Below are 72089 nucleotides of genomic sequence, written 5' to 3'. Positions count from 1 at the left end.
GTAATCTTATTTAGGCAGCGATATTCGACACAGAAGCGGATAGAACCATCTTTATTTTTTACGAGGACAACTGGTGACGCCCAAGGGCTGCTTGAGGGCTGAACCACGCCATTCTGGATCATTAGGTCGACTTGCTCATCAATAGCCTGGCGTTCGGTTGCAGACACACGATAGGGGCGCTGTCGCAGTGGTGCGTGGGTGCTGGTGTCGATGCGATGAGTGATTGTAGAAGTTTGACCCAAAGAACTTTGATAAGATTCGAAGGAGGAGCGAAAGTGATGTAGTAGGTTCAAAAGCCGAGTGCGCTGTTCTGGAGGAAGATCGGCGTCGATGAAACGGAGGTACAAGTTTGTAGAGGGGGGAGCGGGTGCAGGTGAATGGGGGCTGAGCGCAGTCACGGCAGAGTGCGGCGCGTCGTCAGGTTCCTCAGAGATCAGAAGAGATGCGATTGGCTGATTGGCTGGATACTTCCGAGGCTTTCATTCACCATGGCGCAAAGCAGTAGGGGAGTTAAATGGGTTAGAGACCCATAACATGGACAGGCCAGCGGAAATAGCGAGCACTGCGTAGGGCAATGGAAGGCACTTGCGGCGCAGGAAAGTATGGGCTGGTGTCATCGCTAACAGCGGCACAAGCCAAACGAACAAGCACTGAAGAGCAGGGAGGAAGGTCGATATCTTCGGCGACGAGGGCTTTAGCACATGAATTTGATTGATCTGTGCCTGGTAAGGCATCGGGTACAGTCGAAAACCCCACTTCAGCTCGAACACAATCGATAATAGAAGCGTGACGCGACAGGATATCCCAGCCTAAAATTACAGCGTGTGAGAAACTTGGCAGCACGACGAACTCAATCGTATAAAGGAAATTCTGGATAACTACTCGAGCGGTGCACGCTGCTAAAAGCTTGATACGCTGAGCGCTGGCCGTTCGCAACGAAAGTCCCGCAATTGGCGTCCTCACTTGCTTTAAAGTGCTACATGGTTTTGCGTCCATTACCTAAATCGCAGCACCAGTGTCAATTAGAGCCATGGCAGCAACACCCTCGACGAAAACTTCAATTAGGTTTGCCGGCGACAAATGAGGACTTGGGAAGTTCGACGGGGTCGCAGTTCTCGCCTGAGGAACTGCGGCCTCTAGTTTTCCTCATGTGAAGCGTTCTGTCGACGTCGCATCGGAGAGATAGAGCGGCGTCGCGGCGACGGTGAACGTCGGTCGGACATGGCTGAGCGGTCTGGGGAGAAATGACGGCGGGTTGGAGGCTCAGTAGGCGCGGAATACTGAGTCGTCAGAGACCAGTACCCAGAACCATGAGTAGGTGGTGCGGACACTGGGAGACGGTTGCGGCAATAACGAGAAATGTGCCCAGCAAGCCCGCAAGTGTAACAAATTAGCCGGTTACCCGTCGTGCGCCAGGGATTACGTGGTCTTGGAGCCGGGCGAATAAACTGCGCAGGTTCTCGCGCAGGCGCAGCAGACGGCTGAACATAGGCAGGTGGCGGCGGAGTATATGTAGGTGGTGGTCGGGCAGCAACAGCTGCATATGTTAACGGCGCTGCGACAGGCATGGATTGAGGTGTTGGAGGAAGAGATTCAGCTACCTGTTCTTGAATAATTTGGCGCAAACTGGGAGCTAGGTGTGAGGAAGGTTTTTGATGGCAGGAGATAAGGGAGAGCTGTCGAGCAACTTCTTTCCGATTGAAGCTCTTAATTTGTGGCAGGAGCGCAGAATGTTCGCCTGTATCTGTCAGGCCAGCAAGAGGCTCAGAGTGCATGGTGTTTGTGCGAGTTATGGCCCTTTGTTTCCGCAGTTCATCATAACCTTGACACAGTGTGAACACTTCCGCGACGGTGCGGATATCTCTAGCCGACAGCATCTGAAATGCTTCGTTATCGATGCCTTGCAGAATGTGCTTGATCTTGTCGGCCTCTGACATCTGTGCGTTAACGCGCTTGCACAAGTCGACGACGTCCTCGATTTAACTCGTGAAATTCTCGCCAGCCTGCTGAGACCGCGCACGCAAGCGCTGTTCAGCGCGGAGTTTCCTCACAGCCAGACGGCCGAAAACTTCAGAGAAGCTGGCTTTAAACGCGGACCATGATGGAATGTCCGCTTCGTGGTTTCGAAACCATAGACTTGCTACGCCGGTGAGATAGAAAATCACGTTGCTTAACTTCGTTTCCGCGTCCCATTTGTTGTAGGCGCTCACTCGCTCATACGATGTGCGCCAGTCCTCGACGTCGTGGTCGTCAGTGCCGCTGAAGATGGCGGGGTCTTGCTGGCGGAGGGAGCCGGGACAAATGATGGCCGAGCCACCTTGTACGGCTTGGTAGCTAACGTCCTCAGGCATCGCAGGAGGTAGTAATGTGCGGCTGAGGAGTTCCAGGGCGACAGGATAGATCTTAGACGACAGCTCCACCAAATATAAGATGGGAGTTTATTGAGCAGATCAGCAGGACTCGATCAGCAGGACTGGGCAGATCAGCGGCGAACACAGCGACAGCGAACACAGTCACGCGCAGCGATCACGATGCCACTGGCTGGAATGTTCCTCGTGCACTTCTTGCTCTTCACAAGACGAATACTCTCAGGAAGATTATTGGCAGGTCAAAGTTATATTTTTGCAACAATTTTTTTCAGATAAGGAATGGTTTCCGAAGCAGGTGGGCCATCGCATATCAGCCAATCAAAAGCACGTGTCATCAGCTTAAATCCCACTTAGAGAATGAAAACCTCAAGGCGCGGAAAAAAGGCTGTCTAGCTACATGAACAGAGATGCTATAGAACATGCTGCGCCCATCAGGCAGCAGATAACTGAAATCTGAACCCTAAAACATCAATGAGACCCTCGCGTTAAGTAATTGTTTACAAGTTCGTTTTTATTTTTGCTGCAAATTGGCTGCAGTGATATGGGTCCTGGCAGCAATGGTTGATATCTTATGGTACATGCAGGCCTATGCATGCTGATGTACATGCGGCTAATTTACAGCACAATGTTACGGCGCAGCACAATCACGGTCGTGCCCTGATCATACAAGGCCAAAGCGGCACACAGGCGTGAGAGATTGACAGTCTGGTTGAAAGTGGTTGGAAGAACAGCTAAGACACTCACGGCGCAGCACAAATACGGGCCTACACAAGCATGCCCGCAGTTTGGCTAACAGTTCACGAACGACGTACGCATGGAGGTAAGAGTGAGTCGAACCGATGCCGAAATTACGTACATATGGCGTAACACACTCACAGGTGAAACCGTTTTAGCTCAAAATCCTTTTCGACATTTCGTATTGATGTTTCAGCAGCTAGTAACATTTTAACGTGAACAAATTGCGCGAAATACAAGGTGACACCCGGTGTCAGCGTCTTTACCTGCGCCTGCGCCGGAGAGCGTCTGCAAGCTGTGCACGGCGCCAGAGTAGGAGAGAGGAGATGGCATTACTTTTACTTTCTGATGGATTTTGGCATCTCATAGCTTGGGTGGCTTTGGGACGTTACAACCCTAAAAGCCAAACCAATTTTTTACTCTATTCCATACACATTCTGCTTAAAGGGGCCCAAACAGCCTTAGCGACACAGTTTCCCTATGCCTAGTATGTGAAAGAATGTCGATGTAAGGTAACCTTCCCGCAAAAATTTTTTAAATGCGGCATTTGGAAGCAGAGTTATTTGCAATCAAATTTTGAATATCTATGCCTTCGCGGCTTTCCTCCTCTTTTCAACTTTTTAGTGCGCGCAAAGGCTGGCCCTCCTCCAAGGCCTCGACCACTGACACGTCACAACTGACGCATCTGCGCTTTTACTTTTTTTGCTTAGCGCCGCACACCGCAACTTCCGTTTTGTCGCGCTTGCTTGCCGACGCGCCGCCGGGGGCCTCTTGTCGTCTTCTTCATCGTCATCGCCCTTCGGCACGAACTCGCAAGTTTTGTTGCCACGCTATACATCCCTGGCGTTGGCCTCACCTTCGATTTTGTGTTACGTTGTGTGCGCGACGGGTGCAGGACAGTTCTGGGCTAGACTGGTCGCTCTCTTGAGTTCGCGAAGGCAGTTATCGAAACGCAGAATTGTTGTTTTTGACGGGACATGAGCGGGAGTTTGTTACAGTGTGCAGTCCCTTGCTGCGAAGGTATTGCTAGTGACGGCAGGAAAAACATTCTGCATCAAGTGCTTCAAAACGCCAACTCCGGAAACAGTGGCTACAGCTCATCGGATAGCCAGCATCGGTGAAGAAAGCGTTTATCTACGTTTGCTTTACCCGGATATGTGGTTCGCGATTTGGGGATCCCAACAAGACTGAGTCTGCGTGAAGGAGTGTTACCAACGCTGTTTCTCCCAACCCTGCCGGTAAGTGTAAAATGAAAAGATTGTGATAATATTAGCTTTAGACGCGTCATCACCGTACAGTTTGGGTTGTTTTTTGTTTTTTGTTTTTTTTAACTCAGTCGATCTTGCTCGGCGTTGTGGCATGCATATAGCAAGATTTGTCATGATCACTGTGAATTACACTGCTCAAAATAAACCAGTGGCGAGCTACGATGGGATTTTATTATTTTTTAATGTTATGCTAGACGACCCCACGCACCAATGCACCCGTATAAGCCGTATACTATCATTGTCGGGGTTCAGCAGCGGATTCTTCAACGGCGTGTACTTATGGGGGTCGAGTCCCATCTCGGTACTCATTCGCCGAAATCGTTTTTCGAGCTCAGGGTCCATAATATCCGTACCACAGCAAGGGCATGAGATATTAGCAAGACTAGAAATTCAGAATCGAGATCGCAGAGAGCGGTCTTCCGGGCGTTGCGGAGGGAAACTCTCTCGTGCACCTTGCCCGAATCTTGAAACCTTCGTGTTTAGGCTCCTCTTGCTTTTGACTATACGATACCCCTTCGTGAAAGATAACGATCGATTGTAAAGAAAAAAAAAGGAAGGGGATGAGGAGAAGGGGACTACGTAGTTGTGCGCTGTGGTGTAGCTTGTCAGCCGCGGTTCGGCGTCAGCTGACTGCAACGGCGAACGTGCGCGCTGACAGGAAGTAAACAAACTCAGTTCGGTGCCCGATTATTATCGCAGCATGACTCCCGCCCTGTAGCTTTTTTTTTTTTTACGCCGTGTGGTGTTTGTACAGAGCGCACCCTGAAATGTCGCGCGGATGGAGCCGCGTCCAAGTTCACCAACCGAGGCGGCCAGGAATTCGAGACACGTGAAAACCGAGATGGGCGTTGATAAGAAGAAAGGAGGGACACTGTCAGGAATGAAGACATGGAAACAGAAAGAAAAAGTGCCAAGAGGCTTTACCCTTCAGCAGGAGGGGGGAGGGGGGTCGCGAATTAAACGTTATCACTCGCGTGAACTAGCTTAGTCGCTCAAAGTTGTGCCTCTTTATCCCTAAGCGATCAGCTGCCGATCGGAAGTGCAAGAGTTGGTTTTGTCAGGAGCATAGACAGGAGTTATACATAACAAGAATTTTCTTGCAGAAAGAGGGGGGGGGGAGATAAACCGCAACAAGGGAAGAGGACTTCTCCAAATGGCTCACCGACAGCAATAAGAGCAGGAGCCTTCTCCGGTTCCTAACCGAAAATAATTTGCACGGGTTCTTATAATATGCCTTATGGTAAGCTTGCGTAATAAAAAAAGAAAAAAACGGCGCCCGCATGCAGTAGTGCAACGATCAAGTGACACAGTTCGGCCCAATGTTACAAGTGGCTCACAAATGCACATTTATTTTTGTCCCAGCGCTTCCAGGAACAGCGGGTGCAGATCATCAGCCAGCTGGATGGAATGGAAGTCGACCTCGCAGGAGATGGGCGTTGCGACTCTCCGGGCTACAGCGCCAAGTACTGCACGTACAACGTTGTTATCATACGTACTGTCCATATTCTACAATGGGAACAGGTAAGAATAGGAGAGGTAAGGCAATGCTGCGATACGAAAATTGGCAAGCTGCAATTCATATTAACTGTGTGAAGTCAGCTGCAGTGCCCAATAGTGCGAGCATGGGGCCTGGCCTCAACTTAACGAGTCTCAGTCCAGTCTTTAACAAAAGACGACAATTTGTGCAGATTATTAGGAGAAATTATTTTCAGCCTCACCAAAAGTGCCCTTGGCAAGTGCTGCTTGCATGTCTATACATAAAAAGAGTCAAATTAATCATTATATAATACAAATAATTGAATTACAAAATGTTTAATCGTTGCAAACTATTGGGGAAGAAATACATTTGCTGACATATATTATTATGTAATGAGTTTTTAATTTGATCTATCTACAGACCAACACCCAGCTATCCGGACATATTGCAAGAGCAGCAAACCGCCCATACAGCACTACTTTGATGCTTGGCGCATTACTAAAGATGCATGCAGTTGCTTGCTTTAATAATTAGGGCGAATACATGGTAATAACATTATTCTATACTGCATTTAAGAAGTTGGAAGCTGTGAGCAGGTCAAACGGCTGTGAAGCAATAGAACCATGGATCCAGACAATCACAAGTCTATGTTGCTGCCCTGGGCCAGGGTAATGGTGACCTGATCATCAGCATGTAGTGCAGCCTGTTGAACCACATATGCGATAAGCGTGATGGCCATGATAGACCATACAGCAAATGCCTGCATTAGCTCCTTGCAAACAGGCAATGGATGAGCAGAGGTAATCTGTTTTGGATAGTTTTTTTTTGTAAAGTTTTCACTTTGATGTTGTTTGGAAGGTGCACGGCTCACACTTTTGGCATTTGTCAACCAATGATAAATTTAAGAGATAGGTAATACAAATAGAACTTCACGGAAAAAACTTTGCACATCCGCACATAACAGCAAGTTCACATATGACATAGCCGAGAAAGAAACCCCCAATGAAGTGAAGAAACAAAATAATGTAAATGTGAGTGCTGAGACTGCAAGATATTTTAATAATGAGGCAGCTTGGTTATACATGCTAGTATGGAACACAAATACAATGGGATTTTCCATACTGTCCTATACTGACAATTTTAAAGAAGACAAAGTGTAGCATGTTTGCTCGACAACATCTCTTAGATTTCTTTTCACCGTAATATAGTAGCACAAGACCTGGGGTCTTTTTAAGAATATGATGCTAAAACTGTTTTCAGCTGCAATGCAGCAGCTGTAAGCAGGTTCAGCATCTACGATTGACTAGAACACACACCAACACTGCAACTCATCAGCCAAATATTTATGTATATTTTTTATGCATATATTTTTAACAGATTCATGTGCTTTCAAGAAGCTGAACTCCATGCTGAAGAACTCCTTGTTTTTGATTGACACTCGACAACTGTCTCCCAATGCCCAAACATCTTCCCTTGAATCTTTTCACAACTTTGTCATCAAGTTTGCTCCCAAATCAATTGCATACTCGGATGGTGGGATGCAAGTAAGGTTTGTTGAATGAAAGAGAAGACTAAGACATTATTTTTCACTCCAGTGTGACTATGTAGTCCAGCTTTTCTGCATGGCATGTGCAAACAATAAGTCCTTGCATGAAGCTTTTAATGTATGTACATAATATTGTCATTATAAAAGGAACAGAGACCATAGGAAATAGAACACAGTGCGAAAAAGAAAATCAGAAGTTCATATCATTTGCTCCATTTCCTTTCGTTCCTTTTGATTCCTCAACTTTCTAAGCAGCCCATTGGAACTTGCAACTAAGCAGATCGCTTTTAGTTCATGCTATGGAATAGCCCTGCAGGGCTGAAAAATTGCTTTGTGACCAATTTCAAGCACCTCAAAACAGTCTTTCTCATGGTCTAGTGTTGAGGTTTAGAGAAAAAGAGTTCAAAGGTTGTTTTTTTGTTTTTTTTTAATGTGAGGCGGGGGAAAGTGCTGTGTTACTGAGTGCATTTGGCGCCTTCATTTTATGGAAGTTGGGCTTGACTTCAGTCTCCTTAGTGCAGTGCTTGATCTGGAGCTCTCATGTTATTAGACCAGGTAAAATGAGACCCTACAATTGCGATTCACAGGAGTCGACCCTGACATCTACCAAAAAAAAAAGTGCCCACCACGTAACTCAATTCCAACTTCTGCATAAAGTAGGAACTCAATGCACCTTATGAGCCAGCTGCCACGATCCTTCCATCCTGATAGTAAATACACTGCTGTAAAATTAGCTGAACTTATCTCGTGTCTTTCTTTTCGAAAGTTGGAACACTTCCATGTCAAAGGTAGTTATCATACATTTGGAGGAGACTGCAGTGCACACTTCTGACATTCAAGGATGCTTCATATAATATGGTAAAAACATATTTGGTAGAATGGTAGCACTAGCCATTCTGTAATCCCCTTCCATGGAAAAAGTGAGACAGGAGGCATTAGACGTACTGCACAGGCCACCAAGGGTCCTCATTGAAAGTCATTGCTGTTATATTAGAATAGGCAGATGGGATGAGATAAAGAACAGTGCACCAGGCATACATACAGACAGAAATGACGAGCTGAGACACTGCAATGACACAAAGTTGAGGGCAAGCATGGAGGGCTGGCTGGAAATCACCTCGTCTCTCTTTTGTGCTCCTCATCTTAGTGCAGTCCCAAGACAAAGGTAGTTTTTAAAGAACTGCAAGTTATCAGCGCAAGTTTCCGACCCCTCTAGAACCATCTCGAATGTCCCGAAGCTAATGTATTGAAACTGAAAGAATGCTCAAGGTTCACTTGATCACTTGGACTAATGATGATCGCTAGAATACAACAGCAGGGAGAACACGGGTGATCCACGATATGAAGTTGTATAGCCCATGTCATACATTCATTTTGCTGCTTGAGGATCATTGCATCACATTCATTATTTGATATAAAGGCGCTGGATATAGAAGCTAAACAGATGCAATCTCTGCTGCAGTGATGTGAATATAATGCATAATGGTTTCTTATAGTAGCCTCTACTTGGCATAATTTTGCTAGTAGGCAACAAGAAACACATTTTTTTCCAAAGTATGAGAAATTCATTCATATTTACCTTCTTTTTAGGTCACATCTGGCTGTTATTCACTTCAATGAAAATTCTTCTAAGCTCCAGGCACAGAAATAGAAAGGAGAGGACGGCTGGAAAGTTAAAATGGCAAAATCAAGAAAAGGACATTTCAGTGCCTCTCCAGTGAAAATGGAACATACTTTTTGTAAGTTAAAACTTTTTTTTACTTATATTATTACACAAAAAACTAAGTGAACTGTTGTAATCACGATGACTATTTCACGCAGCGTACGTCCAGAGGCTCCTCCAGGATGCGGAGAAACGGTCTCAGGGCTCTTCACACAGAGACACAGCTGCAAGCATAGCTTCAGAGCGCCACCTTATGACTGATGCCTATGAAAGACCGTCAAAAGAAGAACTAATTGCTGCACACAGGCACAGATTTGTGCTTCATCATGACTACTCAATTGCACAGCACAACTGTCTGTATACTTAACCCAAATGCTCAACAGACTGGCATCAGCGAGGCACAGCATTGGCCGCTGGAGCCAAAACAATTGTTTCAATATGTTTGCTGCGACTAACAGTAACTGGAGCGCAGTTTTATATGACTTTTTTGTCGTAGTGAGTGTAGTCTTGTACCCATGTCTCTGTGTTTCGCTTTTGGCTGCGGCCAAGCAAACGTGCACACAAAACATGTTGCTCTGCTTATTGCGGCAACTCCACATGGTGTGCGACCGCTCGCAGGCCCTTCAAGTATTGCATCAAAGCTGCCGCTTGAAACAAAAAATAGGAAAGACAGAGCAACTGTGGGTTCAGGGTGTGTGTAAAGCTAGATAGCGAATAATTATGCCGATCAGAGTTGTTCAGCTTCTTGAGGTCAAGCTGGAAGTAACTAAAGTGAGCCGACTTCACAAGTGACCATGTCACATCTCTCTTTTCACAGGCTCGCTGTTCCGCATCCGTTAAGGTCCACAGTTTACAAGACAACAGTGTAATTGCGTTTATTATTATTATGTGCGCGATATAATACTGTGTTCTTAGCGGTAATTTATACTGCTGAGCGACTAAGAAAGCACAACGCTTTGCTGCGGAGAGAAGTTATTTTTTTTTAATAACGTCAATTGTTTACTGCCTCAGGACATAATGGAATATGCTCTAGGACTATATCTAGAGAAATGCTGTAGGCCTTCGCTCGAAATAAAGTTGTTTTCTTTGTTTCTTTGGTGCCTCCTCATCACTGCACGTCATGTGAAACCTTGCAATGTGCAGATACAGCATGCGAATCCTAATACGTGTTTACTGCGGCGTCTTGTATCTCTCCGGCCTAACCGCTCAGTAGTTTGTGGTGAAACTGCACACGGAGCTTTGATATTAAGTTAACTTTTATTTGCTCGCAGTAAGTTAGGTAAGGGTGCTTAATTCGTTGCTGCTGCGTACAATGCGAACCCGCAATCTGCGCCAGTATCGGGGGCCGAAAGCTGCCAACGCCGGCACATGATACCACGGGTTTGCGCATCGCGCACGGCCGAGCCAGGTAGGTACAGTTGTCGTAGCTAATTTACTATAAGACAAAAGTTCATACGCTACAAACTTACTACGAGACAAAACAAGTTTGATGCAATCAAGTCAGCAGTTGAAGCGGTAGGATTTTAAAAACCGCCATAGTATTAATACATCACAATGACTAACTCACTGCACCCGTGAAACCGTCGTTTATCTGTGCGCTATATTCAGGCTAGTAAACACATTACTTACCAGCGTATGTTGTCGCCTTGACTCGATCCGAGGTGCGTATTTTGGTTTGGTGGACACGGGAACGGAGCGGTTGCCTCCGAAATTTTGCTGCACTACGTACGGCGCGGTGCACTGGGGCACGGCATTTAAGGCACCGACCTAATGCTGGAGACCGGTAAGCCGATTTCGAAGTCTATTTCGCATGGGAGACACAAGAAACGAGAGCATACACAGGCGGAAAGCGCCCCGCAGGGAACTGAAACGAGGTCAGTCGCCGCGCGCGACCGCGCCGTGGTTACCGCGGTGCCCGCGTGACACCGGAAGTGCAAGAAAAAAACTTTCAAAAAATGTTTCTGTCTACAAAACATTCTAATTTTCTTTCCTGATAACTAAAAGTTAAGCGTATTACATTTTGGCATGAGTGGTAGTTTCATGGATGCGTGACGTCTCAAAGAAGCGGACCAATAGTCATTCGAAAACGCATGTACGCAGACGCGTTGCACGGAGGAGGCGAGGGACCGCAAAAGTGGAAGGAAAGAGAGCGCCAACTTTCGAATAGGATTGCGGGACCTGTGCTGCGCGTAGACGTGTTTTATTACGTTCAGATGTGTATCGCAGCATAACCTAGCCACAGAGATAGTTTGCGAGCAATGCTCGGGAGGCGTTTGTGGGCCCCTTTAAACAGGTGGCTTCGCAAATGGTACCATTTCTGTTGATAAATTTTGAGCTCGTGACTTCCGGTGACTGGTCTCACGTCTGACGAGCCATCTAGGACTTTTGCCTAAACAATCGACACTCCCACGAGTAGTTACCACCCTTTAACTCTCGATTTCTTGCAGATTTTCTCGTCGCTTACTTGAGCGAGCCCTTACCATGATGCTCTGCCCATTCATGGCGTTGATTGGTGGATGCAGCATGTGACGTCGCATGACCAGGTTTCCCTTCTCGAGCTATCGGGGAATTGCATGTAAGAAGCACGACGTCATTCGCAGTTTCTCGCAGTATAGATTCTCATGCCGTAAAAGTTACGCAGGGAAAATATTTAGCCAGCATTCAAAAACATTATGAGCTGATAATTCGACACCATTAAATTCTTAAGTGATATCTGCTTCCTCCTCTTCCTCGTCACAGGTTCTCGACGCATAGAAGGAGGGGAGCCTGCGAAGTTGCCCATACTTTATGGCCGCCTGACCACTCGTGTCCCTGTGTTGTGTTGCCTGTGGCTAAGACTGGCGTTTACAAACGCCTATTCCCTTCTCATCGGAATGGCAGACTGTCCATCGTGTGAGCAGTGCGGGTGTGCTGAAACGACTGCGCACATACATTGTGACTGCCCCCAGTTTGAGCATCAGCGTGCCTTCCTGGCTGCTACACTCGGCCGCTTTCACTCTCGCCCTCTTACACAAGCTAAGATTCTGGGCTCTTGGACGATACCTTCATCACAAAGGAAAGCAGTGAATGCGCTCCTTAAGTCGGTAAAGCACTCAGGACTGAGTTCAAGACTTTCGCTCTCTACCCCCTTTTACTACAGATATCTGGGCACGTCCCAGGCAGCACAAGAGCCCGGGCCAATATTGTCAGTGAGTTGGCAGAGATCAGCCCTATGTAGGCCCAGCGCTGCCATCTTATGGCTGGTATTGGTTGTGCCATTCTATAACACGTCCAACACTGGCCCTGAGGATTCCATTGGTAACCAATATTGTTCGTACCTATTTATATTGATAACAACATTGGCCCGTCATATCCGATGCCCTGACAATATCGGTGGTACCATTATACGATGATGGCAATGATGGGCCTGGATATCCGGCGTATCACCGGTGTTGGCGCTGCCATGAGATAAGGATGGCTATAACGGACAGCATTAGCCATCAGTCCACTGATGTTGGCCAATATTCGACATATGCTGGACAATAATGTGAGCTCTCTTACAATGGCCCGCCAATGTCAGATATACACTGGCATACCTTACATATCAACAGTATTGGCATTGCCCTTTCATAAGGATGGCTATATCGAACAGCGTTAGCCATTACTCCACAGACGTTGGCTAATATATGGCATATGCTGGACAATACTGTCAGTTCTGTTACCATGTCCCGCCAAATGCATTAGCACACACTTCAGTCAACATTTTCTTGTCTATTTCACCTACTGGTCACTACTAGATGCAAATTAGCATGTGGTGGAAATATTCCGTGGGAAACCGCATTAGCGTGCTTTTGCGGTTGGCAGGCTCGTTTAATACCTGGAGTCGATAACTGTGCTGTTATAATAGATGTTTTCAAGTTACCTTTGCAATTTTAAATACTTCGGAAATCTTGTGTCTAAACAGTCTTGTGAAGTTCCGCGGTGCTGGTTTCAGTCGCGTTTGCTTTAATCCCACCTAGCTGTTGTTGACGTTGCTCGGGATTACACCATGTTCTTTTACACTATGTCTTCATTGACTTAAGCTGGCACTGTAATCGACCCACATGTATACTGTGACGAATTTGGATGAGACCGACAATCGGTCAACGGCGTCAAATATCAATAAGTTCACCCCCGTTTGCTGGTCCGTCAGGGCGGCGGCGCGATAAATAGCCCCACGCCGACCGGTAGATTAGAAAGAATCAAAACATGTCATATATCGTGCGTAGGCAATGGTTGCTATTTTTTGTATTCTCTTCGGCAATGGTCTAGGTTCTTTCATAGCTGCTCCCGTGGCGATTCCTGCTGCTCTGGGTGAAGAGAATTCCAAAAGTTGTAGCAAATTTCTTTGCCCCCTAGTGTATTAGGTTTAACAACAGTGGCTTCAAACAGACGATTACCGCAGGACACGCATGCAGTGCGATGCAAAAAATTAGCGATAAGCATCGGCATATTAAGGCTCGTACGTGACTCAGATCGACTATGGCGAGCGCGCTTCCACCGAAATAAACTTTAAAAATACACTAGTCCGTTTAAGCTATAGGAATACGAAGCATCGCAGCACATACTTTCGCTTAAACGATTTAACAATGGTGATCTAAATTAAAGCTGGGTTATTGAGCGGTACATTAAACGTCGGTCCGCACATGCATGGACGTTCCCACATATGGCAAATCGTATCGACGCTTCCTGCTTCGTTGTCGCTCTAAGAAGGGAAGTATTAGAAAAAAAAATGGAGAGAAAACACTGCAGGTACAATCTCAGTATGAATAATATTAAGGTTATGCTGAAACAAATAACTGGGTTACAGTTTCACTTTTCTTCATCGCACTCGTTCGCACATTTGTTTTTTCTCAAGCGTCCGCCCCTTGTTGACGACACACCGCGCACTTTTGTTCCAGTCCACTGATGTCCCTCACTCGCGCCGAAATATGAACGCTCTGTTCGCTGCTTGCTAGGTGCATTGAAAACATCACAAACAAAGGAAGAAAAACATGGAGGCACGGCGCCAGCAACAGCGGCGCCGACTTGCCCGAGTGGATGCGCTCTGCAGGTGGGGTTGTCGGGTTACACGCTGCGCGATGCAATCCAAGACGCTGGCCCTGACGCTCCACGTGTGGTTCAAGGTGCACACGGCCGCCGCCCGGGCGGGAATTTACGACGCAATGCGTCAGCCGCTATACTTTAGGGCTCTATTTCTTTCATATACCTATTTGACATACGTAGAGCTAGCTTAACTTACGTCTTAGGCTTTGCGAGAGTAGACCATTCCATACGTGTATAATCAAAAATACGACTGCAATGACCATGGCGCATTAATCACTGATCGACTATCGCACACATACGGTACTGGTAAATGCTCTATGATTATCTTGAAACACTCATTCGGCAAACGAGTACGCCAGTTATTTCTTAAACAAGCCGCGAATATTCAAATCACTGCAGTGGCAAAAATGATCGCAGAGCCAGCTAGAGTCGCCCGCGGCACGGCGACGGGCCGGCTTCCACATTTCACAAGAACTTGAAACGCGAAATATATCCGCGTGGGGCTTTGTCACACTGAATTTTATAGGAAATCAAAATAGCTTCGTGTAGCAGCCAGTATACAAGAATGGCAGCTCAGCAGAACAACATTTGATTGGACGCCATGCAAGTGCATTGATAGCATAATTTTTGAATTTCTGGATTATTTTTTTTGCACAAGTGCGAAAAAAAGAAGTCTGTAAGGTTTCTCCGCTTTTATTCACACCCCCAATTTCACGATTCCGTCGTCGTTCACTGCATTACAATGCTTGCGCTACAAATGGCAAGAAGGAATAACTGTAGAGTTCAAAAACTAAATAAAGCAGTCGTTGTTTTACAATTTAGCTTAATTCGGTATCAAAGCTTATTATTCTCTAACTACCTTCGTGGTACCGGGTTAAGTGGCGAAATATGGGAGAGGCCTTCGCCCTGCAGGGGGTATAATAAGGCTGATGATGATGATGACCTTCGTGGTGGGACAGTTACAGGCGTGCGCGGGGAAGGGAGTTTTTTTTTTTTTTTTACAAATATTGTGTATGGAGAGAAGATTACCCACATGTAAACTGACTTTTTCGCATTAGAACGAAAAAAAAAATGTGAAAGAAAAGACTGGAAACACAAATAAAATACGAAAAGGTACAATGGGTATATTAACAACTGGATTACAATGACACATCTTTGTTTCGCACACGCTCGTTCGCACAGTTTTCCACCGCCTGCTCTCCGTGCTGACGCACCGCTCAATCCCGTCCTCGCGCACTTCGCACTCCTGTCGTTCCCCGGATCGCACTCTCACCGCATGCAATGCGAGCAAGGTCCAAGGTTGCATGCGCGCGTCGAAATCCACGCAGGTGCGCCAAAGCGGTAGACGGGTCGACGCACCACTCAGGGTCCAAGGGGCGGACGGCCGCCGCCCAGGGGAAGGAATTGCGCAGTAATAAAAACACGAACGCTAACAGACTGGAGACTTCTTTCAAACATTTCCGGGCTCTCATAACAGGTTGCATAGAGAAATGTTCTTTTACCGCGTTTTCTTGGCATATAAAATATACGCAAGAAACTAAACTGTGAGAAAGAAACAAGCGCCTAATGAATCGGGCCAACAAACGACTAATCTATGAGATAGAATGATGCTGACGGTGCGGATATATGAGAAAAAATGTAAGCATCGTATGCAACTAGCTTATAAAGAGGTGGCAAGTCGTGGTACTGAGATGCTTAGCTCAATAATTTTCAACAAACTTGCTTCAAATCCTCATTTCAGGGTGATTGAAATATTCCACTCGATTGAGCACTATTGTATGAAAGAATTTTCGTTGGTATGCTAAAAGTGAGCAAACTATTCGTAGTAGAACACAGCATTCACAAAATACAACTTGAACACGTTTGGGTGTTAGAAACAAAACAGCTAGGCGCCTCTCCAGGGCGACGACGAGCTTCGCTGCTGGCACAGAGCCCTACATAGATGAGCAGCCGCAGAGCGCATTTATGCTGCTGCTGCTGAAAAGGCGATTACTAAAAAGCTCGAAGGATGACGCGACAATCGCTTAGCCGGCATGACGGCGGCAGTTGTATTTTGTTTCAAAGAGGGCGCTTCGTTCTTTCGTCCAACGGCCACTCGTTCGCTCGGCTCGACGTTCGGTGGCACCGCGCACGGAAAATGCTTCTTTCTTCAAGAAATATTCCATGTAAGTTCTCAAATTTTTCATTCAGATTTCATAAAGCGTTTGTGTATACTGGAGCAAAATATTAGCCTCTTAGATTGAGAATTTTTTTAATTACAAGCGTTGTCTTACATTTCATTGTTGCTGCAGGCTGCGTAAGCCATGTGCTAGGGAGATTTGTCTTCTTTTAGTATATTTCTTACGTTGTTAACTTTTCAAAAGTGGTTCTCAAGTGTGCGCGACTTGATGCCGATCATTTTGCAGCTTATTTCAAGTTAATCCGTTACTGTTTTGCAGAGTACTGATTTTCTAAAGTAAACAACTGCGTGGCATCGTAGGCCTAAAAGCCAACTTCGGATATTCACGGCGTTACAGTGGCTGGAACGGCGTATAGCCGTTGCGTGGCTCGGCCGCTCGGGTTCCCTCGGGTGACCTCGAGCGGAGTCAGCGGAGTCCGGGCAAAAGCATATTTTCTCGTGTCTGGTGCGATAAAACGCTAACCGCATGAGTCGCGCGGCAGCACGATGCGCAGTGCGCTGAGGACCGCTAAAGCATTGCCGCTCGGCGCTGTCGCCCAGGTTCTGGGTTTTTAGAAAATCGCTCATGATGCTGGAACCAGCTCGCGAGGCAGCCAATCGCAAAAGGCTTCGGGGTACTCACCTTAGTTGTTTCTTTTTTTTTTTTTTTTTGCATGCAAAGTTTGTTTCCCTAGTCCGGTATGAGCGAAAATCCTGCAGATGCTCATTTCGTCTGGTCCGTGCATATATGAGCGCATCGAGACGGTTTAGTAAAAGCTTGGTAGGGTAGTATTGCAAAACAAAAAATGCTAGTGTGGCTAGATATTGCTAATTTTCGAAAGTTGCAGAAAAACGCCACTGCTTTAAATCATGTCTGCATCGCAGTATAGTAGCACGCCGCTGCGCTGGGACCATTTTTTTTTTTTTGGTGGGGGGGGGGGGGGGGGGGGGGGGCTTGACGCTTTTCAAGAAATTTCATCAGTGTTCCTGTTTAGTGCAAGAAACTGGATATAGCGTAACTGTACTCATTTACCAAACGAGGAGGCGGCGCTCACAAAGCAAGACTGAAAACGCGTCTCTGTCGCTGAGGTCCTTCGCTCTGCGATGTGCACCAGCAGCAGCGACAGGCGTTGGCGCCTATTTTTATCTTTCTGTATCGTTGCTTCAGTTGCAATAGATCAGTTGCAAAACCTACACGTCAGCTTCCTGGTGGGGCAGACATTCCTGCACAATGGCGGCATAGACTTTGGGGTAATAGTTGGGCACAGTGCTAGCACATCGCCTGACGGGTAGGGTAATTCCCGCACCTCTTGCCCATTCGTCACAGTATTATTCGCGTGCGCATTGTCGCCCCACTATTACCCTCTCCGGTTAGTGTCCCTTTTCTAAATTTTCTTCACCCCTAGGGTTACAGTGCGCCCCCCTTTATTCCAGCGTTAAGAATGCCCAAAAACCTTTCTCTGACAATGGCCTGTGCGTGGGGAACTGCATTCAAAGCAGCGTGGACTGTGGTAGATGCATGTACTGCACCTAACTATTATCCCGGAATCAGGTTCTGACGCCACTGTGCACGAATTCCTGCCTCACAGCGAAGCCGACTTGTAGGTTTTGCAACTGGTCTGTTATAGCATCTCCAGCAGGGCCGGAGCCTTAAGTGTGAGCGCTGGGTGGGCTCAGGCAATTTCAGTTCCAGGCCGGGTTCGGGTTTGTAGCATGAGGCCCGGGTCGGGCTCAAAATTTATGCCCGTGCACACCTCTAGTCGCGTCGGTTGTGTAGCACACGTTTGGCGCCCGTGCCTGCTTTTAATTTTGTTCTTCGCACCACGACACTTTGCTCCAGCATCAAGACTGCATGAAACATCAGTATGCATTTTCCGGTCGTTATGCTAACTGATCGCCCCACCGCCCTGGCACAGCTATGTTATACCATGTGTAACATAGAGTTGCAATTAGTCCATTTTTTGAGACAGCTTTGAATTGAAATTATAGATTAACTAAACAGAGAAGAGCTGTGGTATGCTGTTATCATGATTTAGAGGCATCGATTTAATGGAGACTTTCTTTCCTTGCATTTAGGGCTCTTTGCTCTATAACGCCCGCAGTCCAGCTGCCCCACTTGTATCATCGCACTGCTTTTGCACAAGCAATCATCTGCCATCAAAGGGGTGCTGCCTGAATGTGAGGCAGACAACATCGTCAACATTTTGGTGCTGCAAACCTATCAACAACTGTGGGAGCCTTGAAATGAAACATGCTGCGTGTAAGGAAACATTGCCTCGGTAGGTATGACACATTGCTTTTGTTTTGCATTATATAAAGGCTTTAAATGCTCTGCTGGCGTTTTGCTATATGATTGCATGCTATATGACTTTTTCTGGCTTTTTAGCTCAAGGCTTACTTGTTCAGAAGTCTTGCCCACCAGTATGCAGAAAATAATATCCTTCATGTCCCTGGCAGTGCTTTAATAGCTGGTGCTATATTTCATTGCTTTATTTCAACAGTATGTGACTATTTCAAGTTGAGGCATGATTGAGTGAACCTGTGGTGTAATAGCACAATAACAGACATAGCTTGTGAACTGAAGAAGTAGTTGTCATTTGCGTAACACGGGAGGGCAGGTGCTTTAAGTGATGTAATATTTAGCATACTTGATTATGCTTGCATTACAAGAATTCGCAGGAAGACTGTATTGAGGTTGCAGAGAAGAAAGCCATTCAGTATTGCTCAGGTTATTTGCCTTCCACTCTCCCCTCATTACTGCTGCCTGCACTGTATGTATTTGTTCATACAGACATGCAGTTACTGACTGCTTGTACATTTCTGGTTGCCTACACTGGCTTCAGCCATGTAGATGTAATATTACTTTGATCTAAAACAGGCTATTTACTTTGCTCAAAGTGACAATTTTAAATAATTTTCTCCCCAAGCCTTTGAGATTCGCCATTAGCTCCCAACTCGCTTTATTCGCAGCTGCAATGAATTTATTCTGTAACCCTAGAGCAAGACATTTGCAGAAAGATCATCATGCAATACTCGTTCAAATTTTGTAAATTTTAGAGAACATTGTTTGTTTTTGCATATGCTTCTGTGTTCGGAAAACAGAGCAGACTTGCTTACAGTGCAGGAGGGATGGGCTGAAAGACTAAAGGAAATTATTAGTGCAGCTGCTCATCAGGCGTGCATTCCTTGTGCATTTATTGCTCTTATATATGTGCACCTTTGCCTGCATGCTTGCCAGGGCTTTCCCCATAATGGGTGGCAATGATCTTGCCGCCTACCTCTCAGGGGGGCTGCCCTTTTCTAACTACTTGCTCACAACCAACTCACCTCCTGGGCTTCAAATTTGTCATACTCAAGGACGATTTTCTGTGTTTGATGTTACCAGTGACGCCGTTTAAGATACGCAGTGTGCATCATTGGTTCATTAGTTTCATTTCGGGATGTTGTCACCCCTTATATTCCTTACTCATATTTCTTTTTCTACATCCCCTTGCAACTGCCAAACTAAATAAGACGTATAAAACTGCCAAACTCCCGCAGTCTCTGAATGCTATGTCAACAACAAAAAAACTTTTGCATGTCTTAATAAAAGTAGAAATGATCCCCCGATGTTCTTTTTTATTGTCATATCTAGTCAGACGGTTTAGTGAACTGCCACATGACCAAGCAAATTGCAACTGTAAGTGCACTGAGGAGTCATGCGTTAGAGCAAGCATATGGATCTTGTGTTGCTTAGCTGCTTAACTCCAAATATCCTCCTTTGTCAGACAAGATATTTTTTTAGAAAACTGGATGAGCCAGAAGAAAGCAGATTGGATTCTTAGCAGCATTGTTACTTGTTACACGTGCGTTCCACCCCTGTATACATGCACTCAGCAGAGTTGGGTCGAGTACGTCTGTCGAGTGAAAAAGCAGTTGTAGGGTTCATGTGTACACAGTCGGGTCGAGTAAAATAGGCGGCGGAGTGGGTCGCGTTAACTCGATTTCAGGGGGTAGGTTAATTCGCTTGACCCGCTTATCTAAAGGCATGTAGACGCAGTCCAGTCAGGGAGTCTAGTTATAGGGAATTCTGGGATAGGAAAAAGCCTCTGGAGCGGCGACGAGCGTCACTCGAAATGAATGCTTTTTAGCGCTCATCAACGATAAAAAATAATCTAAGCTCTCGATAGTAAAAGTCAATGGGATCAAATACGAGTAAGAACTTGCACAATAACTTCGAATCTCGATGTTACGCTCTGCTACGATACTTACTCACTAGAAAGCGAGTTCATGTAGACATCAGCCGTGTCGAGAATGATGACTTTGCTTACTCAACGCTGATTCAACCCGTTCTGTCGAGTCCATGTATACAAGGCTATTGTACTTGTAATTTTAGGTGAACTCTCAGTTCGTGTATTGCACGTTAAATTTGAGCGATATGTGTGCTTTTTTGCGTCTGTGCTGTTTCGTTCTGCAAACAATACTATTTCTCCAGACACAATCTTATTTTTAATTTGAGTACAAAATATTGTCCATTTTTGAAAAAAAAAATAATTTGTGAGGCTGTTAAGGAATTTTGATTTTGAAATATATTCACAAAATATCAACATTTTATAGATACTGAAATATAAAATGTGTGCGAAAAAACTTTTCAGCTCAGGATTAAACTGGTTTTTCAAGGAACTTGTGATAGGGTGGAAGTGAAAAATCACTGTCATGCTAGATGTATCGTTTTTTTATGATCCCAAAGTCACATCATGCATTGTATTTTAAGGTGTGCTTAAGCAATGGAATAATATTTGGCCTCAGATATTCAGGCAGATTACTATTCTCTATACCAACAACTACTATGAATTGGTTTGAAGAAATCAGATGCCCGAGCACCACACCTGGTACCTGAACATAAAATCACCCAGGTATGCCTAACTGAATATAATCTTGCACGTGGAAGGTTGCCGATGGTATGGCCATATGATTAGCTGCGATGAGGGAAAATGCATACCTGGTAGGCTGCTAGCTGATAAGGAAGTACGATATCATTGTACTCAGATCTAGCATAACATTTTCCTGCCTATGCAAAGTAAATTTCTAGTACTTGCTCAATTGCTCATTGCAGGCTGACTGTAATAATTTTAGCTGAACAAGCATGCACTGTATGATTACTAGAACTTCTTGTTGGGCTTGTTCGTGTTTATTTATTATAAACTGAAGGCGACAAAACAATGCACGCACACAAGAAAAGAACGAGACAGAGTTCCACTCACAACTGGTTTATTGTGCAGAACAAGTACATATATATCTTACTGCCGGCACATGCGCAAGGAACACATTCAGCTACATCCCATTCAGCATCTTGTAGTTTAAGATAAGCTATGTTCAAGAATGATTTCTCAGAGAAAGAGGCTATGGTATGAGGCGTGGGCTTCTTGAACATATCTTATCTCAAACTACATGACGCTGAATGGGTTCCTTGCGCATATGCCGGCAGTGAGATATATATGTACTTTATTCTGCACAATAAATCAGTTTTGAAAGGCGCTCTGTCCCGTTCTTCTTTTCTTGTTTGTGTGCATGTTGTTCTGGTGTCTTTAATTTATAATGAGCACTGTATGAAAACTATTCCTTGGTACATTACAAGTAAGGCAATTATTTATAGTAGAATGCAGCAATCAATAAAGCTGTGAAAACTAAAAAGCTGGAACTTGAAATGGTACTGTTATCTTGAGAATATTATATGTGTGCGCAGCCTAGAGAATATCTGCGATGTACACATCTCTCTCAGCTGATTGAAGATAGCTTGATTGACTCTGTCAGGGCAATTATTTCTTTATTCTGGCCGCAGTAATGTATGCGTGCCTGTAACTGGTGTATTGCAGAAAAATATTCTTTAATGTGTTCTTTAATATCATCCAGTCTTGCATGCTTAGTAATCCATATTGTCTATTGCAGGAATGTTTAAGAAGTTTTTAAAAATTGAACGTTCTGGAGCCTGAACCGTCATATTTTCAGGAAATGTAATTCTATATGCACACTAAGCATCCACCTGAAGTTATCGGTTTGCCGGAAGCTGGTTTTTTCTTCCATATATCTTTCTTTTGTATTTGAAATGGATATTATTTTGCATATATGTTTATTATCCCTACGTTATAAGATGCTGCATGCCCTTGCAGGCCCAGAAACCGGTCGCAAAGTGCTCTAAAAGAAGAATGTGTGGCAATAGGCCTTCAATATATACAGTAGAACCCCTTTATAGTAAAGCCACTGAGGCCAGCGAAAATATTTACTATATTATGGTCTTTACTGTATCAGTGGTCTGTGATGACATGGTCCTGAAAGTGCTGTCTAGTAGTTAAATAGGCTCTTACTGAACACGTCTTGTTGCTTAATGAAAAAAAAAAAAAACCTATATACCTTCCATCTCGCTTTTATCATCTCTTTGTGTGATTTTTTCATTATAAAATGTCTCTACATCTTGTGGAAGTACCTCTGAAGCATGAAGACGTGATTACGAATGCAACCAAGTTCGATTTCATGTAAAAACTAAAGCCTTGCATGAACATGGTGTCTCTTTTTGCTCTTTATGTCTTTTAAAAGGCAATAAATGATAAATTCGCATGGCACTCAAGTGCTGTAAGACCTTACTCGCTGCACCTCCACTTTCTGCCACCACTGCCTCATGATTTGTACTGCATATTGCAGTGAATGTTGACCCATTTCTTTCCCTTCCCTATTTCGTACTGCACGTTTACTCCTTTACTTTCTGAAGGGAACACGCCGCCTGCTTGCTATGTTTGTAGACAGCTTTACTTTTTTCTTCTTCGCGCTGCGCGCTTTCCCTCACGGCTCCAAGGCTTCTGTAAAGTAGGCTTCTTCTGACTGCTGCTACGGCTAGTATTAAAGCCACCTAAACGAACACTCGGGGTTATTGTTCTGTTTTCACATACAAAACGTCTTGGCCTCGCGGCTCTAGGTAGTGCGCGGGAGTCGTCGCCATGGCCAGAAGCACTTTAACCGTTTTTTACCAAAAACATCTTCACTATAAAGGGGAAAAATGTACAGTTGCCTATGGAAGATGAACTGGGACTTCAGTTTCACTTTGCTATATCAGGCTTTACTATATCGGGGTTCTGTATTTTGTACTCAATCGTATAGAGCACCCAGACTTCAAATATGTGTTTGAATAAGTGTTGAGAAGGTGAGTTTAAATCTTATGGTGATATATGCTTGTCTTCTGTGCAGATGTCATTTGTAACACCCACGGGCCAATCTCCTCAACAAACTGTTCCTGAATGGTTGTTTCCTGCGGGGTGCCCAGCTTACTACCTGGGCCATGTGCTTCCCCCGCCCCCTCAACCTCATCACTTGATCCATTGACCCTTCACTGCCAACTATCATGCTCAACACAGTCCACTGCCATTTTCCATCCATGGTGGACACTGCCCTGGAGTGCACCCATGCTCAGCCTCCTATTCCTGCAACACCTCTTGCACTACAAGGCTATAGTGCATCAACCCTGCTCAACATGTCCAGCCCCTTCCATCATGAGCAATGCACACTGCACCCCATCACCTCTACCTGCACTACCTGGTCATGTGCTGCTTAGTGCCCTGTTTCCAATTACACCTACTAGCATCTCCCATATTAGCCCTGTACCGAATGCCTCCTGCACTGCATTTTGGCCCTCTGATGTCCTTGTGGCATGTACATGTATATGAGCTCTCAATAAAATGTTTTCGGAAAATATTTTGCTTGCCTCATTTAATTGCATGGTTTTTATGGCTCCTTAGGGAGATGACATGCAAGGTGGTATTGGGAAATGACTGCATAAGAAAGCCACAATTGTCAGAGTGACAGTTAAGCAAATGGCAGCAGTAAGGGAAAGGGTGAAATAACTGCATGGCTAAAAGTGGCTTAACAGTGGCAGTGCCAGTGCCACGTGTCCCGATGAATACTTGTTGCATGCCAATAAATACCAATATTTGATACTAGCGGCACGGCCGGCTTATTGCCAATGCAAAATGTGCCAATGGATACTAGTGGCATGCCAATACGTGACACAAGGGGCACGGCCAGCTGATAGCCTATGTTGGCAGTGCCAAGACAGGTGCAATGTTGGCATATAAGCCGGACCAATATATAAAAATGTAATTTCTCAAAAAGCCAGTGTTACGCCAATGTTGGTACCAATTTTTGTCGACGTTGGGCCGGGGTTGGTGCGATGTTGGTGTGCTGCCTGGGCGACTCCTTTCCTTTGCGCGCTTTCTTTTCTTTTTCACCTGGTGTTCTCCTCCCCGCGTGTAGGGTAGCCTACTTGGCATCGCCTAGTTAACCTCCCTTCCTTACTAATCTATTCTCTCTCTCTCTGTCCACATGAATATTTTTGCACTCAGATGGACACACGCGGCTTTGATTCCTTCCTGTAAAACTGATGCTCGGATGTGTTGATTCCGTCTATTCACGTCTGCCTACAATTACGCATAGTGTCAAAATCAACCCGAACTAGCTAGTCGCCACCATGAGTGACGGTGTCACGTGACACCCGCACCTTCATTCTACCGTGTAGCGGAATCTTACCACATCAAACACACCGCCGAACAATTTTTTCTCGGGCATTTCACAGAACCTAAGACAAGAAGCGATTATCATGGTTCGTGGTAGGATTTTTGGACACTTAAAGTGCGCGTTACAGGTATCAAAATCGGCAGGCAATTTTTCATATTAAGCAAAGAATGCAGAAAAATGCGTACTGTAAACTTTGTCAAAAGTACACCTTGCATGAGTTCCGAAGATTGGCGCTCAATAGCTGCCGCAAAATAAAATCACAACAAACGGGCCGATTCGGAATTTTAACAAAGGCGGCAACCATAGAAGCAGTTTTTCAAGGCCCTCCCGCAACTCACTATAAAATTCATGTGCTTCAGAAGAGCGAAAAAGGCGGCCGTTGTCTGCCGTGAGCAATCGTTTTTGAAAATAGCACCAACCCTTTTAAAAGGCATATGAAATGCCCTAAAGCAAATATATAAACTCGAATACACCTGCTGAAAACCGCAAAGAATTTAAAAACAGAAGTGTTCCAAGTTTAGGACGAGAATTGGCATTGCTTGCCATAAAGGTAAAAACAAACATACAACGCCTTTAGAGGAGTCCATGCATTTATAAATTAATTAACAAATGGCAATTTAAACGGTGTGGTATGTGGCTCAAATTATTCATTGCTTGAGGAATCCAGATTATTTTTCTCGTGGCATAGAAGTTGCCTCGGCATTAATAACTACGTTCTCATTTATGTACACAGTGTTTGTAGTTAGTGACTTCAAGTGTATGGAGCCATGTCACCTGCTGATGGTGCGCGGTTGGGACACTCCTAATACGTGATGCAAGAAGGTCTGGCCATAATAGAGAGGCGAAAATAAATTGTTTTAATGGAGCTTACTTATAAATATGCTGAGGACCCGTGACAAATAAAGGCCGTCCATAAGAAATTACTGCCAAAGTTATGAAATCATTGCAACGCGAGTCGCATCTCCGAGTTAATGGGCTCTTAGATGTGCGCCTTCTCACTCAGGATGAAGTTATAAGCTGGAAAATAAAAGAACGTTTGCTATCAACGATGTTATACGAGCGTGCTCGTACTTCCAAGCATAATGGGTTTACATTCGTCCATATCCTAGACATTTCGCTGGCAAGTACTCCAGAAACACCTTCAGCTCTGAAAAGCCCTAGTTTTTGCCCGACACCAACTTTACGCATTCGCATCTTTGCTGATCCACTTCGAAGAGGAGAGCCACCGGGATATAGAGCTGGTAAAAAAAAAAAGAAAAGAAAAACAAAAACCTACAGATCATATTGCGCAATCGCGAGTAAGCGACGCGAGACTCCGCGCTGCTGCTGTTGTGGTGGCTGTAGGAAGAAAGAAAAGAAAATGCGCGGGCCTGCTACTGGCTCTGTAGCTGAGCCACCTCCGATTCCTCGTGCGGACAGAAGAAAAAATAGGCACGAAAGGAAAAAAGAAGCGGGAGAGAAAGATGCGCGCCGCAACAACAGCCGTCGACTACAACCACCGAAGCGGTGGCGGCGAGTGCAAGTGCAATGCCGGCGCTGTTGCCATGTTCCTACAGAGCGGCGTTTTTTGGGAAGGAGCGGTGCTATGCTTGACGTCATGAGAACGGGCCACGTGATTAGATACGGGTACGCTCAGTGGCCAGAGGCGCGTCTGGAAGAGTCCACTTTGGTCGGAGCGGAGGTGGCGGTAGTGCTACAGGTAGTCAGTCCAAGGTTAGTCGCACCTCAGCAATTGGTGGGCTCGGTTACGCGAGGCGCTTGAAAGCAGGGCTCGCGTGCGTCCGTTTGTGTCACACGGCGCCCAGCCTGCTGAATGTCCTCCGTCAGCTCCGCTGCCCCATTTCCGACGTCGCTCGTACTGGTCACCCCTTTCTCGCGCTGCTCCTCCTGCTGCACGACCCACCTGGCCATTCTGCTGTCACTAGATGCGCCGCCGGCAACAACGGTGTCTAGCGTCAGATGACGCTCCGCAGCTCCATCAGCGGTCCTCTCTTGCTTCCGGCTAACTTCGTCACTGCAGCCCTCCCGCGTCCCACCAGGACGTCGTTCCAGGCCCTTCCTGGCGTTCACCAGATCGTTCCGGCTTCTTCCTGGAGTAGTGACGCCCCTACTCGCCGCGGTACCGCGCTTGCAACAGGCGTTGCTGTGCCGGGCCCCCACGGGTTAACCTGCTTTGGGACTCATCATTGGGACTGTGCCCCACCACATGTTTTCTTCGCGTCGACACGTTGCGCGTCCCCCATCCCTTCCCAGCTTCCTCAGCCAGGGGCCCCCTGGTCGCCAAGAGTGATGCCAACATACGTCACAACCAGGTGTCTCCTCCTCACAAAATACTCCAAGCGATCCACCACCATCACCGCTTTGTGCGGCCGATCCAGATATCATGGTTGAAAGCTTTTATTATGAGTTCTGTGTGTTTGTGTTCTGTGGACGTATCCAGATAACAGGAGCATGCTCATTAGGATTGAATAGTGCGGACAGTGTGCATTAAGGGGTTGTCGCGACAGTGACATGCCACTTTGTCTAGATCCTTGAAGTCATCGGTCAAGACGCGCCCGTTACGTTCGGGAGGCTTCCGCAGACGGCGCGACTCGTAATTTTGGCCGGAAGCGATGGTAGATAGCGTCGCCTTCACATTTGACATTTGCAAAGGTGGCTGCCCGAATGTGGACTCTCGGAAGTTGCGGTAGAGAAAAGTGCTGCTGTGCTGTGGAACTGTGGCTTTTGGTGAACATGCAATGCGTGTGAAAACGGTTTCCTGGATACGTGCCGTAGCCGCAGTGTCGAAAGGTGAGCGGCTGGAGATTGTGGGTATTTCCGGGACGCCGATTTGAAATTGCACGATAAGGTAAGAGCATCACACTCACGATGACCATGCTGGACTTCTCACTCAAGTGGAAGGTGAGTTTCCTGATGCCTTCATTGAAACTAACACTTGTTCTATTTTTGAGGCGTTAGATTTAGTTTGGTGTTTTTGTCGCCTATAGCAGGGGGGCTAGAGCATAGAAAAAGGACATCCTTATTCACACAGCACACTTGAACTTCAGTTAAGCGATTACACTCTCTAATAGATGTAATAAAAAAGGAATTTGCTTAAGTACCAGTCTGGGCATGATATTCTCCAATGTGAAAGTGGTTTATGTGCCTAGAGACCGTGTGGCTGATATTCACGAATTTTAAAAGTGGTTTATGTGCCTAAAGACCGTGTGGCTATTTAAAATATGTGTCTTTATTAACACCGGTTTTATTATGGTAATTCATGAATAACTGTTTAACATTAATTTTCTTCGGCGGGAGGCAAGCACTTCCCATTTGAGTTCATCCTTCATGGCACTTGAACTGTCCTTTCGTCTGAATCGTCCCAAGATGAATCCGGCTGCTCGGTTTTGAATTTTTTCAATGTGCTTGATGAGTGTCCCAAAACGCATATCCATATCTCAAAACAAGTCTTACGCAACTCCTATAGGCCGTAGTTTTTAGATTCTTATGAGAACATCTCAATTTCCTTTGAATAAAATTTAATGCCCTACTAGCCCTACGTACCAAGTCTTCAACATGCGCATTCCATGAACAATACTATGACAGCGTCACTCCTAAATACTTACATGCAGCTTCCTTACATATTAAATCGTTATTAATCATATACTGGGAGTCAGTGTGCTTTTGCTATTTGCTAAAACAGACATAAACGCAGTTTTTGACATTTAAATTCATCTGGCAAGTGGAACAGCAGGATTGAATTCGTGATAAATATAGTGAGAATTGTCTGATACGCAGCACAGTCGTCGGCAAATAACACCGCACAGACGATACAATGCCTTAAGAGATGTTTATATAAACCAAGAACACGAGTGGTCCCAAACCCGAGCCTTACGGAATGCTTGACGTACCACTGACGTACCCTGAGCTCTTTCCATTTAATAAAATGCACTGCCGCCGCTGAGACAAGTAAATGTCTATCATTTTAATACAGAGTAGTTAATGTTTATTGCTCGGAGCGTGTTAACAAAGTGTGAGTGTGAAACTGTATCAAAGGCATTTTGAAAAAAAAAAAAATGCAATCTGTCCTTCATCGACACCTGATGTCAAGTCGTTATCAAATTCGACCAATTGGGTTGTGCAAGACCCTTGCGGAATCCGTGCTGTTCTCTAATTAACTACTTGTTCTCAGTTATGCGCCTCATTATCACTGTGTACAAATTAGGTTCAAGGTATTCACACAACATTTGGGTCTATAATTGCTGGCATCTTTTTTTGGGACCCCCCTTGGTAACAGGAACGACATGTGCAATTTTCCAGCTATTCGGTAAAATGCCATCTGCTAAAGATTTGGGTAACTAGAAATTTGTACCGAGCATCTTCTCAAAATACGAGGTGAAATACCGTCGGGCCCAATAGCTTTACTTTCAGCGACGTTTTCCAGTAGTCGCTGAATGCAGTCTGCGCTAATTGTTACTTATTGCATCGCAGGCACACCTGCTCAGAGTTGGTACACAACTCAAGTCGTGTTTAGGTAAATAGACAGAGTGAAAATACTTATTGAGACCTTGCTTTTACTGTCATCATCATTGAGGACCAGACCACGGTGAATGAACTAATTAACTGATTTCTAACGATTCAGATCCACACCCTCTAATATACTTCCAAAATAATTTCGGGTTTTCTTCAATGCTATTATTTAGCTTGGAGAAGTATTCGGATTTTGCCGTTTTTATGCTCAGTCTGTATTCACTGGTAATCTGAGAGTCTTGAAAGATGAAGTGATTTTGTTTTCTTGAATTATGGGTTCTCACACCTTCTCTTTTGACTAAGCTTTAGGATTCGTGCGGTCACCCATGGGTTTCTTCTTTTCTTTAACCTTGAGGATTTCATGTTCGGTACAAACATATCTGTCAGTTCGAGTAACGTTTTTTTAACATAGGCCTCAACTCATGCGCATCAGATTCTTGGACAAGCATTCAAATACAGGCAAGTGGTGAATGAGCATTTCGGACATAGTGGAATAATCACCTCTTTAAAAAAATAGACGGCTCTTTCTTCATACGCTTTGCGGCGGTGCACTTCAGAATTGATACTCGCGACGACAGCAAGACGGTCACATATATCCGGAATCACGTTCACAGAAGTAACAAAATTAGATGAACAGAGGTCCAAAGGAATGGTTATCACAGGTTGGTTCCTCTGCGTATTGCAGCAGTCCAAACGTATCAGCTATATATTTAATTTCGGAGTTAACACGACCATGACCTCCGCCCACGCACGAGCCATCGTGCCAGAGCACATCGGCAAGATTAAAGTCACCACCTAGCAGCAACGTGTGAGCAGATGCCTCGACAACGATGTCGCGCAAGGACTTCAATGCTTTCAAGTCAGCATTTGGTGGACGATAAGCCGACCCCACAATTAGTGTGGTCGAATCAGATAAGACCACTCTGCACCAGACAGTTTCAATATCGTCGTGGTCAAAATTTAATACTGATGATGGCAAAGCAGTATGTGCAAGCTGGAAAAGGCTCCTGCCTATTCGTGGTCTATCTTTGCGATGAGCGGCATATTCCTTCGGGAACACTTCACTGTAAGCAATATCTGGCTCTAGCCAAGATTCTGTGCCGAAAACAATGTCAGCCTTTGCTGATTTTATAAGTCCAGCCAATTCGTTAGCATTGTTCACTACGCTTCCGCAATTACCAATTAAAGCAACAAGACCACGGCGTATATATTTGCGGTTTTCACTGCGGTGGCATGCCTTTTTGACAGACACAACCTTTTTGTTCCTTTGCGTCCAACACGAAGGCCGATTGTTAGTCGTAAGCTTGTCATAGCTATGCTTCACCTTGTCTTTATCGTTCGCTTTTTCTTTGCAATATTCCCATAGTTTTTTCCGCACCTTACGGGTCTCTGCTGAGTAGTCTTAAACTACACTATACTGTGTATGTTTGAATTTCCTAGCCTTTAGCAAGATGTTCTGCTGCCCTTTGTATGATGCAAACCTTGCAATAAGTGATCGTTTTGTCTTCTCATCGTAACGGCTGACTCGGTGCGCTCTTTTGGTTCAATCTGTAGATTTGTTTTGCAAATATGTTTTATCCGGACCTCTGATTCCTCCCACGTTTCAGAGGCAGTTTTGTTGTCTACTCCATAGAAGGCAAGATTCTGCCTACGGTTTTGATTTTCCAGATCACTAATCTTGCTTTGCAAAGTCTTCACCTGTTGCGTGGGGTGTATAAATATATCAGCTTGATGAGTTACCAATTTGTAATATCTTTAATCCGTTCTTGAGTTAAGCTTAGTCTTGTCTCAATACTGTCCAGTTTACTTGTCAATATTGTTTCAACTTGCTGTAGCTTTTGCAACAAATCCATTTCAGCGGTATTAAGAGGACCGGGGATAACCTCTACGTCACCCGTAAGCAATAGCAATAAGAGCAAACAAATAAAGCCCACGATTCGCAAACCAATGCGAACATCTTAGGCGCGGCCTTGCATGTGTTATGTTGCGATTTGAAGCACACGCCATCAGGGGAGGAGCCGGCAATGTGCATAATGGTTTAAAAACAAAGGAAAGTAAGCACAAACCTGCAGTAACAAGAGTGCTGTAAGCCTCATGTCGACCAGTGTGCCGGCTCCGAATCCCACGTGCCTGTCGCTTATATAAATTTCCTCGGTGTCACATAAACTTTCTTGGCTGAAGCTGATTGGTTGGCGGTCCAGTCTGTCATCTCGGCGAGCTTGACCAAAGTGACGCTAGGTGATCGCTGATAACCGACGATAGCGGTCACTTTCCACGGGGTTGCCGTTGTTGACGAAGGCTCACGTGAATGTGAAGATCTTTCTGAGAGGACTTTCTCGGAAGAAAGAGCCATCAGAGAGACGGCCCTTCGCACCAATATCTATCAGAACAAAGCGATAGTTTTCGTCGGCAACAGCCAGCGTCAGTAATGAGTAAAAACCCTTGTAGTTGTAATATTCGGAACCGCTCTCATCGGGGCACGTGATTGCGAAATGTTTGCCATCTATGCACTCAACGGCATTAGGAAAGTCCCACTTGGTGTCGAAAGCCTCCCTAATGAGCTCCCATTCTTCTGAGGAGGGCTGTCGCAGCACAGTTTAGGAAAGGCAGTCCCAAATGGCAGGCAGGGTCTCCTTCAGAATGACAGAGACAGTAGATACATACATGCGATAGCTCAAAGCAATATCGTTCATGGATCCGCCGGTTGCCAGGAACCTGTAAAAGGTAGGAGAAAAAACTGCATTATAATCCAACACTGCCTCTTCGTTTCAAGCTTAAAACGCCGCTCAATAATAAAGAATTGCTAATATAGAATTTTTCAAGCAGGGGAGGGAGGAAGGCAGCACAGTTGTCTTCAGCTATGTTCAACAGTTAATTCATTTCTGACGTGCTGAGTTTTTTTTTTAACGAAAAAAAAAACCTGAAGTACGGGGTATGCAGGTGAAGTGGAAATGCGTTTGCAGCGCGAGGAGTGATGAAACGACACAGAATCGTTTTTTCTGCTGCAGTACTGTGTAAAAACAAGAATGGTCGAAAAAATTATTCTCTAAAAATACCGCAAAGTTATGTTCTCACTATCATCTGGAAACCTAGGAAATACATTCTCAGCAAGTAACATGGAACGTCGTCGTCAGCGCTCTATGTCAGATAAAAAAAAAAAAGAAATTTGAATTGGTGAATAGGTTATTGATCATAAATTCACAATACTTACCGCAACGTGACTGCCAGCCTTTCTCTTGGACTGACTGGGCTTTTGTGGTTCGGCGGATGTAGGATGCGGTTGCGGGTGCGGACTAGGCTCAAAAGTTTATCTAACGAGGCCTTGGTCATCCTGCGCAAGGAAGCGTTGGTAATAGCAGTTTTCAATGCGCACTAAGAATCTTAAAAGCGACACCTAATCCCATTAGGAGAGAGTAAATGCAGTGCAGCCAATTGTTGGGAAGCAGCATCGCGGAGAGTTGAAGCATGCGTTTTTACAAAGCATAATACAAAGCTCCATTTTCCTTCGTGCATTTTTATAGAAATAATGAGAGCTCACACACATCGGTAAGCTAAAATATACCGAAAAATAAAGCGCACCATTTGTGCGAAGTCTGGTTATCTGAAGTACTTGAAATGTTACTCGGGGTTCTTTTGCCGTAGTTCTTGTACAAGCTGGTGGTACTCGCCAGTGCTTTTCCGCTCAGCTTGGTAGAAACTTGAGACAGTCCCAAGCAGAACACCTTCACATACAGTAAACAGCATCAAGAGAATCAGGTTGACAGGGAAGGAACGACGAACACTGTCACAGCAGGCAAGCACGATCATGAGCACAAATGTTATGACCATGGCTGATATGTAGAGTCCCGGGTGAGCCCGAGAGTACTGGACCACATTAGGCTCAAAAATGAAGAGTGCGATGAATGCTGCCGTGATACCCAGCTGCACCATGAGGATCCCGTACACTTTACGGATGAACCCATGGCGGATCGCTTTTTCTGAAAAGGCTGATGCTCCACCATACGGGCTGCCAAGACCCCCCATTTCTGCATCGTAGTAACTCATCCTTATGGCGACTATGAGGCTTTAAGTATGGCTAAATGTCCCGTGTTCGTGGAAGCACTTGCGGTGGTAGCCGGGTATCGATGCAACACGTCCCTTACCATTCTTACAGATTCTAGAGAAGCGTGCCGTAACTACATGAACGGCCGCATAGGTCGCGCCGCCCTCAGGCTCCTCCATAGCACGACCCCATCAAAAGTCAAACACAACATCTACTGGGTGCCAGGACACACCGGCATAGCGGGGAACGAACGCGCCGATCAGGTAGCTCGAGGGTACACGAGCCGAGCTCCCTCCCAATCGGACGATCTACCCGAGCGAGTCGGCCCTACGTACTCCGACATTCTTAACTACTATAAGGGGGTACGGATCCGCTATCCGCCGCCTCATCGGGATCTAAAACAACAAGAGGCCGTGTACTGGCGAAGACTGCAGACAGGAACATTCCCTAACCTGCATACCCTGAGCAAAATTTACCCGTCACAATATCGAGACACCTGCCCATGGTGTGGTAGCAAACCTTCGCTATACCACATCACGTGGCAATGTAAAAATAACGACAGCTTTCGTAAAGACCCGAGTGCGGAACAGTGGGAGAGCCGGCTCTCCAGCGGCGATTTGGATTGCCAACTAGGTTTAATCCAGCACGCCCAGCGAGCAGCGAAGCTCAGCGGAGCCCTGGAATAGGGGCACCGACCCTGTGAGAAGACGGAAGATGGAACTCTTCCGCTACTAGCACAAGACCCTCGTAGAGAAACTAACGTATTTCCTATCCTATCCTATCCTATCAGCAAAAATCTCTAGCGCTTACATCGAACGCCTGCTAGTAAAGTGAGAGCAAGTTTTTGTCGGGCGGATAATATCCTAGTCATGCTTCGTAGTCGCAGTGCCGCGGATGAAGAAACGGTTGCGGCTGCGAACGGGGTACATACGATGCAGACGGCCCGTGGGTCGGCGACCTTTCTGCGCATGCTCCTAAGAGAGTCGCCAGCGGCGCGTAGCGCCAAATTAAGGCCCCAATATAGTCCGACGTTTTCGACGCGACTCGCTGAGTCGGCGACGTCGGCCACGGCACGTCGGCTACGACGGGTGCGTCAAAAAACTGCCGCTTCTACAATCTGGCGCGGCTGGCGTGCCCGGTGCCGCGTCGCGCATGCGCACAAGACGCCCTCGAGGGCTGGTATGTTTTCGGTGTGCATTTTCGACCAGACGACAGGTCACCTACAGGGATGGACTGGCTGCCTATCGAGGCACTAATTATTGTTGTGATCACGGCAATGATGCGATGTGTTTACTGCGAATGTTCAAATGGCACAAAGCATGTACAGCCAGCCGTGGAGACGTTCAGCCCAGCAACGGTCTGAGCCCGCGTCGACGACGGCTACAGACGGAACGATGATTGTGTACGTGCGGGTTTTACTGAAAACTAATCATAATTTAAATATCTGTACGAATACAGAAGAGTTATAGATTACACAGTAATGAGGATGACTTTTTCGGCCGGCCGCAGTTTCTGTAGAATTCCATAAATTTCGCGAATTCCCTGGTTGTTGAGCCGCTGACGTTCCGTGTGGCCAAATCGAGTACGGCCTTCGATTCCGGCGTGTACCGGTCACAACTCTATGCGAAGCCGCTTCCGCAGATTTTAGTATTTTTCCACTGAATGTACTGCAGATAAGTGAAACAACACCATCGTTACACCTTCTAGAGCGATGCATTAAAACGTGTATGGAACACGCACCGCAGCGAAGAACTCACAGCTGTGCCCGGCCGCTCTACTGACAGTTTGCATCCAAGGCATTTTTCTTTCCTCTGAACGTCTCTGTAGTCAATCCGCTTGGTGTCATAGACGCAGGGCTGTCCTCGAATGCCTTCTAGCAGCTTTTCCGCAACAGTGTCTGAAATGCGCGCACTGTCGCTGTCTACATGCAAGCCGCCATCTTCACAACGCGTGAGGAATGCTGGGATGCGTGGCCGACGCGGCTGACGCGGTCAACGAGAAATAGACGAGATTCTATTTGCGCGTCGGCTCGCGCTCGCTACGCCAATCACACCGTGACGTTGGACTATAGACCTCGGTTTTTCGCCGACGTAACGTCGCGGAGGTCGACGTGCGCGCGCGCGTGCGTTACGTCGGACTATATTGGGGCCTTTAAAGGGCCACTGACCAGGGAAGGCCCTTTTAAGAAAAGGAGCCCAGTGTTTCGATCAGGTACCGGAGATAGTCTGTGAAAAATTCTACAGCGACACGCGCGCCGCAAAGCATCGAAAATACAATTCAAAGCTCCCTCATGCTCTCCTTTGAGAAGCCAGCTTCACCGCTCCCTGCGCTGGCCCGACGGGCCACGATAATGACGTACGTATCGGGAACGACGTCCATTGGTCCGTCTAGCTGACTGACGGGAGAAGCATGGGTGTCTACCGCTCGCAGCGCGCTTTTCCCTCGCCACGGCCAGACTGAATCCAGCGGCGCGCGCTCCCTCGACCGTTTTTTTTTTTTTTTTCGCGCTCGCGGAGAGCCACGCCCCACCTCCCGCCAAACGCGGAGGAGGAAGGGGAATTTGTATTGCGGAGGCTAGACGACCTCGGGCAGGAGAGTGAAAAACCTTTGCGAGGGAACGGAAGGAGAGAGGCAGGATAGAATCGGGTGATTGCGGTGGCTGTAACTGCGTTATTAGTTACTCTTTTCAAAAACATTTTGCGGCCTCGCGTTCCAGGGGCGAAGTCTCACAGTCACCGGGGAAGAAAATATTTTCGACCGGAGGGTGGACAGTGGGCCTTTAAGGGAATCACATTTCGTCTGGCGTGGCGAAACCGGCAAACAGGACGCCGTGAGGCAGCGCGCTTCGGGACCCCCGGCGCCCGAGTGCACCTTGACCGAAAGGGCGGCAATGATCACGAAAAAGACAGCCGAAGCACGCACAGAAGCACGATCACCAACGACGGGATGTTGGCCACGGCCGAGGTCACCTCGGCACGGAGCTTGGACATGCTTGCAGGCTCCGCCGACTCGGGCTCCGTGTACGTACTTGTCGTTCTCTCGCGGTTGTCGTTCTCTCGCGGTTCACTCATGTCGCCTATGTCATCACAGGCCCACTTGTTGCATGCCACCGCAGCCCAAAACAACCCCAGCAACTTTTCAAAGCGCGCACCAAAAGTATATGGCTGATTGCACGAAGGTGCCTTAAGGTGCATTGACGACTCCAGCAAGCCACGCGAATAGGCAGAGAGGGGGGAGAATATTGCATCTTATCATAACGGAGGTACAGCTTCGAAGTCCGGACACAAAAGAGACGCGCCGAGGTGGTGATAATATTTTACACTTTACGGAGGGTATTAGATTCAGTACGAGAGAGACCGCGACGCCGCGCTGAACTCGGCAAGAAGTCTGTAGTTACGAGCGACACGGCTAGTTGCTGTGGGCTTTCTGCGTGTTGCTGCATGACAGCAGCAATGCGTACAGAGAAGCTGTCGTTTCATGAAGTAGTGCGCTTGTTACTGCCTGAAATGTTCCTTCCTCTGTGGTCGTTACTGCGATATTTAGAAAGTTCATTTTCTTGAAATGTGTGCTTACGGTTTCGTCTGCTTGCCACTGTATATTGTATGATGAAACTGTTACAATTTTTGATTATCCATTTTAAGGCCATATTACCGAACTGCTTTCGCTATGCGATGAACGAACAATGCTGGTGGTCTCCGCGCACTTCGAAATTTTTGCGTTGTTGCGGCTGATGTTTTTGTTGGTCCACTGACGCGAGAATAGTGCATTTGTTATAATCTGTGCACGTGCATACTCTTGTGCCTGTTGGTTTTATTTTATTGACGCCTCCGCGGCTTTGAGGTCTTTTTGATTCCGTAGGCGCATTTTCCTTGCCGAGTTATTTGTTCTTGGAAAACATTTTATTCTTGCTTGGAGATTGCATATCGTTTTGAACAATGCGGCAAACCGGAAACCGCTATACGCAATGTGCGACGCTTGGAACTGGCTAGGCTTGACCTAGCCACACGCCAGCCGCGTGGCCTAATTTTTTTTTGTACTCTTTATGATGGTGGTTTTTCAGGATGCGGTAAGAGCTCAATGAATTTGTTTCGGCTGTATTTAGTAAGACCTGTATAGTTTATCACTTGCATGCTTGCGACGTGTCAACGTAGCGCTGATGGTCTGTGTCCTGCCTTGGAATTCACTCGAACATATATATATATATATATATATATATATATATATATATATATATATATATCTGAAAACTCATCACTATGCTTCACTGTTCCGACTTTTTGCCCTCTTCCTTAGAAGTTGAGGACCTTTTAAAAACACATGATCGACCGATTGAAAACGCTAGGTCATTCCGCTTAGTAAGCTGAGTTGATGCGACTGTCCAGAGATCATAGATTTTGTTGCATAACGCCTTATTTCGTTTCACATTTTAGCTCAGCATCGAAATTAAGTTGCAATAAGGCAGTAAATTTACTGCGCACGTACAAAAGACGGATAAGCGCTGGTCCGTGTTTTAACTAATCATCTATGGGTTTCTACCTAAATTTATAATATTGCTGTGTAAGCTTTTGTGATGAATTTTTTCATAACAGGCTGATTTGAAGCCAATTGTTTTTATGTTACCATGCAGCTTGCTTCATGCCTCCTGGTAATGACTGTTCAGGCGCCTGTATCTTATTACTGGTGAACGTGCGCAAATCACATATGATATACCTTTCATTTGCACATAAGATTGAAATATCTATTACTTATGTGTTGCTTTATCTGTTGCAGAGTTTAGAAAAATGAAATTGTTGTCAGACTGGGCTGAAATAATTTTCACACCCGCAATATTTTCAATCATACAAAGACATTGTTTATTGCACATGTATTTTTTAAAGTATGTTCTGAAGTTCAGCACATATGAAAGGACTAGGGTTGCTTGTGTCTTCCGGGCCGCTGTAAAGATGCAAAGAATATCAAAAATCACTTTACTCACTTGCGTAAAAATAAATGCCAGATAAATGGACCTGGTAATCGGCTGAACGGAATAATTTTCCTAAAAAAGATATTAGATCCTAGTGCACTGTCGACAGAACCATCGCTTATTCATATCCATTTTTGTCACTCCTGTGCATGGCCTGCACAACAGTTGTATGTCAGGCACTTTTATGGCACTTTCAACTTGCTCATCACATGAGATCATTTTGAGGGTTACATTGTCTTTGTCTTTCCATAGTCTGCAAGACCAGAGGTAGTTTTGTTTTCTGCAACAGGTGAGAAAAATAATTTGTAAATGTAGAAAAAGCTTCACTCAATAAAAGCAGACATAATATACGTGATGAGGTTGGCAGAAGCCTCGCATCGGGTGTGAAAAACTTCTTCATGTCTGTAAGGCACATGACGCTCAGGACGCATTCAGATGTCACTCGAGACCGGTGCAACACTCGACCTAATGCATACTCCGGCCTTCTGCGTATACAGCTTGTCCTTCCAGCCTATGAAGGTGGACTGCATGTAGAACCTCAAAAGTTCGATGAAACTTTGATGATTGAAGATGTTCTTGAAAGTTAGTTGTGCAGACACACGAGAAGCAGGATGCTTGGGCTCTTATAACTGTGCCGCTAAACTGCTGTTTTCATTTGCACTGATGTACACTGTAAAAAACAAATTGGTCAAAATGACGGAAACTTCTTAGCTGCTCTATTTCCAAGCATTATCCGTTAATTCTATTGATGGTACTTTTAGTCATTTTGATGTTTACTTCTCAACCTGGAATACATTGAAGCCGTCAATATGACAGTCGACCATCATAAAGGATGGTCCATTTGTTCAGTTTGATATAATGTACTTAAGTTGTAAATATGACAGTTGATTGCCATTTTCAAATGATGGTGCATTTGATCATTTTGATATAATGTACCTAAGTTGTCAATATGACAGGAGATCACCATTCTCAAATGATGGTTCATAATACACATAGGCCGTCGGTATTACGGCTCGCTGTCATATTCACATGATGGTGCTGTTATTCATTTTGTCGTAATGTTTGTGAACCAAGAATACAATGAAGTCATCAATATGCCGTCATATTGGCGTACTGTTTGTGAACCAGGAATATAATGAAATCATCAATATGCCGCCATATTGATGGGTGTTGCGTCAGTTTCAAATACAATTATGGTGTTAATATAAAAATTGATGTGTTTTCACTGCACAGTGCAATGGCATGTAGGCACTTTTTTCTACAGTACAGCATTAGTTCAATTTTTTATCAACTTGAAGCACATTTATGCCATCGATATTATTCTATATTTATTTAAAATTTTCTACAGCCTCGGCTGCAAGACCCTGAACAAAGCTGAATTAAAGTTACTTCGTGGTGCTCTGAAATCGAGCCCCAAGAGAAAAAGTCAACTGCTTCTCTTTGTCATTTGGATCTGCTCTCGTTGTTTTTAATCAAGGGCTTCCACTCCTGCTTTTGTCAAGCTGCAGTCTGACTCACAGAATATTTAGAAAGAAATCAGAAAAATTCGCACTTTTAAGAATGCATTTATTGCTGTAAATGCTCTGAATGTAGTAAAAAAAATGTCTTGAACTTGCGGCTTGTTCTTTGTCCCCAAGTGCATGGTGTACCTACAAAACAGAATATGACGTATACTCAGAGTAGATACAAGATCATATTAAGAGGATTTAAACATAGAACAACATAGGACCGCAAGAAAAGGTTCCAACATAGGCCGAAGCTAACTTCAAATGTAAAAAATGCAAACAATCAAAACATGGGCAAATTTTGTTGCCATAATTATGTACGCAGACATCAAGATATTATATTCTATAACGCGTGATAACAGAAATCTAATTACTATCTATTAACTATGCTTCATTCTTTTCAGCCTCTTCTCAAGGTTTGTGAGAAACAGGGATTTTGTTAAGCTAGCCTGACGTTACAGTTCTCAAGTTAACGTTTCCCAGCTCTTATCCCCAAAACATTAGGAAATAAACAATTTGAAATCACAGATAAACCACAAAAGTTGAGGTGACAATCAAATCCTTATGAGTACCATAGTTCAGGTAAAATCTTTACACTGTCGGAAGGAATGGCACCATTTCACCTGTACACCATTCGGATTATATTCATGCAGTCCCTTTTATATTTCCCTAATGAAGGCAACATATTTTCTGTTTTCTTCTCTTGCCTGATATTTTCAGTAAAAGAACACGCTTGCTTAAAGTCATCTTCACGTTCTAATATCAGAGAAATGGCTCCATAGCCTCAAGACATGTACACATCAGAATTTCGCGAGGTCTCAACTTTCCCTTTTGGGGCACTCCATATGTTGCAATTTAGGCACAGTCTAAGTTGAACGCATTAGAACCACCTCACTCAACTGGCCAGCCCTGAGAAATAAATTGTTTCTCCCGCAAGGGACATTTGCAGCCGCCACAAGACAGACAACCGACGTTTCACTCACTAGGGTTGCGAGGTTAGAAAAATCAAACCGTTTAGAAAAACACTATTTACATAAACTTCCGGTTGTCACCATGGTGGAGGAAGAGATAAACAGTTTTGTGTCCATTATGATGCTTGACTGTCACAGAAAGGTAATAATTGATGGTAATGGCTAAAGTGCTTCTGCATGCCGCAGGCAAACATGGGCTTCGACTTAGACGAAGTCTAAACACAAGATGAACCTGACACTGTGAGTTCACTGAAGGGTAGATGCTTGGGCTTGTTGGTTCATGATATACAAGAAAAAACAGCGCAAAAAGACATAGACACAGGAAGAAGACGAACACAGTGCTTACTTTCAATAAATGTTATTTTAATGAGGAAAGGGTTTTATACCTTCATATCACAGTGAACCATCAGGCAGGCACTAGCAAAGCGTTGATTGATACAAAAGTTCTCTTGACAACAATGCTGCTGAAGGGCTGCTTGCATTTCTTCAATAAGGTCAATTCACTGTGCTTCAATTATTTCACCTCTAACCTGTTCTTCTGCACGTTTAAACACACGCGCCTTCTTAGACGGGGAATACATTCACACACGTGGCAGTGGGACGACAAACCGTTCGAAAACATGTTTTTAACCTCCCACCCATGGTCCTGAAGCTTATCATTCAGGCATCTGCCCGTTTGGCCTACATATTGTTTGCCACAGGAAAGGGAAATTTGATAGGCAACACTTTCAATGCAATAAACAAATTTTTCGTCAAGCTTTGCTGTGCAGCCTTATTGAGTGCTGAAAAAGTTTTCATAGAGTTGAGCCAAACTTATTAGGAGCCGAAAAAACCACTCTGCCACTACTAGATGGCTTGGCTTAGAAGAAAATAGCGCAGTTATCTAGCGGCAGAGGTTTTTTTTTCGGCTGCTAATAAGTTTAGGCATCTCTGCATGAAAATGTTTCAGAACTGAATAAGAAGTTAGCTGCACAAAGAAGCTTGGGGAAACATTTGTCTTACACTGAAAATGTTGCCTATCAAATTCTTCTCTCCTGTGGAAAAAAATATGTAGGGTAAGCGAGCAGATGCCTGAATGATAGGCATAGGAAGCATGTGGACATTGAGCATTCGTGTGGGAAAGGTTTGTCGACTCACCGCTGCGTGCCGAATGGATTCCTTTTTCTAAAGTGTGTGGCTTTAATGTGCATAAACAGGTTAACACGTGACTTTCTTGAAACAGAGTGGATTGCACCTTTTTGAAGTATGATTGTGCAAGCAGCCCTTCTGTCACACTGCAGCTAAATGAACTTGTGTATTTGCCAGATTCATTTTTTAGTGCATGAAAAATGGTTCCCTGTAACATGATAGTATAAAAACCACCTTTTCTTTCTGAAATAAACATTTGTAGGAAGTTAGCACTGTGCCCATGTCTTTTAGCGCTACATATTTCTCCTGAGCTTTTTTTTTATTGTGGTATTGGGAAATTTATTGTAATAATAACAATTCACTGAATGCCCACATTGTGTGGGATGCTCATCCGCATAGATTTGTATTGTAGGTCATGTGGTTAAGCATTTTCAAAACGCAGCAATTATAGCTGTGTTGAAAAGCACCACTGCTACTGTGTTGCATTGCAAAGGTGCACGGAGGCATTCGCAATTCCGGAACAATTTTTTGACATTTCCAAGAATTTGTTCGAAACAAAACACTACATGAAACGGTGAAAAATGGTCCTTGGTGCATGGTTTTCAGTAATATTTCGAATATTCATTAGATAATCACTGGGATGCCATTGAGGTTTGGCAGCTTTTTAGGATCAGTTCAGAATTCTAGACATCTACCTGGTCTCTTTAATGCCGATTTAAGGAGAATATTTGTATTTGGGAAGAAAGCACAGGTAAGCTCAGCGACCTTTGAATAGTGCAAGCTTTGGCAGCGGCCGATATCCCAGAACAGTAAGAGCTCGCAACCATTCGTATGCACTGAATGAACCCACTGAGGATATTAGGTCCACTTTTAATAGGCTACTTTCTGAATTAGTTTTTCATCTGATCACATTTTCAACCCCCTTGAATTTAGAATTGATGATTCTTCACTATAGATATTATATAGTGGTTTGGCTATTTGCAGAAGTGCTGTGGCGAATATGAAAGGTTTGAAATAGTTCCGTGAAAAAGTCCAAGTAAACAAGCGTCCAAACAAAAAGCAGGCCAGAATTTTTGCCGTTGACTGCAATATATTCGGTCGCTTTCCACATTGCCTAATTCAAGCCTCAGCAACTACAGATATTGTAATGTTTGGAGTTGCAAAAATAATTATAGTAAAGGGCTTTTCGTAACATGCAGCCGTTGCGAAAAGTGTAGAGCCCAGGGGCTCTGCTTCTCTGCCGTGTAGTTGCCCTGATTTAGAATTATTGGGGGGGGGGGGGGGGTCCTTCTCATTGGAGAATGTAGAGCAAAAATTCTTGCCATCAAGAAAATCTGAACACTAAATGCATTGCCAGCCACAGGACATGGCTCAGAAGCAGACACCCTGGGCTCTACATGTTTGACAAAAACTGTACTTTAACTATCACAGCATCTGCCAGCTGCCGCCAAATATTTCCTTGCCTTATTCTCAGACAAAATTATGAAATGCAACTCAAATAATACTGCACTACACAATTTGCTGCTTAGCCTGTCAAGTCTTTCATAAAAAAGGTCTAATGGTGCATCATTCAAGGCACACTGAACAGCAATTTTTTAACCACTCTTTCATGTAGCACTGAAGTTCCTTGAATTCAAAAGGAGTGGAGGAAATTATAATGCATTGTGTAGATATACGTTAACTCTGGCCATAGCTATAAGCTATCATAGTAGAATAAGCCACATAAGAGTGAATGTCTTCAATTCAAAGGTCAACTCATCAGTATTAAAGCACCCGAAGCGGGCTCAGCAACCTTAGTGCAATTCCGCTGGGTGGCCCTTTTCCTCGGCCCTTAACAGGGTTCATTTGCCTGAAATACCTGTAAAGTATGATTAGTAAAGTAAATTGGATTTATTTGGTTAGCAACGCTGCTAACAGTGGTGTATTAGAAAGAAGAGAGGGGGGGGGGGGGGAGAAAAAAAGTAAACATCATCACGTAATAGTAAACAAGATCATCAGGTATTAGATTTGCTGCCCTTAATATGAATATGACAAGCATTTCGTGCTTAGTTGCCATTACGAGTGTGATGTTCTCAAAAGTTTGAAAAGTTCGGATAATGCGCTTGAAATTTGATTGCTTGCTCTCAAATCGTGATGTTGAAGAGTGAACTAAGGGACCATAATGGTAACAAAGGTCAGGGTAATGACAGAGAAAATGACGCTTTTATCTCAATGGTACTCCAGCAAGAAGACGAACTCTTTCAGCAATCTAGTTATTGAACAAAACCGTGAGGTACTCAGTTTGAGTAATATCCAGATTAGGAGACATGACAATACAAACAATCAGTTTTAAAGTCAAATACACATTCCAAGCATCATTTTAACTATCTGCCACTTTGTCATGGATCAAAATAGGGAGCAACCTTATAAAGTAATACTATATTTCAACGGCTTGGCCCTGCACTTTGCAACTCTTCTCATTTAGAAGAGTAGCTGGCCTACTTAGTGCATCACGGCCACTCAGAGATATATTCCTGATTCTTTCAGATCTGTGACTGTGAACCGCTTTTGTTCACGGACTAAGTGCCTAACAATCAATGTTAAATCAAATGCTTCTATTCCCTCTAAAATATCATGTGCAAAGCATGGTGGCAGTCCAGAAGTGACATGAAATGACTGCAAAGTTTTGAAAGAGGAATCAAACTTGACTACTTTTGCCAATTCATGCAACCCGTGCTCAGCTAAGCTCACGTGGTTACAATGAACATCTTGTGAATGCAGTGCCCCCTTCAAGTGAGGGTCTTTAACAAAGTCCTCCTTTTGAACATCACAGTACCGGCAGAAGTACCTTGATGTGGAAAAGTATTGTGTGAAACCGCCAATTCCATGGGTTCCCAAATTGTCATCGAAAATAGAAACCAAGACACATTTAAAATAGTCATCCACAATAATGCCATTCTCGTCAAGATCATTAAGCTCATTGACAAGTCTTCATCACAGCTTCATGACCTAGTTTCACAAGTGTTGATTCTTATAAAAGCATTACTAAATGAATGTTATGCACCTTAGCGGTGAAATGTGATGAAAGATTAGCAATGCTGTAGTACATGCCTATGACTTTATGCTTCTTTCTTGCTGATCTAAGTGAATTTGACACCTTAAAAGCATCCTGGAATAAGAGTAGCTGAATAGCTTTACAGTTCTGTTTCAGGTACATAGACTCTCTGAAAAGAGTTCCATCACTAAAGGTCGAACGATAATATCAGAGGTATTCACCTAGGTTATTGCTTGCCGCAAAATGACATCCGAAAGAAGTGCAGCTAGAGACAGCTTAATTCGCACATAGTGAAGGCTTCGTTCATTCTTGAACTTTACACCAGTGGGCTGTATCATCCTAAATTCTCTTTTTTATCTTGCATACTTTGTTGGTAGCACACAAGTAGCTGGATTGAAAGGTGTTTCCTCTCTACTTAACTTTGATAAAATCTTGGCAGATGCTTCATTATCCACATTTTGTTTTTGAAGTAGCTGACTAATAACATTGTGACATTTGTGACAGTGAGTTCATTAAATGGATTTCACTGCTGATATTCTGCACCACTGACAATGCTACAAGATGAAGATTCCAGTTTCATTAGAAACAGTGCTGCATATTTCTTGTCTGCCATGACTGAACAGATGGACTAGGAGTATTTGGGGATGACATTTCGCCACTGGTCGAAAGCGCTTACAAATTGTCAGCTGCTGCATGATGCATACCTTCACACTGTAACACACTGTGACTTAGAAATGTGCTGTCATGACAGAGACTCACATGACATGTGAATGACTTCGCTTTTGACAGCATTTTTTCACAGTTTACAAAACAACATGTGGCAACACCAGAAAAATGTGCTGCTTTACATACTTAACGTCTTTCAGCAGGAACTGGGCACTGCAAAATGTGCGGGGACAGTTAAGATTACCTCCAGTTGAACTGGAAGAACAATCATTTCTCTTAGGGTAACTACGGCAAACATGCACACATAGTGCATTATAAACGATCTGAATTTTTGAACACATTCTTGGTTGACACATGGGATGTTAGTATTGTAAATATTCGAATGAAGTTTGCAGTGTGCCTCATACTTATACAAGTTATGCAAGGGTGCCTGGCAAACATGACAAAGAAACATTAAAAACAGCAGCAGTTCTGACAATGGTGGGTGCAGAAGTACGTACCTTGTCAACTGTGCCAATATATGATGTCTGTACTAGCCATAGGTCGGCAAAGTCACGTGTGCTCAATCAGGCTCACTCAGAAAAATTTGGTCCACGTGCGGGCTCACTAAAACTTATAAGGCCCGGACTCATCACACTAATGAACTCAAACTCACGCAAGCTGGCGACTCACTCGGGCTCACTCAGACTCATGAAGTCAAACTCACGCATGATGACGACTCACTCGGGCTCACTCAGACTCATAACCTGGGCTCACTCACTCATTTAAACTCACGACTCATTTGAACTCACTTATCTCGACTCACTCATTTTTGACTCGTGACTCATCTGCGCTCACTCGCTTCGACTCACGGCTGATCTGAACTCAGATTCATCATGGGCTCACTCATTTCACCTCACAACTCATCTGAATTCACTCATCTTGACACTCATTTTTGACTCACGACTCATCTGCGCTCACTGACTTCGACTCACGACTCATCTGAACTCACTGATTTCAACTTACGATCCATTTGAGCTCACTCATTTCCACTCATCGGGACTCACTCATCATGGACTCACTCATTTCCACTCTCGACAGGCAACAAGCGACGGTCCTAAAGCTTGTATAGGTAGGCGGGAGGCAGTACAGAGAAAGCGCGGGAAATAAATCGAAAAAAAGTGTAACATTACATGATTAGTCTGTTTTTTTTCAGTAATGAACGAGTTGAAAGGTTACAGGAAAAGTAAAACATATGGTAGGGATTATCTCTTTTAACCTGATTATAGTACGAAAGCACAGTTTTTAGCTATAGCACGGGCCAACCCTTACAAAATTGTGTAATGTGTTGGTTTAGAATGTCCTTTCAGGTTTCTCATTAGAATGTATTGTATCGCCTTTTAACTCTGTATGCACTACGTTAAATGAGTTTGAATAACCATTTGGCCACCGCATTAGACACAACCACAAAAGATGTACTGCTATAGAAATACAATAGTGAATGTCTTTTGCAACTCTTTAGAGAGATTCAATAGGTGCTCTATTAGTTTTCTCTAATAGAGATTATAAAATAATTCATGATTTTCTATAATTACTGCCTAATGAGTTCCAATAACTATTTGGCCACCGCATTCTTACTGAAACACAGATGTGTTCCTATAGAAATACAATAGTGAGGGTCTTTTGCAACTATTTAAAGAGATCCAATAGATTCTCTTTTCGTTTCCCTCAATAAACATTATAAAATAATGATTTTCTATAATTACTGCCTAATGAGTTCCTATAATTATTTGGCCACTGCATTCTTATTGAAACAGGGAAGACGTTTTACTATAGAAATACAATAGTGAGGGTCTTTTGCAACTCTTTAAAGAGGTCTAATAGATTCTCTTTTAGTTTCCCTCAGTAGATATTATAAAGTATTTATTGATTTTCTATAATTACTGTCTAATGAGTTCCAATACCTATTTGGTCTCCGCATTCTTATAGAAACCCATAATATGTACTGCTATAGAAATACAATAGTGAGTGTCTTTAGCACCACCCTAAAGAGATCCAATAGAACATCATTTAGTTTTCCTCGTTAGAGCCTATAGAACAATTATCGATTTTCTATAATTATTTTCTAATGAGTTCGAATAACTATGGCCACCACATTTTTATAAAAACAGAAAAGACGAGCTCCTATAGAAATACAATAGTAAGTGTCTTTTGCAAATCTTTAAGGATATCCAATAGATGTTCATTTCATTTTACCTCAATAAAACATATAGAGTGATTCTTGACTTTCTATAATTACTGTGTATTGAGTTCCAATAACTTTGCCACCGCATTTTTACAGAAACACTGAAGAGGTACTGCTATAGAAATACAGGAGCGAGCATCTTTTGCAATTTTAAAAGATTCATTAGACTCTTAGTTTTCCTTATTAGAACTTAGAATAATTACTGACGTTCTATAATTACTGTTTAATTAGTTCCAATAACTAAGTGACCACTATATTCTTACAGAAGCAGAAAACAGTATTGCTATAGAGCTACTGCAAAGAATGTCTTTTCCTTCAACAATTACTACCTAATAAGGTCAAATAATTAATTGCTTATTGCAGAGCATTGTTTCAACTCTTTAGAGTGACCCAGTAGGCCTTTCTGATAGAGCCTGCAGTGGAGCTATTGAACAAGTTTCAATTGTGCATGTTAGTGAATGTGATCTGTGCTGCAAAACATGCAGACATACAAAAGTTGTTCATGCAACCTAAATGCCTGCTAGCAATGGTGGGAGATGGGCATTCGGATAGTGGGCCAGCCTCTATTTCACCTCTCGAGAGAGCAACGATGAGAGGCTGCTCTTAAGGCGGATCGGGTCCGCGTTGAACTCTTGAAATGTGTAGCCTGCAAAAATTAACACACGCATAGATATCAGAAATTTGACAGAGTATAAATGAACTTCACACATTTCACTGCCTCTATCACGTATGTGCATGCTGATAACAATTCTAAATAGATTGTCAGCAGAAAGCTTCAACTAGATTCACAACTATTATGCAGTTTGTTTGCAGCAAGAAGTCCACTGTTAAGGCTTCTCTTATTTAGATGCAATGCTAATCACAAGATAAAATTATAAGCACCAAGATTTTGATGCCTTCATTTTGTTTATTAAGTTTATTGCATCGTAAATTATCAAGTGAACCTGTGATGTATGCAACACTTGCTCTCACTCACAGTGCACCCCACAAGGATTGGTCCTTTCGCTCTTTTTCTTTAATATCGCGAGGCTCAAACTTCCACAACATTTAGCGCAGGTCCCATAGCCCCATCACATCCTCTGTGCGGATGACTACCCTGTGGACCGCAGAGGGCAGTGTCGCCCAAATCAAGGAGAGACTCCAGCGTGCAAGTGATATCGTAGTGAATTATGCGGACCCCAGGGGGCTGCGATGCTGTCCGGCTGTCTGAATTTATCATATTCCGCAAAACCAGATTTCTTGCGCAACCACCACCAGCCATCGAAAATATTCGTGGAGTCGCTATTCCTCGAGTACCCGAAATTAAAATCCTGAGCTTAACCTTACAAGAAAACGGCTTCAATGGGAACGCAATTCAAATGCTTCAATGAATCTTACATCTAAAGTCAGCTGAAAAAGAGAAAGTGGAGGCCGTAATAAGAAAATGCGTTAAACAAGCAGTTGGGCTTCTCATTCATACAGCGACCGAGAGAGTCTTAGGTCTCGATGTTCATAACATGCTAAGTGAGATTATTGAAGCAGTCACCATCTCGCAATACGAACGGCTATAGGGCACATCAACTGGCAGATATACATCAACTGCCAGGCAGATGAATTTTGCTTTTCCCTATGCAGTGTAAAGGAGTTGTCTTCCCCCATAAGTATCAGCACAAAATACTAGGAGACAGAGGAAGGTAGCAAAAAATCAGCAGAAATGAGCTATCTCACAGGTACATGTACCTGCAGTGGAAATTGAAAATGAAGGCAGTCCACACCTGAAAACATAATCTCATATCATGCACCCTGTGTGAATTGAAAACCTTATCCAAAACAGCTTTTTAGAGATAATTTCTGAGATAATTTCTCCTCGAGATTGGACGATTGACAAGCGCTACTACCAACTGTTTATTAGCGTGTGTACACACCCTAATAAACATTTGGTAGTAGCGTTTGTCAATCGACGTGTGTGTTTACTTTCCTTTTGTCCCCGTCCAAGTTTTTGCGCTAATTTCTTTTTAAATATGCAGAACCAACTGGCCCTACCACACGCAATCTTCAGATTTTTTATGTTTAATTACTTTTACGATACCTTCACAGCTTAATATTTTTGTGCCATCTTTAGCAGAGAAAAGGTACCTGTTTTTGGCATTTTTTTCCAAGATTTCTAATCAGCACTTTATTCTGGAGCTAATATTTAAAACATTCAATGGTTCGTTCTAACTACTAACTCCCTTAAGTTAAATCAAAATACAGAATATTAGACCAGACCACTATCTACAACACTGAGTTTGTTTCATCTGTGTAGGACACAGGGAACAGTAAGGCTTTCAATCCTATGCAGTTTAAAAATATTAAGGTCAGCCAACATACGACCATGCTTAAGCTCAGTTATGTGAAATACGCATAGCAAACTGTTCAATTGCAAATGTACACAAGTATAAGGCATGGAAGGAAAACTTAATAAATGCAGAAGTTTGTAATTTAGGTGACAAAGAAGCGACAGACCAATGATGGCACCAACTTTCTTCTGGCCCAAGCCTCCCTCACCTCAGCGTCAGGATGGACATTTGATTTACGCCCAAAGAGAGACTTGCCGCGGAGCTCCTCCGGTGTAACAAGCTGCCGCAAAAGCCCTGTCGCAAATTTGGCTGGGGCTCCCGGGCAGCTGCCACGCAGCCTGGCCAAAGCCGTCTCCTCTCACGCCGCCCCCAATGTCCACCTGGGAATGAAAATTTAACTTGAAGTCTATAAAAGGCAACCTGCAAAGTATAAACGGAATCGCTATTTACAAATAAGAGCATTATATGAAACTTTCATTTTCTTTTGAACAAATAAGGGAAAACTAAAGCTTTATAGTGGGTGTTCATGTGACAACGCAAGTGCGATTCTGTAAGCACGTAGCTTCAGGCCAGAGGTAGCAATAAGCAGGTTAGGTGTGCCACGCTGCCTTTGTTGCTTCAAGTACAACAAAATGGTGGCAACTCGGATATTACTGAATAGTTCCCGTTCTTGTAGTGGCCATCATCTCCCTTATGAACTCAACCACTTCGTAGCCGAATGGACTTCACTGGCAGAAGGTCAAATGAATAGCCTTCATTTCAGCCATGTGTGTTTCATTTCAGCCAAATTTTAAGGACCTTCAAAGGTCTTGAAACATTAAATCGAGGGTATTCAATGATTTGAAGGGCATTTCTGAACCTCGCTCAACATTTTTTACAGCTGTTGGAATTTTCCGAGCATAAATGTTTGTAACCTGTTATATAGACAAGGCTACTGCTAATACTTTGCATGCATAGATCCAGTTGCATTTCAAAACATAAATTGTAAAAGGAGGGTTTAAAACAATACATAACTGCTAATACTAGCATAGGAGGGACACACTAACTACTCCAAGTCGGAAACAATTGAAGTGTTAGCCTGTATACGTGGCGCTCTTCACGTCAGTGCTACACAGTCGAAGATTCTTTGGAGCTGATAGTCTAATAATATGAGCATTTAATCAAGAACAGAATTTTGTCGCAATGAAATGGTGTAATATTTCCACAACACTTTCGGCAGCAAATAAAGCTGAAATAAGTTTTGGTAAGGGCCATCTCGCACTCACAGCTATGTTTCACATGTGCTATGTATTTTCGGACTATCATTCGAACCACAATCATGATCCATGGAAATTTTTTTTCTAAGGCCACATGAATACCTTAGTTCTTATTTTTAGAAACGTGGGGTGGAAAGGGCAGTATATCTTGGAGCTAATTGCGATTAAAGTGTCCAGATATTGTTTCAGTTCAGGCAGTGCCATTTAATTGTTTAAAACGTCCGACATGTTCCTTTACTAATGAACTAACTCAGCAGGTGTGTGCTCTTTGCACTAATTGGGTGCATAATAAGGAAATCTGACCAAAAGAATGTTTTGTTGCATCAGCTGTGCCTCATCTAAAACCTTGCTTTTATATTTCTTCTTTCATTTCTTGATGGAACAAAGAAGCTCGCTGCAGTGTGCAGTAGACTGCCTAAAGGCAATATGTGTTGATGAGCACAATGTATTGGCTGAAGTCTCAGGTTGTGCTTCAGCATATGAGTACAATTGTCAAAAATTTTTAAGCGCAACAGAGACAACAGACAGACAAGGTAGGACAGGACAGGCACAGACACAACTCTACAGTGCTGCCCAAACTTTCAATCGCTTGGAACTCTATTATAAAAGAGCGGATTTATAACCCGCCAAAAAGTAACAACTGTAAGCAATAAAGTTTGATTTGATTTAAAATTAGAAGAAGCTTAAGCTTCACCTTAAGTGTAGTGGCAATAGTGCCTTTAACATCGCCTTTGCTTTCCGCTAATCTTTAAAAACACGTTCTCGTCTATTGTTTTTTTTTTTTTTAATTTTAGAGCTATTAATCTAAAACACACGTTAGTAAGTCATAAGGATCACATGCGCTCTCTGGGGCCCCTCTAATCACAGGACGGACCAAATCGCGAAGCGCTGTCGCAATTCGGCGTGACGTGACGCTACGTGAGTGATTTCCGCTGCTCCGCTTCAGTCCGCGAGCAGCGAGCGATTCGCGCTGAATGCTCGCCGCGAACGGGCGGACCGCGGATCAGGGGTGACGTGGTCGATCGCTCCGCGATTCGGTCCATCGTGTGAATACACCTTATTAAAACACGCTTGGTACTGAGAGCCCTTGGGAGCCTGTGAGTTGTGTGTGTCCTTTGTAGTGTCTGAAATCGGAATCAAAGCACAATTTTTTTTAATTACTATTTCCTGAAGTACCTCCATTAGAGCAACCTCCTCACTAATTTAGGCTTCATTTGGACCCTCCCCAAATCGCTGTTTACAATGTGGTTGTGACGTTATGACCTTGTAAATCAATTCTGCGGAACGAGCTGTATACGTTATTACGTGAGTTATCAAGCTTGTTATGCTACCAGAATGAACTGAAACTTCAGTTCAGTTCAGTCGTTTAGTCGTGTCCGACTCTTCGTGACCCTATAGACCATGTCACGCCACGCTTTCCGGTCTCACTATCTTCCTAACATCACATAACTTCATCTGCAGCGCCTCGAGGATGCCATCTAACCATTGCGTTCGCTGCCTACCCCTTCTCAGGTGAGCCTCAACCTTTCCCAACATCAAATCTTTCTCCAGCGACTCCTCTCTTCTCAGATGACCAAAGTAGCTGAGCTTTAACTTTAGAATTTGACCCTCCAATGAGCAGTCAGGGTTTATGGTCGACAATATGGACTAATTTGATCTTCTGGCAGTCCAAGGAACTCTTAAGAGTCTCCGCCAGCACCACAATTCAAATGCGTCAATTCCTCGGCGGTCAGCCTTCTTCACAGTCCAACTCTCGCATTCATACATCACAACTGGAAAGACCATAGCACGAGTTATACGGATCTTGGTTGGCAGACTAATGTCTCTGCTTTTTACTAGGCGGTCAAAGCTAACCATGGCTCTCTTTCCCACTGAAACTACAGATCATTAAATGCCACACCCCTTAACAGCACCACGAAGATATGATGTACCATGAACATCTTCCAGTTCTTCAATTCTGCGCTTCAAAGCCCAAATTTCTTCTCTGGACGTCTCGCACTGGGAACATGACTTTCGATGCAAAATATGAAACCAAGAAAAAATATGAAACTCCCCTGCAGCACTAATACGTAGAAGAAACAGCAAAGAACCCGTGTAATAAGACACAACACTTAATTATGGCTCAGCTTAACCTAATACCGCACGGGACCTCGTATGCATCAAATACAAGAAAAAACACAAATAAGCTGAAAGTGCTAATGTATCAGCTTACAAACTGCTTGCTGCGTTACAATTTCTCGAAACATAATCCATGACTGGTAACTGATGCGAAGATTCAGTGGTTTAAATTTTAGGAACGCCTTTAAAAAATGGTGCCTCTCCTTCCTAGAGTTTAGTTTTACAAAGTATACACCCTGTCAAGACTTGACAAGGATAGGGATGCCTTCGTACCTACAGATACAAGGTTCAAGGAAAAAAAAAAGACGACCATTTTATTAACACCTAATACTCCAATATGAAAGGGAGCAATCACATCGTACGCCTAAACAAATTGTTCGTTTATGTGTGGATATAATTTGAAATTTTATCTGCATGCTGTTGGTAAAGAGAAAATTGCTTTTATCAAAGCACGCAGAGTATTCTTGGCTTAATGCAGACCGTGCTTTTCCGTTCATATCGCTGTACATAGTACATCTGTGAGCATAGATGAATGTGGCGTCTGGCGCTTGTAGTACAGGCCTTTACAAATGTGCGCTCACGGCAAAAAAGAATTGACCAAATCCAACGGTTCAACGCAAAAGCACAACATGCTCTTTCGTTTCACAGCGGTAGTTTACATTATCCTGCTTTTTAACAATTATAGATGCGTGTTGGTCGTCTTGCTAGAAAAAGCAAACTAACATGCGAGGGAATGTTTGACACTTTGATAAAAAACACTTTATTGTAATTGCCGTACGCAAGCTGCAGATCTGCGCGGAAGGCAACGAAAAAAAAAAAAACACGCTCGTGGTGTCGGTCCGTGCGCATTCCAAACAAATATCGTACTACGCCTTTCACTCGAAGTAGCATATCTACATATCCTCCACACCGCAATATTACAGCGTACAACCAAATCAAGTACGCCTTTAGCTCATACCTTCTCACTGCTACACTCGATTCGATGACATCCACTGACATATGTTTCATTTACTGAGTACAAAACAGCGCTACGTGTCACTAACCTGGTCATTAGCACTGCGCGGTGTTGAGCTCTGTTGTGGCTCCTCTATGTCTCCTTCAGAAGCAAGCTGGGCACGTCTTCGCTCTAGTATGCGAGGCTTGCCTGGAACAAATTATTCACGGCAAGGAGAATGACTCTGTAACCGCAAAGATGGGGAAAATCGCCACTACTTACCGATGTCAATTATTTTAGCAGATGCCGCCTCCTCGCCATCCTTCCAGATCAACAATTGGACAGTGTCACGCAGTTCATTAATGGCGCCTGGTTCCGTCAAGAGACGGAAACCGGCGGCCGCATCCTTCATTGCGCGGATAGGGTAGACGTCCCATTTCTCCTCGTCCATCTACTTCACGAGGACGTGATCCATACTGCTTTCTGTTGGAAGCCTATAGAAGCACTGCAGCAGGCAACCAGCAAGACGCCCCAACCAAACTCTGAGCAACAGGCCAAGAGCGAACTGGCTTGGATTAGAGGACGCAGCCCGCACCCCCTTTGTTCCAACGGTCGAACCAATGCGCATCAAGTCTCAAAAGCAACATACACAGAAGAAAATGGCACCTGTTGGGCGCCGACTGGCCGGACGCGCATCGGCAGAGGCGGACTGTGGATGTCGGGTTACAATGGATGTGTGCGCGCGGTCATATTCGATTCGCGCGCGCCGGATACCAAGCGGCCGCTTTCCAGGCGGGGGTGGCCTCGAGAAACAAAGAAAAAAGCTAACACACACTGTCTGAAGTTCACTGAACTTTCAGATGCGGTATTCGGTGTCCCACACAGAGTGTACGACACTAGGTAGCTCCTCAATGTGCACCTGTGCACATGGGTATTTCTTCTTTATAGCCACAGGACATTGTTTTTTCAGAAGCTCAAGCGACCAAAATGCCGTACATGAAAAAATATAGCTGCTACTTATTGGACCCGAAATGTGAAGTGCCGCTCAGGTCAAGCCCCGCCGGGGTGGTGCAGTGGTAAGACGCCCGACTACTGTGCCGGAGTTCCTGGGTTCGAACCCGACCACGGCGGCTGCGTTTCGATGGAGGCGAAACGAAGAGGCGTCGTGTGCTGTGCGATGTCAGCGCACGTTAAAGATCCCCAGGTGGTCGAAATTACTCCGTAGCCCTCCACTACGGCTCCTCTTTCTCTCTTTCCACTTTCATTCCCACCTTCCTCCCTTCCCTTACGGCGCGGTTCGGGTGTCCACAGAGCAAGTGTGACAGTTACTGCGCCTTTCCCTTCCTGTGAACCAATTTAACTTTAACTCAGGTCAAAGTATCGCTTTAAAAAAGCACGCAGTTCTGCCAGCGGATGCCTCTACAAGAACGCTGTCGAGCAGGTCCGGGAGGAAGGCGATGTCACAGGTTACACGCAGTTCTGCCAGCGGATGCCTCTACAAGAACGCTGTCGAGCAGGTCCGGGAGGAAGGCGATGTCACAGGTTACTCTCTCTGTGCTGCCAGTAGCGCATCAGATGCAGAAAAAACGACAGCACGAACACCTCCAGAGAAGTAAAGTAACGAACAAACGCCGCAAGGGCGCATAATAGCAACGATGAACCAATCCGAAACCCAAACGGAAACTGAAACGGAAGAACAAATTGAGAACGAGGTTGCTGACACGGTCGAATCGGGCAGCAACTCCGAGAGCAATGAGGACACGTTTGGAAACTCATTCCCCGACCACGGTTAGCACAGCGAGAATGCCAATGGCTCACAGCGTCATCCAACTGACGTGGTAACCACGGAGTTCATTCTTGAATTATTGTTCCTCTGTAGCTATGCTGCTACTATCTCCATCCCGCCAGAAGTACCATTTTGCGTATTTAAATTGAATATAAATAGGGTCTTGCATGTAGAATTGAGTGCGCTGTGTTTCGAGCATTTTTACAAGTTACCGCGAAAAACACTCTCAGCCGCGGCGGAGGTGCATTTATGCACATGTTCATTGTAACTATAAGCGTTTCAGTATGCAATGCCAAGAGGGGGACGCAGGTATTCAATAGCAAAAAAAATTTATATACCACCGTAAAATTCCTAATTTCACTTTTCCGCGCCATTCCCACAGCCCCCCCCCTCCCCCGCCGGATCTCCCCGCTCCCTACCCTTAGCACACACCAGTTCAAAATCACAATCTAATCTCAACTACCAAAAACATAGATAAAAACGGCACCTGTACGGCGCCGGCTCGACCGGGTACACACATACCAAAGGCTGACGGCTGGCGTCGCATGACCGCCGCGATCGAGCCATACGATGCGCGCGACCAGAGCACATGACCGCTGTCTAGTGGAAGCCGACGCCGAAGTGAGAAAAAAAAAAAGAAAATCGATAATATATTAAATAGCGCACCAAGACATGTCGGCGGTGGGCACTGATCGCTTTGCTATAACCTTGCTTCAGTGGTTGCGGCCTACAGGGAACCCACAGCGCGGCTTCTCGATCGCCGACGTCGTATACATGCTTCTAAACTCGATCGGCGAGGTCAGAGATAAGAAATAAAAAATAAAACCATGTGCACTGCACTATTTACTGTTTTTTTGCGGGCTGTCGTCGCCTTGTTCAATTTTCATTGCCGTGCAGGGAAAACACTCCCCCCCCCCCTTCTCCCCTCTATTTCTTCGGTAGCTCGGCGGGTGAGAGGGGTTAGGGGGAGGGCGCTAGCTTTCTCGTTATTGTGCGGCATTTGAATTTGAGGTTAAAGCAGTAAATTGCCAATGGCGAATTCGAACCACATACAAGACTGTTGTGCGCACTGACTTTCAAAATGAACTGTAGCGTTTTTTTTTTGGCAAAAAAAAAAATCAAAAATAATTTATTTGAATACTTTGGCAAAAAATTTTGTCTAATCTTTGGGTTCTGGTTGTGTTCCAACAGGATCAACCACTTTCACTTGGATCACCACTGACCAAGGCGTAGAGCATTCTACTTGTCATGGGCCATAGCGTGAGGCACTGTACATTAAAGGAGGAAACTGAGAGTGTGCTGAAGCTAGTAGAGGCAGGTCTTCCACAAGGAACAGACTTTCCTTCAACAAAGTATAGTTTTTCAAGAACTTCTCCATGAGCAACAGCAAAAAAAAAAAAAAACACTTTTATTGCAGTGCATGCAGTTCATACATAGGTGCACTTGATAAAAGTGCAATTAGGTTAATATGTTCACGCTGCAAGAAAGAGCATTGTGAAGAGAACTTAAATGCAGAGTCTTGCTATTTCTACACCCTCGATTTTGAATCCCAAATTAAGGGCAGTTGCCTTACAATCCATGCCCAGACATATGATGTTAGTGGTATCAGTGGTGCTTACTACGATCTGCCACTGCAGTCTGGTGACCTCACTGTCACATTTAACACAGATGGTGTGCCACTGTACGAGAGTTCCGGTTTCGTGATGTGGCCACTCCTTCTTCAAGTGAATGAACTCGATTATAAGGAGAAGATGCAAGGGCTGCTACTGGCTGTACTCTTGTTTGGCTCCAGAAAACCAGCGATGAACACATTTCTATTACCTTTTGTCCAGAAAATGAACAGCCTTTCAAGTGAAGGCGTCACTTGGAAAGGCTGTGCGGGCAAAGAAAGAACATCAAAGGGGTTTCCAGGACCGTGCACTGTTGACAGTGTGGCAAGGTGCGAGGTCATACTTATGACGCAGTTTAATGGGGAGCATGGATGTGCGTGGTACGAAGAACCTGGAGAAGTTGTCAACAAAGGCTAAAACAGACGCTTGGGCAAGTTGGTAATCCATTGAGGTTAAACAGCGCAAAAAAGACGAGGACGAACTGCACTTCGTCACAAACCCCTAGTGAAAAGCCTGCCTGTAAGAAAGACTATTTCGTTCTTGAAGCAACATTCGTTAAGCCTGCTTCTGGCAGACAAGGAAGGTTTTCTTGTGCTGCCTTCACAGCTTTATGTTACGAAAGGCCGAGAAGCTATCCTCTCATGTTTCAATCCCATTAAAAATGTCACTTTGTCAAAGGCTAAAGCTAATGCAAAGAAAGTTTGTAAGAAACTTAACCTTGAAGCTCTAAGAAATTCACTTCGTAATAGTAAAGGTCTTAGTTCACAGTTATTCTTTAGCGCTAAGACCCATAAACCTGACTGCCCATTTCGAGTAATTGTTTCCCCAGAAAGGCATGTGGCAAAGCTCTGTGGCAACTTATTTAAAGAAAATCTTAGATTCATTAACCTTAGACGACCCTTTTCCAGGTAAAGAATTCGGAACATTAAGTGCATAAGAACAAATGTCTAATGGCTTGCTCGTTTGACGTGAAAGATTTGTACTACTGGCTACCGCATGACGAGCTCCTTTCGTGCATAGAAGACTGCATTGACCGTCAAGGTGTCTTGTCGTTCCAGAGCGAGACAGGCCTGTCTGTCGCAGGTTTTTTAGAATTATTTCTAACGTATCTGACTTCCACCTTTGCCACCTGGAATAACGAAACCTACTTGCAAAAACAAGGGGTATGCATTGGCTCATGTATTGCACCCGTATTCTTTTAGCGCAAAAAGGGAGAAAGCTGAGAAATCGTTTGGAAGGGTCGAAGTTTGTGCAGTGCTTCCGTTTCGTTGATGACTTTCTTGTCCTGATCGACACTAACGTTAATGATTTTGAGAGAATTATGCCAGACATTAAATCTATTTTTGAAGAGTGCCTTTATCCGCTGATGTAAACCTGTGAGTTTCCTAAAAATAACACGATAAGATTTCTTGACCTCAAGCTGTCCTTTTTACCTAGTCATACATGCTGGATGTACGAACCACGAAACAGTAAACCATTACTTCCATTTGCATCATCTCATTAAAAACTAGTAAAAAGAGCTGTTGTCAAGTCCTGTTATATCAATGCACTTAAAAAGTCATGCTTACATTCCATGAAAGACAGCTTCGAGTATCAAACCCAACGTCTAGTGAATGCCGGGTATCCCAAGCAGCTGCTTTTCACAACAGCTGAATCAATTCTTTCAGGCCTTATGTCAAAGAAAAGGAACGAGGACGAGGCTGCACCTGCGACCGTTCAGAAAAAAGAAAAAGTTACAGTGGTTCCATATATTCACGGGCTTTCACACAAGTTGAAGAAAATAGGAAGCCGATTTAATATCAGAGTCGCCCTTTCGGCACCCAACAAGTTGGGGATGATTTGCAAGAAGGTTAACAACGCCGCGTTCGTTGCACAACGTTGCTCAGTTAGACACAAAAAACAATTTGCGCCCTGTCAGGAAAGTGTTGTTTATACTATTACGCTTTCTTGCGGTAAACAGTATATCGGGCAGAGGGGACGTTGCCTCAATGAACGCCTCAAAGTACATCATTACAATGTGAAAGTACATCATTACAAGCAGTGAAAGGGCACGTTGGCATTCGCTGCAGGGATTGTGATAATTGCACGCCACAATTTGAACAAACGAGAGTGATAAAGAAACAATGCAATCAGCTAACCCGTGAAATTCTGGAAGCCGTTGAAATCGCGAAGATAGATGATGATCGTGTTAGTAGTGCTTCGGTGGCTCTAACAGCGAAGGAAATGAGGTTTCTGAATGCAAGGCAATGACGCCGCTGTTGTCATGCGCAGCTGGAGATATTATGTATCTTTGGTTATCAGTGTTTTCACGTTTTCTTTGGTTGTTTGTTCCATGTATATATTTTCGCGGGACAAGCAATAAAGCGAGTTGAAAGTCAGCGCTCGTTTGTGTATTTCGTTCGTCCTCGTCTTTTTTTGCGCTGTTTAACCTCAATTGTCAACAAAGGTAGAGGCCACTGCCGTGTTTACCCCATGCGCGCGTGCGCTCCAAGCGTTAGGACACACGAGTCCTTTCTTAAGCATGCAAACAAAGCCAAAAGACAGCCAAAGCAAATCAGCTGTGGTATTAAAGGGCTTAGCATTCTAACTATGCTTGCTTTTTTCAGCTTCAGTTCCAACTTTGTGGTTGATTATATGCATGCCGGTTGCTCGGGTTTCGTTAAAACAACAACAATGCTGTGGTTTGAATCAGAAAACTGCAGAGGATTTCGAGTTCGTCAGTGCATTGAGGAGCTAAGTGCTAAGCTTATTAGCATGACTCCTACGTGGGAGCAGTCTCGCTTGCCACGGCCTCTGTCAGAAGTGAGGCGGTGGAAATCTTCAGAATGGAGAAACTGGCTGTTATTTTACTCTCCAGTACTCTTGTCTGGCTATCTATCATCAAAAACCTATTACAACTGGCTGAATTTTGTTGAAATGATGCACTGCATGTTGGCTTCTTCAGTACAAAAATGAAGTTCCTAAAAGAATATGAAACATTGTATGGCAAGGAAAGCATGACATACAATGCTCACCTGCTTATTCATCTCACTGACAGCATACAGCAATGGGGGCACTTGTGGGGATATTCCCTGTATTCATTTCAATCCATGAATGGTAAGTTTGGAAAGTTTGTTTGCGGGACCAGGTATGCTGAAATTCAAATCATTGATAAGTTTTTCCTTTTGTCAGCACTGCCTAAACTTTGGCAGCACGTGTCTGTGAATCAAAAAGAAAGTGGTATAAGTAATCAATTTTGGACTCTTATAAAGGGCTATAGCTTGAGAAAGAGCTATACCAAAGTTGTCGCAATAGTGCTTTATGGCAGAGGGACGTCATGTAGTGGGGCGATTCATTTCAAAAAGACGAGTGTAGGGCATTTCTGTTTTTGAACTGCCGACCTAGACAGATCTAGAAGATGCAACTCTTTTGTTGAATCTGGGCCGACGTTTGGACGCATTCTTGATATTAACGTTGTATGCGGCTGCACAGCAAAGGGTTGTACTTGCGACCACCAGGCAGCAAACATCGGAGTTAAAATTGAGGTGTTCACAGTAAGGCAGGGCCTACTGACTAGTGTCAACGATGCTAATAGCTTCACACTTGTGCAGGCAGAACCTACAGGTCTATTTACAATGGTGTCTGCAACACCCATGACGAAGTGCATGGCCGTTATGTGTAATGGAGAAACGTATTTGCGCTCTTTGTCGGAAACGATGGTTCTGGAGGCTTCGTGAATTAATTTTCCAGTGTTGTACAAGCACGGCATGAAATTTTGTTCATTGAAAGTATATTCACTATCCGAAATCTCACTTTCAATCACCCAAATTCCGGTGCAGCCAAAGAAGCACGACAATCATTGGAGCTATGCATATATCATAGGGACCCAATCATGTAATTTCAGCTAGAAGAGCCTGGCGTATGCATTACAGTTAAGTTTTTTTTTTTTTCACGCCTCATGTGGCCTAAACCGCAGCTTCCACATCACGGCTGTTATCCATTTGCTTTACACGCAATCCAAAAGAGCACGAAGAAATATAATACCTTATGTAGCTATTGTAGGATAATACACCTAGCGATCCATGGTTATTAGTGTGTAAAGCAGATGTTCTCAAACTGGGCTCCACGGGCTGTTTTTGTGGGCTCCGCGAGCTGCTATGGACTGCCCCCGGCGGCCCCTTCCATTCCGCCCACTAACACTGTCCCATTTCTTAAGGTGGGACTATAGGCACGGTGCCTGGTTCATTGAAACATCGTATAAGATATATCTTGCACCGTGGTTGAAACATTTTAGAGCAATATAATTATCTTACCCGTGTCGCGCCGTCAGCGTAGGCACCGTCTGCGGCACAGACATGGCATTTCGCCAAGTGGCTGTACACCACTTGCTTGTTAATTTATGATTGGAACATCGAGGGCGACGGGCCGACGGCCCACCCGGCGCCCTCACCCGCTCTCGCGCGTGGCGACTGAAGACACAGGCCATACAACCAAAGTTACCAAGCGTGCGTGTCTGTCTCATGGGCAGTTTTTTGGGGCGTTTCAATGGCATTAGTACAGCGGGCCGGTGTTTCGTCACTGGCGAGCCCATTTCCCTGAAAAATTGAGCTATCTGCCGAAGTAGCAAAATACGTATGTGCCGCGTGCCGCAACGCTGCTAGAGCAGGCAGCAGCAGATAGCCACACAAAGTCGACCGGGCCGCCACGTGTTAATGTGCGCAACCCAGCCGGTCGACCCTTGTCCAAGCGCGTGGATGGATATCAGGTTGGTCTTGTGAATAGTTTTCTGCGTTATTCTCAATTTTGAGGCCTCGGCGTGATTTTATTTAAAAGTAGACATTCACTAGTTGATTGCCACACTCACGAAAACAAAAAATGCTTAAAAATAACTGAGAGAGAAATAAATCTGGGTGAGGTAGTGGCCAAGCAACATCGCCTAATTGTAACGGGGCCCCGGGGGTTCCTTCTCACATGTTGACGGGTCTTGGGTTTGCTTGCAGCTAGAATGTTTAACACCTGGTATAATATGTCCTTATAAACGACGAAACAGGCAGGCAAAGCAAAAGCATGGTATCTCATTAGTAATGGGATTGCCTTCATGTTATGTTATATAGATTGTCATAAAACTGTAAAATGATCATAACTATATATTTCACGCTTTATGTATCAGTTATGTCACATATCGCTGACTAAAATTACCAGTTGATGTGCAGAGGTAGGAAGGGGCGCGGGGCGAAATGAATTGTAAAGACGCGAAAAGTGCCACTGACTGGCAAGTGTGATCTTCTCGTATAACTAATTATTCTGTTGTGAGGAGTGCTTGAAAACACATGCCTTATAGTTTATGCCAAAGACTATACTCCGCTTTAACATTGGACCGGGCCTGTGTACGTGCGTGTACCCTGGGAACACCAGCATTAACTCGATACTATACCGATACCGATCGGGAACCTCAGAGCTAGACGACATCCGTCAACGGCCGCGTCGCCGCATCGCCTCTTTTTATGTATGGCATGCAGTTCACTCTCTTTTCCCAAGCGCAGACCGCTGGCAGTATCTCGCCGGCAGTCTTTTGTCTTTTGCTTTGTTCTTTTATCTCCTGTTCCTTTCTCGCTCCTCGGACGAGTCACACATCCCCCTCACACTTTCAGAACGTCGAGAGAACATGTTGCTCTGTGGAATGGCAAGTCCGATAGAAGTAGGGCAACTTTAGCTAGGCCGGGCGCTTTAAAGGGGGAATTGAGAGTAAATGTACCCGATTGGTGCTCATACGGTTCTTACCTTTTTTTTTTCTCTGAGAAAGGCAGTCATTGTTAAAATGAGAAAGCAACTTAAAGCGTTAGAGAAAAAAAAAGCGAGCTTGGAGATGCCCACCGTCTGCCAGCTGTAAAAGGCTGTTTCGCGCTTAATATTTTCCATTTGTACGGCATCAATGCGCGCTGGTAACTTTGCAGTCATGATGCGGAAGCCAATTTGTATCTTTTGGAAGAAAGGAGAAAATGTAAATGTAGAGAATGTTTAGTAAAAGGCTTTCACCTATGCATGTGGCACGTAAAAGGTTCTGCTTGTGATCTAACTAGAACGAGTGACATTGAGAGTTTTGAGGACAGGGCTCGGTTACAGAGTGAGCCGCGCCACGCCTCCGGGTGCGAGTGACTCTAGCGACGCCCCTGCTCGAGCGTACAGCATTTTTGTGGCCAGTGGACGTTTTTTTTGTCTTCTCGTTTCGTTACGTGCACGTCGTTCCCTCCGCTCATGTGCATATAGCCTTTTGTGAGGAAGTAGGTATACGGTGGCCGACCAGTGCGCGATGAGACGCCAATGGGTCGTTTGAGCTTTGAGGGCTCAGAAGAGGCGCCTAGGCCAAGCTGGAGTTTCCACATAGCGTTTGACCCCTCATCGACAGCTTTCTTTTTTTTTTTAAGAACATCAGCTATTGCTCCCATGGCATACGTTGGTCCCGCATGCCTGTGTGCGGAAAAGAACTGTATACCGGGAAAGCAGAGGTACGGAACAAAATGACGTCAATGCTGTTCGCATAAGTGCTTGGCATTTGATGAGCCGATATTCTTTCCCCAATCTTTGGTTAACTGACGGAAACTATATTTTCCTTTCCCTGAACATCGACCGGTAGGAAGAGATGGCTAATCTCTGATTGATTGCCGTACCCACCAAGGGCGGATATAGAGGGCTTAAATCTAAGCGCTCTGGGGGAAACCGGGGCTGAATTCGTCTGATCAACGGGTCAGTCATTTTATTAGTTTTCTCCTTGCTTGTGTCTTCTTATGTGTAAATAATCAGTCGTTCCATCAAGTAATGTGAATGTTTGCGAGTCCGAATCTAAAATTTATCAAGATCAAGAACATTAAGTGTTTCCTCACCTGGCCACCTGAAGGGTAAACTCAACTACCCCTAAGAAATTTTAGTTCCTTTTAGGATAAACGTAAGTAAGGTGTGCTAACACATTCCTCGTTTGTGTGGTGGATTTCGCGTGCACGCTCGTCGTTTTTTTTCTACCGCCTTTTTGATCGCTTTTAAACGCCGTGTTGGCTGTGTATACCGTTCCTTTGACCGATTCTATTTTGTTTTTTCCATGCCTTTCACACCGTCGAGTTTATCGCCTTTAATCTTTCGATATATTTTATTTTACTGTTTGAACGTGAATAACTGCCTTCTCAGATCGCAGGGCCTAACCTTGGCTCCACCCCTTTATGCATGTTTACACAAATGTATGCTATGTTGCGAAATTTCTCTTGTTGGCGCCTGCCGCCTGTATCTGTACTTTGTTTTGTGTGTTTTCGTCTTTATATGAATGCAACACCAACTAGCCCGGCGCTTCGCAGTTGTGAAGTTCAATACAAGTGTTTCATTAGGAAATCTCATTGAGGCAATTTTATAAAATTCGGATTCACTGCGAACCGAGTACATAAAATGGAAGCACAAAACAGCTTATATACAATTACCTGATTAAAATATTTTATTGAAACCGCTTTATAGACTTTGTTTTTACTAAAACAAAGAAAGCCCATATAGTAGGAAAACAAAACGCTTTCGATACATTTGACTCATTAGGAAATTTTAGCGAGCCAATTCTATAAAATTTGGATTGACTAGAAATAGACCGAGTTTATATAGTGAAAGCTGAAAACAAGTTCTGTACAAAGTAGACATTAAATAATTTTATTGAAACGTGTTTATAGATTTTGTTTTGACTTAAACGGAGCGAGTTTGTAAAATAAAAGCACCAAACAAGTTCAATTACTAAGCCAATGCTATAAAATTTGAATTGACTACAAACAGAGCGGGTTTATATAATAAAAGACCAAAACAGCTTCTATACAAAAAAGTCATTAAAATGTTTTATTGAAACTTTTCTATAGGTTTCGTTTTGACCTGAAACAGTGAGCTTAAATAGTTCGAGCAGAAAATAAGTTCAATATAGCTGACTCATTAGGAATTCTTCCTAAGTTAATGCTATAGAATTTGAATTGACTACAAACAGAGCGAGTTCATATAATAAAAGCTCGAAACAGCTTCTATGCAAAAAAGTCATTAAAGTGTTTTATTGAAACCTTTCTATAGATTTCGTTTTGAACCACAATACAAGTTCAATATAGCTGACTCATTCAAAAGTTTTACCTAGCAAACTCTAAAGAATTTGGGCTGGCTGTGGTTAGCGCAAGTTTACAAAGAAAAATGACAAGTTCTATACAACTAACTCACTAGGAAGTCTTATTAAGTAAGTTCTATTTAATTTCTTTTGGGTTCATATAGATGTGAACTTTATAGCTCAAGGTCATTTAAAAATAAATGGCCTCCTTAATGAGCTGGATCAATAGACAGCGAGTCTTTATGCATGGAGATCCTTTAGACTCATTAGGCTCTCCATATAAGAGCTGGAAAGGAACTGGACATGCATTTTTGTAAGGGAAATTTTTGAAATGTCTATGGCCAATTTGGTGGTACCCGTCTTGTCGGGCACAGTCAATAATGGTTGGATACCAATTGCAAAGGTGAAACTTCTAGGCCAAATTCTAGAAATGGTCATGCCCAACTTGATAGGTAACCATGTGTCGAGGATGGTCAATGCAATTAGGAATTGATCGCTTTTTATGCAAATTGGCCAAAATAAAATTTCGAGGTTTGGTAAACTGTGTGTGACCAAAACCAAAATTTGGAGTTCACCGTCGTGTTAGCCGTAATCGAATTGTGTTATCCGTTTATTTTGGTCCGAAATCGGCTCAGGTCAATATACTGGGGTGAGGGGACCACATTTGAGGGTGGGCCCGGTCAAATTTGGAGGTGACCATCTTGTTCGCCATAGTCTGATTTTTTATTTTTGCCCAAATAGTCGAGGTCAAATTTCGGCGGTGGGTGGGAAAATTTACGGAAAAGTTTTCACCACCACCACCAGGCGGCTCTGGAGGTCACCATCGTTGTCGCCGTAGGCGAATTATGTTGGACAGGTTTTGGACCAAATCGACTGAAGCAAAAGTTCAGCTATACCAGAATGCGCTTAAATTAATTACCGACGTACTTAACCACATATTTGTGACTTCCTCAAACAGCCTACTCAATTTAGATCAAGTGCACACAAAGAAATTTCGGACAAGATTCTTGCTGTGGTGGTGAGCCGCTGACTTCTTTCGCAATAAGAAAGAATTTTAGGTTTTTGTGCCTTCAAAATTTTTCTTCGCATTTTTTCCGAATGTTTTTTTCTTCTTATTGTAACCTTGCGTATTTTTATGATGTACTCAAAATTGTACTCAACCTTTTGCTGCTGCCAATTTTTCGAACATTTTGTTGCTCTCAAACAGGTAATTCGTGGAATCACTTCTTGCCGTTGTATATTCCGCTTGGTGACCTAAGGCTTCGATACACTGCAAGCCAACATATAATACAGGGTTTTTCCCGATTTTGTCAACTCTGTTTTGCGCCTAATGTTAAATGCTGATCTGAAGAAATTTCAGCCTAAATTAGCAATTCCGGTATCATTATTTAGCGTCATCAACGACGGGCCTCCAGCGAGAGGAGGCAGTATTCAGTGGTGGCGTCGGTTTACTATTTCTATGGTTTCGGTTCAACCACGTGCACTGGCCTCGCGACCATGCGCGGTTTTCGCGACGAACAGGCGTACAGAAGCAGTTCGAGCGCGTCTCGCACAGTGTCGGGACCGTGAGTTTGGCACTAGATATTTTGCAAGGGCCTCTGCAGCCATGCCGAATCGCGGATGCTTTACCTTACATTCCCAAGAAACCTGTTGGCAGCGCTATCAAGAAATGCGGAATATCGAATGCGTTTAGACGCACAGAAAAATAGTTTATTCGGAAAGATAAGGGTCTTTCATCAGACAGTACGTAGAGCACGACAGTGATCGCAAAAGTCCCGAATCCGAGAACAGCTTCTGGTGCACATGCCGCGCATCTACGAGCAAGCGGTGCTAGACGCAAACATGCCCGAGCGCGATGCATGCATGGTAGCCGGCGGCTCTTGCGCTGCGTCCCGCTACAGCGGCTGTAGTCCCACTTCCGAACCAGGGGACCGTGTGACTTTCGCGATTTCCGGGCCGAATTTGATCTGCTCTTCTCCTCCCGGTGCGTGAAAATCACTGATCAAGCGTGTAGAGAGCTAACCAGCACCAGCACGACAATGCGTGGCACTGTTTGGCGCATGGCGCGGGATGCCGTCGGTAACGCAAAATGTTACGCTTAATGTTGCTTGAACGTTATCTGAATAGTCACAAATGTCGGAGAGTAACATTGCCTGATTGTTGCTAATGTCACTATTTTTGATCACCAGATAACATCATAGAATAACGTTTATACTACATTCAGGGGACGTTGACGTATGTTATGTTAAAAGTTACATTGCCTGAACATTAGTAGAATGTAATTTGATGCAATGCATGCACTAGCTCCTTGAGGAACTTATGGGTAAAAGCTATATAACCAGCACCATCCATCCACCATCCACTGTCCACTAGGGAAGGTGTGGACAGTGCTGATGAATTGTACGTGTCCCTGCTCTCTTCCAGAAGTCACTAATGTATATGCGCTTATACGTAGACGAGGCACACAGCAAAAAGGTGGTTACACGGTAATTGTGATCCACAATAGAATTACTCCAGTACTGCTCATCTGTCACAGTGAATGACAGGCACTACAGTGCAAACATTACACCAGGTGCTCATGTGCGAGCCCTTTACATCATTTATTTTGCATTACACATCATTCGGGTCATCCAGTCCATGAATGAGACTGCACATCGCTGGGTCATCCCCTTCAGTGGAGTCACTGGATTAAAAGAACAAAAACACAAAAATTGCCATTATTCGGCCAAAGTTCAAGACAGCACTTACAAAGTAATCAGATATCTAAATAATTTAGAGGGTGAGAGTTGTGTATGAAATGTGCAAATATTTATTAGAGATAATGCGGAAACCAAGAAGACTAACCCCTTCTGAGTTTCTGCTTTTCAAACCATCAAAATTGCCGCAACACTGACGGCTTTACATTCAACACTGACGGGCTTTCCAGGTTTAACATGTCTAACCAACTCGCCCGAACGCAGCTATTATTTATATTGTAACCTTAATTTTTACTTGCATTTCCCATAGGTTTTGCCTCTTCTGTCCCTCTTCTGCTTCACACTGGAAAGCTAAGTGGCTGTGACAAGTGAACAGTTTTTGCACAGCTCGACGCACGAGCTTACTAAACGGTAGTCCAGCTTCCCTACACAAGTATAATAGACTTGCCGTTTTTTGCAGCGTGCCGGTGCTTGACGAAAATGGTCCCCAATATCACGTCTTAAGTCCACTTATTTCCCAACGGGCAAGACTGCCGCAGGGCCACTGCAAGAACAAACCAATATCACCGACTTATAGCAGTAAACCTAGAATCTGATATTTGCTACAAATATATCAAACCCCCCCCCCCCCCCTTACATCTTTTATGAACTGTGAACATGCACGTGTTGAACTGTGCACTTCATTCTATTACATTACTGAGAAAATCCACTTTCGAATTGGTATCTAAAGTAATCTACTTGAGTATGAATTCATCACTCTAAAATAATATATACAAGGCAGCTTGCCCTTGACTTGATCGATATTGTGACATGCAAACTGAGTCTTTTTCCGTGATGAATTAAAATGACAAATAAAGGTTCCTGCAAAAATGAATTTCTTGTGCAGTGAAAAAAAATTGGTACCCGTGTACCCATGAATACGCTCATGATATTCAGGTTTGAAAATGGTTCCTTGCCCTTTCGATTAGTCAGGCAATATTCCTCTGCCAACTCGTCTGTGATGCAGCGCTTCATCATTTGGCGCACTATATCCTTTTGACACGACCCTCCAATTAATGCAAGGTGCGAAATCTGAACAGAAAAAAAAAATGCAAGCAACTTTTAGATGGTGAGCTAAACGCGACTAAAATTGGGTCCCTTGTGAATAATGCCTAAATACTTAATAAGTCATTGACTCACAAGTATATACCCCAAAATGCTAGCATTATGCATTTTTATGAGCTATTTTAATGGCCCAAAGCAGAGCACAGGCTGAGAGAACCGTAGTAGAGATCTTGATTATTTAAAATATCTTGGATACTTCCCTTGCGCGCTAACATTACAAGGCATTTTTTTGCTCCTTCGAATCAGGCTATGGCAGCTAGAATTTGATTCTGCATTTTGACTTTACAGCTAAGCCCTGCAACTATTAGATTACCACAGTGAGTAAACTGCCTTCTCTCACAAGTGACAGCAATTGAAAATAATAGTATAGCTCTGCAATGTAAAAAAAGCCAACTAGCAGAACTGGCCTGAGATAATGTTGTAACTCAGTCGGACGCCAGGGTGGAACTGAACAATCTTTATTGATGCACAGCCGTTTTCATAGCATGAAGAACGAGTGATACGCCCACCGCTACTTGCGTGGCTGATAAGTGATGGCGCAAGAAATGCAGTGTCGTGACGATGCGATAAAGATACACTACATTCCTTTCCCCTAAGATTATTAACACAATCATGATGTTGGCTAATCATTAATGCCGTAACGCACAACAGGTCGTCGAACACGTGCTGATCTTCTCGGTTCGATTGATTCCTGTGTAGCTTGACCTGAACGTGCTTCCGGCGTTGCTTCCGCGGTGGCAGGCGATTTCTCTGGCCGCCTGGCAGTAGGAGGGAGCCTGACGTGGTAGTCCGCACTTGTGAGTTGGTCAGGCTCGGGTCTGGTCCAGGCGCACCTCAACTGGTTCCGGTGCCTGTGATGGCGCTCACCGTTGTCCAGCAGAACCGTGTACGACACAGGGCCTCTCACAGCCACAACCCTGGCCGCTTTCCACCTTGGACCTGGACAAAAGCTTTTAGCATAAACTGAGTCACCGACACGAAACCTTTTAGTATCTGGCCGTGGGAGCTCAGGCACGTGTTGCCTATCCGGATGAAGCTTGTCCAACGCTGTCCTCAGCCTACGCCCGAACATCAACTCTGCCGGAGATTTCCCTGTGATGGCATGCGGCGTCGTGTGCTGTTTAAACAGGAACCGCGAAATCTTGCACTGCGTCGACCCTTCCTGCTGCTTCTTTAATGCTTCTTTAACTTCTCTTACCATCCTCTCCGCCCTGCCGTTGCTGGCTGGATGATAAGGTGCAGTGAAAACTGCACGCACACCATTACACTTCAAAAATGTTTGCATCTCTGAGCTTGTGAAGGCTGTGCCGTTATCTGAAACGATAACATCTGGCACGCCATGAGTCGCGAACATCTTTCTTAAACTGGTGATAACCGCCGTAGCCTTCATGGAAGGCATGATTTCGACCTCTGCCCAGTTGCTATATGCGTCCACTACGACTAAAAATACTTCTCCCTTGACGGGGCCCGCGAAGTCAATGTGTAGTCGACTCCAAGGTTGATCTGGCTTTATCCAAAAATGCACTGGAGCCTTCGGATCGCTTTGCCGATTACTCTGGCATGGTTGACAGTGCCGCACGAATTCCTCAATTTCGTGGTCCATTTTCGGCCACCACATGAGTCCTCTAGCTGAAGCTTTCATGGCACTCATCCCTGGGTGATTGGCATGCAGGAGTTGAAGCACCCTTTCTCTAGCTGCGTTCGGAATGACTACGCGATTCCCCCACAGTACGCAATCACGATGCAGAGACAATTCAGTCTTCCTCACCTCGTAAGGCGCGAACTTGCTGTCCAGTTGCGTTGAAGGCCAGCCACTGAGCAGCCATTCCTTTACCGTGGATAGGACTTTGTCCGTCTTGATCAGCTTTGCGATGTCCGTCGCCTGCAGTGGCGCGTCTTCAACAGCTTCTAACAGCAGCACGTCTCCAGGTGGTTGTGGCTCATCTTCGTCTCCCGGAGCTGGCAGACGACTAAGTGCATCGGCATTGGCGTTGTCTTCGCCTCGTCTGTACTCCAAGCGATAGTTATATGCAGACAACAACAAAATCCAACGAAGCATTCTGGGCGACAGAACTTCGGGCACTCGCTTGTCTGGGTTAAACAAGCCGAGTAGCGGCTTGTGATCAGTTATCACCGTAAATTCTCGTCCTGCCAGATACTGGTGGAACCTTTTTACGCCGAATACCACAGCCAATCCCTCTTTATCAATTTGGGCATAGTTTCGCTCACTACAGCCAAGAGTTCGTGAAGCATAGGCAATAGGCTGCTCTTTTCCATCATCTGCACGATGAGCTAGTACTGCCCCCACCCCAACA

The 72089-nt window shown here is 44.4% G+C and overlaps 1 long non-coding RNA gene and 1 pseudogene across 1 annotated transcript; one reads left to right on the top strand and one right to left on the bottom strand.

Moving 5' to 3' along the window:
• Positions 1-16206: 16206 nt before the first annotated feature.
• LOC146200533 (uncharacterized) lies at positions 16207-24196 on the top strand. Its single transcript, XR_014705251.1, has 3 exons — positions 16207-16287; positions 18357-18559; positions 23499-24196. It is a non-coding gene; the product is annotated as an uncharacterized LOC146200533 (long non-coding RNA).
• A 7419-nt stretch (positions 24197-31615) lies between these two features.
• Positions 31616-33451, bottom strand: LOC146200532 (uncharacterized; annotated as a pseudogene).
• Positions 33452-72089: the final 38638 nt, after the last annotated feature.

This window comes from Amblyomma maculatum, chromosome 2 (assembly GCF_055883805.1).
Source record: "Amblyomma maculatum isolate TAMU_Amacu chromosome 2, ASM5588380v1, whole genome shotgun sequence".
In the NCBI taxonomy this organism is placed as follows: Eukaryota; Metazoa; Arthropoda; class Arachnida; order Ixodida; family Ixodidae; genus Amblyomma; species Amblyomma maculatum.
Note: the sequence above shows the minus strand (reverse complement) of the source record. Positions and strands in the feature narration are given on the sequence as shown.